Genomic DNA, 72,089 nt, shown 5'->3' on the forward strand with positions numbered 1-72,089 from the left:
CGAATGCAGACAGTGAAGTGATTGGCTGTATTGTGTCTTTTGCTTGCATGTTTCTTGGGTTCCCGAGGTTTTTACAGATTCCATCCATAACGGAGTATTATAAAGCCTCGCTGTGAAGCGGCAGGACCTCGCGCAGTCACCGAAGAGCGTATGTAGCTCACCTCGTCATAGACCCGCGAGTTATGCCATCTAATCTTATGAAATAGACGCGAATGCCATTGAATAACCTGTATTGAAGAAATTACGTTCAAATAGAGTGGGTTACTCATCAATATCTAATCAGACACTCACATCAGCTCGGCATGGCTCATACTTGGCTCAGGAGGCCAGGGCGAGGTCGCCCCCTAAACATTGTACAGCTCTACCAAGCTCGTCATATGATTCATCCTACTCAGATGCTAGCGAAGAAGTCGGTCACCATCACGCTCCGAAACAAACGGATGAGCCCATGTTATCCTACAAGTTTCTCCACAGCCGAGCTAGTCGAAAAGTTCATCCTACCCAAGCAATGGGGAATTTTCTTTGGACAGCCATGCATCACTCAATGGAAACTATACCAGCCATAGTGCCTTGGTGCCTGACCATGTGCGGCGCTTTACATAAAAAATTCAGGCCTGCCTGTGTAAAACAAGAATTCTTGCAACAAGCTATTTTAGGGCTCAGCGCGGAGGCACCCGTTCCTGCAGTGAACGTCGGCGTCCAGGTGACCGAGGTAACGAGTGCAGCGAAGGACAAAAGAGCGAACGGGGACCGCCGCGGGGGACGATAACGCAAGGAGAAAAGCGGAGGAGGAGAGTCGAGGGGAAGCTTGAGGCGGATAACGGAGAAGGATGGCGTGGCGGAAGCGTGAGAAGAAAAGCGCAGTGTGGCGACGATGATTACGAGATGGCGCCAGAGTAGCGCGCGTCGTCTGAGAGGTCTATCGGCGGCGGCTGCTGTGAATCACGCCAAAGCGTCACTTATTCGCTGTCTCTCGAGATCGGAAGATTAGCGAGGCAGTCGCGCCTCGGTTCGCTCAGTTTGCAGCGTGCCGCACAAGACAGATTGTCCACACCAGCCAGTATACCGCGACATGAAAACCCATCTAGAGGAGCGCTGAAATATCGCATTGTTATTCTTATCGAAAGCAGTAATAGAAGCTTATTATGAAACTGCGTCATAAAATGCATTGCCAAAAGATAGCTTCTTCTTAAAGTAGGCAATGACTTTATTTTCTGCAGAGAGTGATCATAGAGTTTACACGAATTGATTTGATCAGTTATTGTTCAGTGATGCGATTTTTTTAAGGTACTAAATGTGAAAAGGTTAAGTTTTGGCGTATCTTAGAGAAGTATGTTTTAGCCAAAACATTTATGTTATACATACTAATACATAAGGAGTTGCATTGTACGGGAGAACTGTGTACGGGTGAATAAAGCGTGCAGGGGTGTACACAGATGAATGATTTGTCAACAAAAAGAGAAACCGTTCTAGCTGAGGCTTACCTTTAATTGAACGCAGAGCCGGTGCAAAAAAAAAAAGAATACAAATGGCGCATTTATTGCGCGTTTTATTGTGCGCGTCGCGGCGGTTTAGCGGCTATGACGTTGTGCTGCCAAACACGAAGTAGCGGGATCAAATTCCGGCCGCCGCAGCGGCATTTCACCAAACACGAAGTACAAAAGCACCCGTGCCCCTTTCATTGGTGCAGCAGTAAAGATCCACTGGTGGTCAAACCTGTTCAAGCAGGCTTTGGGTGCGGCTAGCTGGTATTGTATTGCAAAGTTCACTTCAGGTCAAAATTAGTCCGGACTCCCCCTATGGCGTGCGTCATAAGGCAAACCGTTATTTTCTCACCTGAAACCAACGAATTCAATTCATATTCTATTGCCTGTTAAGCAAGAAAGCTTCATTAAAATAATTTTTCTTTGAAGCGAAAAATATTTTGAGGTTGTGTCGTACCGCTACCTTTAATTGCACAATGTTTGTTCTTTGTCGCGAAGCGTCCTTGCGACCACTGCAAATAGAACGTACGTGGCAATTTCCGCGTCAATGTTGGTACACTTGAAAAACTTATTCAGTTTTTTAGTTGCATTGTTTCACCGCTGGGAAAGGAACTAGCAGTCTTAGCTTATCAAAACTGCGAACACCACTAGAGTGCGTTTACTTGGCGGCCACATACGGTGGCGACATTCTTGGCATCATCACGGAGCATCGGGAAGTCGCAGTGATACGTTCGATGCACCACTATACACGTCTCAATAATTTCTCTCGTCGTATTCGAGTGCTGATTGCCGTGTTATAGTTTGTTAACGAAGCTTCCCCTGAAGTCTAAATATTGTAAGGCAGTTTGTCGTGTGCGTATCATGGACACGCATGCTTATATCGCCTTTCCGTTTCTCTACCACGGTTGCGCTTTAAAACCACGGCGCTGCAAGTTTGCTTCAGAGACTTTCCTTTCCTTCCCTCTTCTCCGCCCTTAAACTGGCTCTCTTAACTACTACACGCAGAGACAAAGAAACAGCGCGCGCTTTAGATCCTATAGATGAGATGAATATTTACAATTATTATTAGGGTTTATAATTATATTCGAGTGCTGATTGCCGTGTTATAGTTTGTTAATGAAGCTTCACCTCAAGTCTAAATATTGTAAGGCAGTTTGTCGTGTGCGTATCATGGACACGCATGCTTATATCGCCTTCCGTTTCCCTACCACGGTTGCGCTTTAAAACCACGGCGCTGAAATATTGCTTTCCTCTCCTTCCTTCTTCTCCGCCCTTAAACTGGCTCTCTTAACTACTACACGCCGGGACAAAGCAACAGCGCGCGCATGCGATCCCATAGGTGAGATGAATACATATATATAGAAAAGCATCAGTCATAGGTCTCGAAGTATAGCCTTCTGAGGCGTTTCCTTTTTTTTCTTTTTTTTCTTTGAAAGAAGTCCTATTAGGGTTATTATAATTACACGAAGGTATTTCGCCCTCGCCAGCAGCAGTACTTGAGATAGCTATTCCGGCGGCTAGCTTCCCACGCTACGCGTGCCGCCCTCGCACCTGTTTAAGCTTTTCCTAGACGCTAGAGCGATACTATGCCTGCGCAACCTTGAGCGATCGGAAAGCGCGTTTTCTACGCTTGGCCGGTGGAGAGGGGAGGCTTCGTTCCGGCTGCGAAGCTCTCCACATCTCCGTAAGGTGCCTGGTGGTGGTCTCGTGCTGACGATGCCCTCTCGGTGAGTGCATATTTCCCCCCTCATCTTTTCAGAGAGTCAATACATACAAACATTTGTCTCGCAAACCAGATTTATTTCAAGAGAATTTTCCACGTCTCAATAATTTCTCTCGTCGTATTCGAGTGCTGATTGCCGTGTTATAGTTTGTTAACGAAGCTTCCCCTCAAGTCTAAATATTTTAAGGCAGTTTTCCTAGTCTCTAAAGCCGCTCGAGTTCACGCTGCTCCTCTGGCGGCCATTTTTCCAAGAAATTATGCCTTCCAACCATGCCTTCCAATCGACTGTCGCGGACAACATCAGTACCTTTCCACATAAGTATGAGGCTCGGAGCAGGAGCTATGGAGCTTGAAAGTAACCGCTGGCTTGACGAACCAACCGACTGAGCTACCTTTCCGGGCAACATTGAAGGATCACGAGTTCAAATCACAAGTTATGTTCCTTTCCCCCCCCCTTTTTTTTCTTTCTATTTAATGCCTTTTCCTTCATTTTATCACTGTACGGAAACCCTCCTAAAAAAATTATATATCCTCAATTATGTGTGGCCACACATGTGCAGGTCATAAATACCAGGTTCTCTAGCCGAGTGCCATCCATGCGGTATTACCGAGCTCAGATTGGCCCACCTTGACTGATCAAATAGGGCACCACTGTAGGTTAAATGAGGCGTACAACTCCTGCGGGACCCGCCGTGGTTGCTCAGTGGTTATGGTGTTAGACTGCTGAGCACGAGGTCGCGGGATCGGACCCCGGCCACGGCGGCCGCATTTCGATGGGGGCGAAATGCGAAAACATCCGTGTACTTAGAATTTGGTGCACGTTAAAGAACCCCAGGTGGTCGAAATTTTCGGAGTCCTCCACTACGGCGTGCATAATCGGAAAGTGGTTTTGTCACGCAAAACCCCATTATCCAATTTTTAATTTAACTCCTGCGGCGACGGTAGAGTATCCGTCTCCAGTGCAAGAGGACCGTGATTCAAATCCCGGTGCCGCGCAATTCTCCACCGGAAAATACAAAAAAAAAAACGTGGGTTGAGAAAATTCCACAAACAGGCCTGGAGTGCGGCCTGATCCCGGTGATCAGAACCGGTAACGCACTCTCTCACCAGAGCAGGATTGGCCACCCTGGTGCAGTACTTGGCCACAACCTCCTATATGAATACAACAATCAAACCCCGGCCATCAGTCCCCAGCAGCCGCGAAGCAACTGACCACGGCGGCGGTCAGATCTGTGACGCTGCAGAGGGTGCTAAGAATACCTGGCTCCGGACAGGCCTCCATTGGAATCTGAACCTCGCAACGTTTAACGTTAGAACGCTATCTAGTGAGGCGAGTCTAGCAGTGTTATTGGAGGAATTAGAGGGTAGTAAATGAGATATAATAGGGCTCAGTGAGGTTAGGAGGACAAAAGAAACATATACAGTGCTAAAAAGCGGGCATGTACTGTGTTACCGGGGCTTAGCAGAGAGACGAGAACTAGGAGTCGGATTCCTGATTAATAAGGAAATAGCTGGTAACATACAGGAATTCTATAGCATTAACGAGAGGGTGGCAGGTCTTGTTGTGAAACTTAATAAGAGGTACAAATTGAAGGTGGTACAAGTCTATGCCCCTACATGCAGTCATGATGACCAGGAAGTCGAAAGCTTTTATGAAGACGTGGAATCGGCGATGGGTAAAGTCAAAACAAAATACACTATACTGATGGGCGACTTCAATGCCAAGGTAGGCAAGAAGCAGGCTGGAGACAAGTCAGTGGGGGAATATGGCATAGGCTCTAGGAATAGCAGAGGAGAATTATTAGTAGAGTTTGCAGAACAGAATAATATGCGGATAATGAACACCTTTTTCCGCAAGCGGGTTAGCCGAAAGTGGACGTGGAGGAGCCCGAGTGGTGAGACTAGAAATGAAATCGACTTCATACTCTGCGCGAACCCTGTCATCATACAAGATGTAGACGTGCTCGGCAAGGTACGCTGCAGTGACCATAGGATGGTAAGAACTCGAATTAGCCTAGACTTGAGGAGGGAACGGAAGAAACTGGTGCACAAGAAGCCAATCAATGAGTTAGCGGTAAGAGGGAAACTAGAGGAATTCTGGATCAAGCTACAGAACAGGTACTCGGCTTTAATTCAGGAAGAGGACCTTAGTGTTGCAGCAATGAACGACAATCTCGTGGACATCATTAAGGAGTGCGCAATAGAAGTCGGTGGTAACGCCGTTATACAGGAAACCAGTAAGCTATCGCAGGAGACGAAAGATCTGATCAAGAAACGCCAATTTATGAAAGCCTCTAACCCTACAGCTAGAATAGAACTGGCAGAACTTTCTAAGTTAATCAACAAGCGTAAGACACCCGACATCAGAAACTATAATATGGATAGAATTGAACAGGCTCTCAGGAACGGAGGAAGCCTAAAAACAATGAAGAAGAAACTAGGAATAGGCAAGAATCAGATGTGTGCGTTAAGAGACAAAGCCGGCAATATCGTTAATAATATGGATGAGATAGTTCAAGTGGCTGAGGAGTTCTATAGAGATTTATACAGTACCAGTGGCACCCACGACGATAGTGGAAGAGAGAATAGCCTAGATGAATTCGAAATCCCACAGGTAACGCCAGAAGAAGTAAAGAAAGCCTTAGGAGCCTTACAGAAGGAAGCCTTACAGAAGAAAGCCTTACAATTGACAATAACTGGACTGCGCTCAAAAGGCTGTTTACCCACCTCATTCGTAAGTATATAACTATCGTAACAATTACGCGTTGCAGTTCCATACCGTGGTTTAAACATAAACTGCGGAGCCTAAACAACAAAAAAGAAGCGTTTGTACAGGCAATCCAGCAACTGCAATGTTTTATCATCGTGGCCTAAATACAAGAAGTGCAACAGGGAATACCAGGATCTACTTAAAACCACTTCACGTCACTTTTTCAACCACGGAGTGTTATCTAAGCGAACTAACAACCCTCGAAAATTTTGTCAAGTAATAAACCCGAGCAATGATCCTGATGTACGCTTACTGATCCCCAATGCCCCACTGCACCAGAGTCAAAGTGTGCCCAGGAATTAAACGACACATTCTCTTCCGTATTCACCCGTGAGGGCGTCACTTCATGCCCAAACATAGACACACTTCCAGCTATCGCCATGCCGCAGAGTATTCTTAGCCAGTCCGGTATCACATCATTGCTTACTAATCGTGAGGTGTCATCTGCAGCTGATCACGTTGGCTTACTACCACGTATAAATACTTAGAAGTCAATTTTCTATCTGAACTAACAGGGAATTATCACAGCAACGTCAATCTTTGCGTCTGCTGAGCGCACGTTTCAAGTAATCAAACACAGGCTAAGGCAAGCGGCTTCACACTTAAAAAAACTCGCCTGTACTACATTAATCATACGCAAAATTGAATATATATGTGCGATCTGGCATCCGAACCAGCGCTACATCGTACCTCACCTTCACTCCTTGCAAAACTGTGCTGTTCATTTTATCTTTTCAGATTATTCCCCGTAGTATTGTGTTACATTTTTAAAAAAAAAGTGCCGAATTGGATCCCCTGTCATTACGACGTAAATACGCGCGCCTATGACTTTTTCATAAAGTTTATCATCACGAGCGTTTGCAATATTTCTTTCAGTCACCCTCTGTCATTTTCCCTCGCCGAGAAAACCCCTTTTAGGTCAAGCGGATGGTTTTGCACTCAGCTCTTTACGCGCAATAATTTACACCCAGAACGATACCTGACTAGAATAACCTGCCATTAGACATTGCTACTGAAGCTCACCCCAATAAATCGCAACAAATGCTGCGTGCGTATATCAGAACGTGAACTCTTTGTGCAATGTGAAAATGAGCGTTTTTCTTGTTTTCTATATTCCCTTCCTCTGGTACCTTCACTATTCATTTGTTTTTCTTTCCAATTATTCTCTTTTGGGTGCCTTTGACGTATTCTGAATTCTAGGTACTTCAATTTTCTTATTTTTTCTGAGTACTTGCTAATTTCGTTTTATCGGAACTTTCATTTTGATACACACAGTCGTGTTGGCATACGTTTGTTGCGTTTTTCTAACAAATTGTTATAAGAGTATGATCTCGTCATCCCCCTACCCCCCCCCCCCCCCCCTATGTAAGACGCTCTTCAAGCGGCCATTTAGAGGTATTTTGAATAAAAAAAGATAAATAAAGATTTGAATATGCTGTGTTGTGGTGGGCGCCGTATGCTTTATTGGCAATATTCCCAGGCCAGATGCATTCCGTCAGACGCTCGATTTCTCTGAAAATTCAGGCAACCAATGTGATGATTAGGTCGTGTCGTTCGTCATATGCTTTCTGTATCACAAAATTGTAACGTGTAACAAAAATATTGCAAAATATTTTTGAAAAAATAACAACATATGTGTAGGGAATTTTCCACTTTTATTACTATTCACCCTTGTACATTCAAATAATCAAACTACAGGAATAGTTGACCATGTTTTCACACACTATATAACTTTATTGCTTCCTGCATAGCCTGTGGTAATAAACTTGCGTGCTCTTGTAACAAAGCGAATCAAATGCAGGCTTGCAGAATCTTGCCTTCGGCATTATGTGCTTCCAATCGGCCGAGGTAGTGTCTTCTTTCATCACCCAAAACTCACAGTCTGAAACAAAAAGAAGTGTACAAAGCTGCAATTAAAAAATTGTATACAACTTTATTTTGTGCCGAGTTATGGTTGTTACGAAGTATGAGAGGGAAATAAGAGACTCGGGTTGAATACCCCAAAACAAATAATGTACGAGAGACATGTAGCCCCTTTACGCGCTATCTCAAACTCATATAATTCATTGGCAAGTCTCGCATTAGCTTCGCACGTACGTCTGTTGAGCATACTTTTCTCAAATATAGCTGCCGAAAGCGAACTACGTGAATGGCTTCCTTTTTTTTCTAGGCGGCCTAGTTTCGCAGCATCAACCCAAATCCAAGTGGTTCATACTCGGTGTGAGCGGAGAAATCTTGAAGTGTGAAAGTGCTCGGTGCCTAAAATATGTAAATAACTACCATGACAGATAAGGAAGAAAAAACCCGCCGTGGTTGCTCAGTAACTATGGTGTTGTGCTGCTGAGCACGAGGTCGCGGGATAGAATCCCGGCCACTGCGGCCGCATTTCGATTGGGGCAAAATGCGAAAACACCAGTGTACTTCGATTTAGGTGCACGTTAAAGAACCCCCGGTGGTCTAAATTTTCAGAGTCCTCCACTACGGCGTGCCTCATAATCAGAAAGTGGTTTTGGCTCGTAAAAAACCATAATTTATTGTTTTCAAGGAACACAAAACGACTGAAATGCGCCAAAATATCAACGTTGCCGACGACGTGAGAATTCATTTGTACCCATAGGGTTCTATTCCTGATATCGGCGAATTCCGCCATATTGTAAATTAATTTTACAGCGTCAGTTTGAACCAATCAGAGAGGCCGTAGCAGCGCTCTGGACCAATCAGATTTGACAAAATAGCGAGTTCTATAAAATGGCTGGTTATGCCGATGTCCAGAACAGCACCACCTTGCTTCTCATGTCCGGCGGCAGTGGATAACTATGGAGTGAAGCATTCTAAAGATAATAAATATCTTGGCAGATGTATGCTAATCTCAGAAAGGCATACTTCAAATACAGGTGAATATTATATACCAACTTTCACATCCTTCGGGAATTCTAGGCGTATGTGTATAACTCTGTTGCACCTTCAGATTGTCCGACAGTGCTTGCACAGACACTTCTATATTGCTCATCCTTGCCTCCAGTTTTACTAATCTTTCGGGCCCCTTCTCGTTTACCACATTCCCCAGTACACGGCAGCCATCGCGCGTAATCCCTCGGTTTACTAGCCTGTCTTTCCCTCGCTTATGTTTCCAGCTCTCTCTATTCTTTATTGCAGAACATCAGCCGTAATTAGTTAAACCCCGCACTATTACTGGCGCAATTTATTAGCTATGCACAAAATTTTGCAAATATTTCTCTTTATTGATGCTTAGAGCTTTCGTACCTTCGGCTGATGGCATTCGTGGTGTTTTCAGTGCGCTCACGCCCCACCGCACCTTAGTCTGGGCGGCGCGCATGCAGTGATGCACGTTCGACTGGGGGAGCACGACTCGAGTGCACACCACGCTGCCACCCAGGACATCGACGGTGGAGCACGTTGTCATCGCGTCTCGCAGTGCATGCCAGCAGACGACAAGAGCTTGCCACTCTGTTCAGCCGCGATTTTGTAAGGGCCCGTTACGAGGGCAGCAATTTCTCGGCGTGTCTAGAACAAAGCTGCTTTTGGCGCTGGAAACCCGTAGCTTGTCATCCATCGAAGACGACGTAATTTTTCATTGCCGCTCTCCAGGACCACCGACGAAAGGAGCTTTCAAACATGGGCAATGTTGTGACTGGGGCTGTGGCGTCCTAAGATGTTGGGGAGTCATCATTCTACAGCAACAGGTTCTGCGCTTGATAGTGCAACTTTTGTTTCTCTCATTTGATTTCTGTTATGAAGGCACTTCAGCCTAAGTCAGAGTAAATCCAAACTGCTGACAGCGAAGTTCACAGCCTCATCGAACTTCCCGAAAAATTATTCTCATGACGGGAATTATTCTTCAGTTAACGTTCCAAACATTTGCAGAAAAAGCAACTGGCCTCTGGAACAAGCTGTGGTTTGCGGAATTTCGAATTCAACCACTCTTTCACACGGCGCGCTAGCCGCAAACTTTCGTTTCGGTGTGTGACACGTTGGTCTTCCACGTAGCGGAACGTGAAACCCTCGCTGCGTTTGAAGTAGTTTCCGTTTCACCGGCAAACCTCCAGGGGTGGCTCAATCAAAGGTACCAATAATCTTCGTTATATCGGGCACATGTTCCTGCCTTCTTCGCTGGCACCCCCGACATCGGCGTATGGCAGCGCACCACCTAAGGGATCGCAGGGCTGTGTTACTAGTTAAGGATGGTTGATGACCGATGTCGGAGTTCAGCTGCGCGTTTTCACCGGCGTCCTGACAATACGGCCGTCTCGGTGCTCACACGCAGGATGCGTTGCTGGCAGCCCTCAGACTGAAATCTGATGCTGACCAAGTTGTTGGCTTTCATCGACACAGCTGTACCAGCTGCCTATCCAACTTTCCACGCGGAGCAGGCCAAGCGGGCCACGAGAAGTAAGAATTACAGATTTTTGGCTAATAACAACGAAGTATAGGCAAGGTGCCTTTTCTTTTGCAATAACTGATATTTATGCTTCTCAGAAAATTCGGTGCATTGAGGCACGTTATTTTGCTGCTTGCTCTTTTATTCATATTTGATAGCTACAGCGGCTCCCCATACTATTTGGCGATGCCTTTCTCCGCCGCATAAGACACGTCGAGAAACTCCTCTTAACAGCTTTGTAGTCCCAAAACTGCTCGGCGGAAGGCCACATACAATGGGCGCTTATTGCAGTTGTCGCCACATGACAGCAAATCGAAAGGCACCACGCTTTTATGGTACCGCTTCCCAATCTTAAACATTCTCATCACTATTGCGCAGCAGTCACAACACTCCATAAATACAGGATGCAATAAGCCTATAAACGCGGTTTTATCAGCTTAATAGTGACATGTGACGTATACGAGGCTTTATTTTAGAGCGCAGCTCTTTGGCGTCCGTTCCTGGGTTTCGCGTCGTCGTCGTCGTCGGCCTCGTAACCAGCTCCGCCCCCCTTTCATCCCCCCAGCGCTAGCAGCGACCGACTGGTACCGCTGGATGCCGCTGACGCCGCTAGAGAGTCAAGATAACGTGACTGCATAGAACATCGTCGCCGCCATGCAGAAAGAGGAGGAAAGGGTCCCCCTCCCCCTGTTCTTGTGTGGCGGATAGGGTGCTCTTCAGTTGCCGACGCGCCGGTTATTCGTTGTCCCTGAAACCAACTCCGCAGCTGGGGTTGACTCACTATCGGCGTCAGCGGCATCAGTCAGTCGCTGCTATCTCTTCCCTCCTCCCTTTATCGTGTTGTCCGCTTGCTGCGCGCGCTTCTGCCCCCATCGTTTGCCGCTGGGTGTACACGCCGCCCCCCTCCCCCCTCTTCCTGCGAGTCTCCGGTTGTCAAAGCGCCGGCTCGAACTTAATTCCTTTCTTCGCGCCTCCTCCAATGCAACCCCTGTGCGGTGGCAATCAGAGAGCCAGATCGGTGGCGGCGGATCTGTATATGTGCACCGCCCGAGCCGAAATTGCCGCTGCCGTTCGCCCTGTGCGGTGGCAATCAGAGAGCCAGATCGGTGGCGGCTTGACATAAAGACAAACAGCAATTTCCTAACACTTATGCGGGAGAACATCCCGTTCCTCTCGCTAGTAACGCGTCCCACGGCTGTGACAACCTCGCGAGGCACTTGTATAGATCTCGTCTTTGAGAATCAAGCATTGGTGTACCAAGTCGAACATACATCAGTCTATTTCTCCGACCACAAAGCTTCCTTCATGACTGTCAAGAACTGTTAGTGGAGTCTTTGTTAAAGGAATACGTGTGAAAAATAAAAAAAAAATTCTGTGATAGCGCATACATGTGTTGCTCGATTTCTTTGCCTCAATCTATCGAAAAGGTGAAACAGCTTATTTGCTGCGCTCAAATTTCGCATTAGGAAGTAACGTAATCGTCGGTAATTTTTAACGCCTTGTCCTCTCACTGCGACTTTGCTGGAGAGGGTAGTATAGCATTAGAGTAACTCTACTCTTTATCAAGGAAATGTCTTCAGTACTAATTCTCTTTCTGTGTTGCAGCTGGTATTGGAATTTGACCCCTCCTGGTAAAAAAACAATACTAACCGAGAGCTTGTATCAGAAATTACAAGTGCGGTGGTTCCTAGCTTTAAAATTTTGTGGTTATCTCTACGTGCGTAGCAATTTTCATTCCCGGCTACCGAGTGTATTTGACGTAGGCAAATAATCCTACAAGCGCACCCTGAGATACGTATATTTTCTGCTGTAAGAGTATGCCTCTCAGCTGTTTGACATGGTCTTGACATACATGCTTTGGGAGCCTTGAATGAGCAATACCACGTGTGAAGACATAAGTACCATACTTTAAATTCTCCAGTACCAGTCCAGAAGTACCATTCTCCTGCCAGCAGCTACTCGACGCCCAGCTAAGCGACGACCAGTGCAACTTGATACGCAAGGCACTGGACGGCGCCAACCCTGCCGGTAGCGGCAGCTACGACTGGTACATGCAAGCAGAAGATGGCCTGCTCTTGCGGTATATACCTGCTGCCAATACCGATTTCGGTGAGTTCCCATTCCGTTTCGTTGTGCCAAGGAAGCTGCGCAAGCCTTTTCTAGAGTACTTTCATGAAACCCTTCTCGCCGGTCATAGCGACGGCAAGAAAACATTTGAGAAGTTGTGTCGTTTGGCGACATGGCCACACATGAGAAAGCATGTCTTCAGATACGTTCGCACAAGGCCTACCTGCCAGACCGTTAAACCGAGGGGAGGGAAGCCACCAGGCTTCATGCAACCAGTTGAGAGCCGATACCCATGGGAAATTGTGGCATGTGATGTTATGGGCCCATACCCCAGGTCAGCTTAAGGGAATCGATACTTGTTAGTGGTCACTGACCATTTCTCCAAGTGGGTAGAGCTTTACCCGCTACGCAAGCTGGATCCTAAGATAATCTGGGATAGGCTGTTGGAAGCAATAACCCGTTTCGGTTTCCCAGCGCAGCTTATCACAGACAAAGCCACATATTTCACAGGCAGGATATTCGATGAGACTTCCAAAGCTCTTGGCGTGCAGCACAAAAGGACGACACGCTACCACCCTCAAGCCAACATCACGGAGCGTGTCAGCAGAAACCTTAAGAAAATGCTGGTGGCTTTCACCAAGCGGCACAAGGACTGGGACGTTCGTATCCAGGAGATAGCTTTCGCCACAAGGACCACAGTAAACCGGTCGACAGGGTTTACGCCAGCGGTTATTCTTCTCGGTCGCGAGCTCCGTTTTCCTATTGAGCATGCATTCACCAACGGCTCTGAATTACCAACTTGCAAATACTCCACGTTCACAAAAAATCTTTCCAGCCGCCTGGCCCACACTCTGAAGGAGGTCAGGGAAAACTTGGACCTTGCCCGACTTGAACATAGGAACCAATACAACAAAGGCAGGCGGCCTCTGGAGTTCGCGGTCGGCGACGAAGTGCTCCGCCGCACGCACCCACTCAGCGATGCTGCAAAAGGGTTTGCTGCTTTCCTCGCGCCTAGATGGGATGTCCCTTACGTGGTCGCGAAACATATTTCTAGCTTGGTGTACCTCCTGCGGGAAAAACACGGCGTAGTAATAAACACGAGAGTAATAGGGCCCGTAAGCTTGCACGACCTCAAAGCGTACTACGAGCACCCATCAGACAGCTAACCGTGCTGCAGTCATTATACGAGTTCAGCAGTTAACGCGGCTGTGCCCTACATCCGTTATCTGTTAATCTCGACATTTTTACGTATGCTGTGCTTGGATATCCTCGCCTTGCGCAGAATGCTACGCTACTACTCCAACGGGCGTGACCAGCCTGGCTGCCACGGTGGCCCATCGAAACATCACCTACGTCGTCGGCCTCTCACCGAGGCGGCCAATGTGCGCTGGCGTCGGTTGGGCGAAAAGTGCATTGGCTCTGAAAGAGCGCACGCCTTGAGCGCATGCCAATTCGAGTCATCACGTGGAGCTCCGAATGACGCCAGACACCATTCCAGCCCATCGCGTGCCAAGTGCCCCGAACCTTTTTCTTCGCAACACCCGTGATGTACTTGACTAGGACGATGCATGGTGCTGTTGTTACATAGTGTTGTTACCTAGTGTTGTTGGACACCCAGACGGGTGTGCGGTCTTGTACGGAGGGGGGGGGGGGGGGGTGTCGGGCCCTTGGGCCTTCTCTGTAGCGCGTACGAGGGAAGTCTTTGAAAGGCGCGCCACAACGGCACTCGTCGCATGGAGCATGCACACCGATCGCGTTATCGTAAGAACTCGCGCGGGGACTGCAGGGAATGCGGCTGCCCGATAAGAAGGCAGCGGAGACGGCACTCGGGGCTTTTTTTCGGGGCGCGGGCCTGGGGAGGCGCTGGTGGGGCGTGGCCCGTCTAGGTTCCTTTCCGAGCGTGCTGCAGAGCGGGGGGAAAAGCGTTTTTGCATTATGTCCGCGTGAAAGAGCATTCTTGTTGTTCGCTTTTGGGACTGTGTCTGCGCGCCTGGCTCGGTGCTTGCTTGCTTTCTGCGCGTTATGCATTCTGTTATCGACCGAAAGATTGTGTTGGTTGATGGTTTGTAACGGCCGTTCTTTCGTCGCTCCCTTTGGCTTGCATATTGTGTTGCCTCGCTGTTCTGCTGCTTGCTTCTTTGCCTTCTTCTTTTCTGCTATTGGCCACAGGCTGAGGTAATTCTTTGAGTGTTTCATTATATCGTAAATTAAAGCGGTTTTTGTTCTTTGCGCCACTGGTCCTTTGTCGTGCTGGACCCCCTGAGCGAAGGCGAGGGCCTTCAAACTGGACACCTCAGCAACGCCGTATCCGAAAAGAGCATTTAGTGACGAGTCATACAGTCACCAGCAGGGACCAAGCTGCCTCACGCTCACAAATCCCACAAAAGCACGTTAAAATACAGAAAAAAATATACTGTAACGAAGAACAGCCTGCGCCTCACCAGCATCGCCACCGGTTTGAGCTCGTGGTTGCTGTCCCTGGCAGAATGCTTGTGACTGGTACCTATTCGCCTGCGTCTGTTGCTAGTAAATCTCTTAGCAAGTGGTGGAGGTGCTTGGTTTCGACCACCCTGGAACTCCGGAGTCGTACTATACTATACCCCCCATCATGCCCGATGTGGCATGCACTCTCCAAACTTCTCCAACGACGTCGCCCAACCGGGTTTGTGCTGGTGCCGTCCGTCAGCGAGATCCCCCTATCTTCTCTGGCACAGATGAAAAAGACGAATATTGGATCTCCTCATACGAGCGAACGAGTGCCCATAATCAGTGCGACGATGTTACCAAGTTGAGAAATGTCGCATTCTATCTCCAGGACGTTGCGAAACTATGGCTTTTAAACCATGAAGCCGACCTCACTTCATAGTTGGCCTTCAAGACTAGCTTTACCGAGGTTTTCGGTCGGCCAGCAGTGTGAAAGCTACGTGCAGAACAATGTTTGTATACACGATCGCAAGAGGTCGGAGAGAATTTTACCAGCTATATTGAGGATATTGTTGATCTTCCGAAACGGGTGAACGCATCCATGTCATAGGAGGAGAAGATCAAACATATCATGGAAAGTATTAAAGACGACAAGCTTCAAATGTTATTGTTGAAGGGTCCTCTCACTGTCGTCGAAGTGATAGAATTGTGCCAGAGTTACGACGAGTTGCGCCTGTAACTGCTTCATACTCGACGTCCAACTACGTCCGCCGAATCTTTGTCAAGCCTTGCAGTCGACGACAACCATGGTACACTGTTCCAAAAAATTCTAGAGTTTGTTCGCGCAGAGCTCGCTCGCCAGCTATCTTTGATGTCGTTTGTCCCGGAACCACCACCCGCTTTAGCACCTAAAATACGCGTCTTTATTCAAGAGCAAGTTTTTCAAGCCATTCCTCCTGCCCGTTAGCAGACACCAGTCACTGCCCCTCTGACGTGCGCTTAAGCAGTTTCCCGATCTCGTCCACAAACGCCCTTGCCACACTCTATGCATCGACCGCCGACATTTTTGCCGCCACCTATGCCGCTTCACGACCAACGCCATTTTCTCCTATGCCGCTATCCGACCGACAGCATTTTCCGAATCCTCAACCAGGACTTGGACCTTACCCCCACCAGTGGCGCACTTTCGATTACCGCCCAATATGTTTTGCTTGCGGTAGTGCTGGTCACGTGGCGGGCCGTTGTCGTCGTTGCATGCTTCCTCTTCAGAACATCCGGCGAGCGCCACCTTTCCCCGCTCCATTTTCCTCTTCGCCTTCCAGCCTTCCTACCTCTTCCTTTTCCCCTGACCGCCCAACCGCCTCTACCCCCCGCTCACCATCTCCCCGTCGTCGCTCGCTTCCTCCGATGTGGCTCCGTATCGCGTCCACCGAGCAGGAAAACTGATGGCCGCACTTCCCGAGGCACGAAGTGCGTCCACGTAGCAATGCCCAAGTCCTCGTGTCTCTCCAGCCAATATAATTAAAGCGTCTGTCGAAGGAATCGCCGTCCAGGCACATTTAGATAACGGGGCCGCCGTATCCGTAGATACAGCCGAACTCTGTCGCACACTACGAAAGGTTTTGACACCTCTCTCTGACTTCTCCCTTCCAACCGCTAATGCTCAAAATATTACGCCTCTCGCTGCCTCTACTGCTCGAGTCTTCATTCATGGACTATTGCATAACCTCGAATTCGTCGTGCGGCCCTTGTGTTCCCATGACATTATCTTAGGGTGGGCCTTCCTTGCAAATAATAACGCCGTTATTGACTGTTGTCACGCTCAACTCGAACTTTGTGCGTTTGCCGACCTTCAGAATATCGAAAACCATTCCTCCAGTGATGAACTGTTTGTGTCCGAAATCAATGTCATGCCTCCGTGCTCTTCCCTGCTTGTGCCTGTTACATACGCCGCTATATCTGATAGTACTGTTCTCTTTACGCCCTCTGAAGTGTTCATTACCCGCAAATGTTTTCCGCTGCCCTTTCCTCCCCTTACTCTTCACAATGACGTCACGAAAAATGTCGTGGACAATCCTACGGCATGCCCTTTACCTTTATTTCATGGTGAATGCCGAGACCTCGTTCAACCTGTCGACACCTTTTGCATCTTTGAAGCTCCTGCCGCTTCTACTTTTACGGACGTTAGCGGACTTGTGACCCTACGGTTGATGAGTCACCCGTCGACGCTTTGCAGCGCTCCATCGACGATGAAACGTCATATTCAGGACAAAGCCAGCGTTTAACTCTTCTCCAGAAGTTCCGCGCTTCTTTCGACAGCCATGCTTCCGGTTTGGGTTGCGCATCGACCACTTTTCACCAGGTAGATACCGGCAGTCGGCAGGAGCGCCGTTTTGTTGACAACCATGCTGCTGACATGCTCAAGCGTGGAGCTGTGCATCCTTCAAACAGTCCCTGGGCGTAACTGCTCGTTCTCGTTAAGAAAAAAATATGTCTCTATTCGGTTCTCGGTCGAGTATGCCGACGTCTCAATAAGATAGCGCGCAAGGTGGCTTACCCGTTAGCGCGTATCGACGACGCCCTCAACTGTTTGCAAGGACCGGAGTTCTTCGCTTGATTTACATTCCGTATACTGGCAAGTCCTTTGGCACCATCTCGTCGACCTAAAACAGCAGTTTTAAACCTGACGGTTCATACCAATTCATCGTAATGCCTTTCGGCCTGTGTAACGCTCCAGCCACTATTGAGATAATTATGCATAATATTTTACGTGGCCTCAAATGGAACACATGTCTATGCTACGTGGATTACGTAGTTGTCCTGTCCTGTAATTTTCGAACACATCTCAGCCGTCTCGAGCACGTTCTGAAATGCCTCACTGAAGCGGGTCTTCAACTCAATTAAAAAAATGTTTCGGCGCTTGAAACCTCACTATTCTTGGCAGTGATATATCACGAGACGGCATCCCTCCGGATCCATCGAAGCTCCGCACTGTCACGGACTTTTTATAGCCAAAGAAATTACAGGAGCTTCAAAGTTTGCTTCGTTTATGCTCGTATTTCCGATGTTTCATTCGATATTTCGCCTGCGTAAGTGTACCCCTGACAGTCCTTCTAAGCGGCGACAAAGAACTTTCTACTTGGCCCCCTTCATGACATTGTGCCACCTGCTAACCTCGCCACCCATCCTCGGCCAATTCGATCCTGCAGCACCCACCGAGATCCACACCGATGCCAGCGGCGTGGGACTCGGCGCCATACTCGCGCAACGAAAAGCGGGGTTCGATAACTATGTCATCGCCTACGCTTGCCGAACACTGGAAAAGGCCGAGGGTAATTGCTCTATTACAGAGAAAGAGTGTTTAGTCATTATTTGGTGCCTTGCGAAATTGCGTCCCTATTTGTACGGTCACCCTTTCGATGTCGTCACTGACTACCGCGCCCTTTGTTGGCCATCCACACTTAAGGACCCATCTGGCCGACTTGCTCGTTGGGCCTTAAGCTACAGGAATACGACATCCACGTTCTTTACAGTTTCGGCCGCAAACAAAGGGACGCTGACGCCCTTTCTTGTTCACCGGTCTCCGCTGACAGCGCTTGACTATCCGCCCTTCAGCCTACACTTACATCTCATGCTTGCTAATGATTTATTTGCAGCAGTAGCAGGCGAATGGGTAGCAGTCACAAGCTTTCTGGCAAGGACAGCAACCGCGAGCTCCTACTGGGCGCGATGCTGCTGAAGCGCAGGGTTCTCTCCTTTGTTACAATCCATAAGTATTAGCCTAGTCAGTTAAAATATGACATAAATGAAAAAACAAGCATACAGAATCATAGACTACCAGGCTTGATTGAACGAGGATGACTTAATAATGAACACCGAATACAGGATCAAGAACCAATTCAGTCACGAGTAATTCAAGGCGCTTGCAGAAAACAGCAAATTAGCTACAATGGTAATTGTTTCTCTCACACAAACCTACAAAAATGCAGTTGTTGCATGGATGCAGTATTAGGTCGGGATCGGCAAAAGGGCTTAAGTGCAAGCTTTAGCTCGGCCCCAACTCCGAGACGGCCTATTCAAATATATGTAAAATGGAAAACCATTTTTCTGAGATAAACCCTAGGCCAATTTTGATGAAATTTATTGTAATTGAGATAGAAAGTTAAATTCTAGTGACTGTTGAAAGCGCAATTTTGATTTAGAACCTGAATTTTGTTATAATAATTTTCAAAAATTTGAATGCTTAAGAAAGATAGAAGCACGAATTTACAAAAATAGCTCTGCCTCAAAAACAGATATCGCAGATTTGTAAAAGGAATCCATTTGATCATTAAAAGAAGACGAATTCGAGGTGTCAATTTATATCTTATGTGAATTTGTTATGTTGTGTAGAAGGATTCAGCGAAAGCTGTATTTCCATATTACTATATTTTTTTGAGATTCATGTGCAACATACCAGTTTTGTCCGATTTAGATGTACTATTATATGAAATTTAGAGAATTGACCTGAATTGATCTCGTAAATGCAGTGGTACGATTTCCATGGAGTTTTAATTTGGACGAACTACGCCGAGCTCAGGAGAGTTCACCAAATTGACAATGCCGTAGTTAAGACTCTTTAATCTCCTTTTGCAACCCGAAAAAAGCACTACACTATAACCACCCAACTAATTGCTGGAAAACTGCGATGTCACAAGAACACAGTGACATCGTACTTCGTCTGCAAAGGAAAGTCTAAAGACGTGCTAACAGATGCCATTTTTTTTTATTCTACGCAGTGCACGTGATGAGTACGTCATCTTCTACCCTTGGATATTCTATCATGCAAAATACTATTGTGCTAGTTGCTGCCCTTTTAGTCCAGACTCCCGTTCATTGCAATTAGAAAAGAGAAAGGCAGCGGATAAAGTTTACGAACAATGGTAAGAAACGTTCCTCCCAAGCTTAGATGCTCTTTAATTGAGGCTTAGGCACCGCAACGACATTTGTTCAACAGAAGTGACAATGCATCCAGAAAGGCGTCATTTTGCGCACGCGAACTTTTTTGCTACGAATATGAACGCTTTTTGTTCCAGGCGCCATTTTGTTGCCAAGGCATGCCAGTCTATAGAGAAATCCCGCAAGCCAGAATGCCCTGCACTGGGACAGGCTCCAGGTTGGCTCCAATCTCTGCTTCCCACGTTGTTATTTAGATAAAGAAACATAAAAATAATGCGCATGCCCCGCACTGTGGGAATCAATGTAAGCGAAGCTTTCTGTGCTGTTTGCTCTGATTGACGATAATTAGCTGTGATGTTGACGGTGAACGTTTAATTTCTTCAGCGTTTAGTCCAACACGAGAGCTTCGAGTTGATGTTAAATGTTACCTTGCTTGCACCACGGCTGTCTACGTAGCACATAGAATACACAGGCAGACGCGTTTGCTTGAAGCGATCTTGTGCGCCATTGTTCATAATCTCTGAGAAGGTTGAGCATTATCATTGCCTCACATGGCACATCGCATCACGGTGGAGGTGTTAAACTTTAATTGAATTATGGGGCTCTACGTACCAAAACCACAATCGTATTACGAAGCAAGCCGTAATCGCTAACGCCGCTTTAATCTTGACTCCCAGTGTCCTGTAACGTGCACCTATGTGTAAGTGCACTAAGGTTTATGTATTCAGCACGCGGCGAAATGCGGCTGCCGTGATAGGGATTGAACCCGCAACCTCGAGCAATTCGCAGCTGCGAAGTTACCACGGCGAGCACAGAAGACTTGACGTGCGACATCTTCCGTTGTTTCGTCCAGACACTACAACGATTTAATGTGGCTTTGGGTCTGCACGCCCTGCGTAAGTTGTCCGCATGACATAGCTTCATTGTGCTTCTTTATTAGAAATAGCGCATATGTGCCGTACCGCACCTTTATTTCGCCCGCAGCCGCGGTCATGTCTGCCGGGTGTCCCGCGTACATTGAGACAAACATTAAAACTATGCGAATGGGCGAGAAATGCGAAAGCACCCGCGTGCTTATATTTAGGTGCACCTCAGAGAACCCCAGGTGGTAGAAATTTCCGGAGTCTCCCACCACGGCGTGCCCCATAATCAAATCGTGGTTTTGGCACGTAAAGTCCCCTAATATAACTTCATTTAAATATTCAAATTCCACATAGCTGAATAGAACGTAGGTATTCTTATTTGTGGTCACTTGGAGATACTCTTATTAATAAGTCTTTTCATTCCACCCAATTACATATAATACACATATACGCACCAAGAATTATGCCTTCAGGGCAAGTCTTTATCGCAATAAAAATAATAATAATTGCATTAAAAGTGTCAATGAGAAAATTATTGAGTAACATGAGCAACTCCCCATACAGCTTTTCGTTGCTCAATAGATGCTACATAAAATATTTTGCCAAGCATGACAACAGCCCGCGAATATACGCCAGATTGCCGCGCGACCGGCCGTTCGAGGCGCTTTGGTGCATTCGCTGGCTTCTTTCGTTCCCGGAAAAACACCATTATGTATCGCGCGTTTAGAAAAAAAATGCTTTATCGGGAATTTATGATGTCGTTCTAATATTCTACAATTGACGCTTTCATCTAATATTTGAGCAGCTCAATAGACAATTGGAACTCATTATTCAATTATTCCAAAAGCAAAAATAACCTGAGTATCTCTAAGCGAAGAAAACATTTCCTTGGTTCTCTCCAAATATGTGCATTTGCGTATTATTAAAGTTTGGCTAAAAGCGCTCTCAAAAAGGAGTGCTCTGCTCGACAGAATTGCATGAGGTCGTACAGAGGTGGACACAGTAAAATAATTTGGAGTGACCTTTGTTAGGAGTGGCCTTCACAAAGGCCACTCCTAACCAAAGGCGACAGAGAAGCGTAGCTTCACGTCGAGGAAGTCCGGGTGGAGGTCGGAGCTGCAGGGAGGGGTTTAGTCGATGTAGTCGTGCAAGTCGTAAGTTTTGCGAGTTCCACTCGGTCACTGTGAGGCTACGTGCCAGGTGTCGAAGCTGCCTTGCAGCGTCAGTCCTCGAAAGCGGAATCGGAATGCTGTGCTCTTCTTGATGAGCTGTGCGAGCAGCGTTATCGGCGGACTCATTGCTACTGATTCCACAGTGGCCAGGTACCCACTGAAAAACGACTTCGTGGCCTTTTTGTTGGACATCATGGTGAAGTTTCACGACTTCGTATGTCAATTGGTCATGACATCCGTGTCGGAGAACTGACTGCGTGCACTGTAATGCCGGTTTTGAATCACAGAACACATCCCATTTTCTGGGTCTCTCCGAATCAATGAATTCCAGTGCTCGACGCAGGGCCGTTAGTTCTGCCGCCGTTGAGGTCGTGACATGCGATGTCTTGAACCGCAGTGTCATTCCTCGCGTTGGTATTGGTATAACCACGGCACCACCAGAACTGCACGACGTAGTCGATCCGTCGGTATAGATGTGCACGTGGTTGCTGTACTTTTCATGCAGAAGAAGTAAGCTCAGCTGTTTTAGAGCAGGGGCCGGTAGATCTGTCTTCTTCTGTAGTCCTGGAATCGTTATCTCAACTTGTGGACGGCTCAAACACTACGGAGGAAACGCTGGCTTGGCCGCAGGTGCGTACCCTGAGGTAAACGACGCACGATGTGCACTGACAATACCGCTAAATGTCGAGCAGGGCCTTGCAGCAGTGAGGCTCGCCAAATGGTGGGAAGGGGTCCTAGCATAATGCCTGAGATGCATACGCATTGTCTCAACGCCAATGTGCGTCGTGATCGGGTAATCCTGCGCTAGGGCGATGGTTTCAGCCGTTGATGCACTGCGTGGTAAGCCAAGACATATCTTAAGGGCTTGGGCTTGAATACTCTGAATCGTACGCAGGTTAGTCTTGCAGGTGTTGGATATTGCAGGCAGGCTGTATCGCAGGAATCCAACGAACAACGCCATGTACAACTGTAACATAGCGTGTATAGATACTCCCCAACTTTTTCCTGCAAGGAACCTGAACAGGTGACAGATAGCAGTCAGCCGCTTTTTCACGTAATTGACGTGCGGAGTCCAAGACAGGTCTTTGTCAATTACGACTCCCAAGAACCTGTGGCTTCTGCTGTATGGTATAAGTTGTCCGTTAATAGATACGCCGTAACCAGACATTGGCTTCCTCGTGAATGCCACCATTGCGCACTTTCCGCATGAAATTTCAAGTCCTTGTTGAAGAAGGCAGCAAGATGTCATTGTGGCTGCCTTCTGAAGCCGAGCACGAAGCTGAAGTCGTGTCACACCTGATGCCCAAATGCAGATGTCGTCCGCATAGATGCAAAGTCGTACGGTGCTTGGCAGGTTGTAAACTAATCCACTGAGGGTGAGATTGAAAAGAGTCGGGCTAAGCACTCCTCCTTGAGGGACTCCTCTGCTACCGTAATGCTCGGACGTCGGGCCATTTTCTGTGTGCATGTAGAATGGTCTCCTCTGTAAGTAGTTGCACACCCACATATACATCTTACCACCAAGTCCGACGGCTTCTAACGTGCTAAGGATGGCTTCATGGGTGACATTATCATAAGCTCCTTTAACGTCTAGAAACAGAGCAGCAGATAGTCGCTTACAGGCCTTTTGGTGTTGCACAAATGTTATCAAGTCAACAACGCTGTCTGTTGACGAACGGCCCCGTCTGAATCCGGCCATAGCTTGTGGATAGATTTCATAGTACTCTAAGTACCATTCCAGACGTGTTAAAACCATTCTTTCCATTGTTTTTCCGACACAGCTGGCAAGTGCGATCGGACGGTATGAAGAAATGTCCAAAGGCGACTTGCCAGCTTTGAGAAGTGGAATGAGGCGAGTTGACTTCCACTCTTGCGGAACCGTACTCGTCTGCCAGGAGTCGTTGTATAGGAGCAAGAGTGCCTTCCGAGCTTGGTCTCCTAGGTTACACAGGGCACGGTATGTAATGCCGTCAGGTCCTGGCGCTGAAGAACGCCTGCACAAAGCCAGCGCAGCTTCTAGTTCTTCCATAGAAGAAGGGCATTCCATGCGGGGATCGCGTGAGAACAGTGGGTCGTCGAGCGTTCCCGTACCCGTTCCATCGGAATTTGCCTCGCCAGCAATCTTTCTGTAGAAAGATTCAGCGACGTCAATATCTCTACATTGTAGATAAAGTGCCAAAGATTTAAACGGGTGGCGCTGACCAGAGGTTGTGCGAAGGCCAAGAACAGTCCTCCATATAAGCGACAAAGGTTTTCGCGGATCCAGGGACACGCAAAAGGATGCCCATTGTCGCGAAGCCAGCTTGTTCATGTGACGCTGTATTTTCTTTTGTGTTCGTCTAGCCAATCTCACATCATGATTTGACTTCGTGCGTCTATATCTTCGCTCCGCACGACGGCGAATGGCTCGAAGTTTTGCTAGTTCAATGTCGAAATCGGTGCGGGAAGAACTCCTCGAAAGCAGATGCGTGGTTGTTTGTATGGCATCCTTTATCGCGCCCTGTAGGTTATAAGAGGTGCCGTCACGATAACACTCCTCCATTATTATTTTGTATTTAGGCCAATCGGTGCACTGGACGCTTCTGGAAGACTTGGAACTAGTCAAACCTTCGATCTTCAAATAGGTTGGGATGTGGTCGCTACCCCGTGTTTCTAAATCGGAAAACCAGTGCACTCTTCTCGAAAGCGACCGTGACACGAAGGTTAGGTCCAAGCAGCTGCTATACGCTGATCCACGCAGATAAGTGGGGCTACCATCATTCGACAAGCAAAATTCCCGTTCAGAAGCAAAGGACACCAACGTTCTGCCTCTAGAGTTAACTGTGGAGCTTCCCCATAGGTAATAGTGGGCGTTAAAGTCACCAGTGAGCACGCACGGCTCTGGAGTCGATGTCAAAATTCCCCGTAGGCGCTCACAATCTAGACGGCTTGCTGGAGATATATAGGCTCCAACAATTGTAAACGTGAGCTTTTTCTTCTTCACTGTTAAGCAAACGTATTGATTTGCTTCGTCAGGAGGCACTGGGTGATCTACATAAGTCAAGTCACGGCGTATAAACACAACAACCTTCCTGCACTCTCCGTAGGTAGAGGACATAAAGCACTCATACCCGGACAGTCTGATGGGAGCTGACAGGTTGGGCTCGCAAATCACGATAATGGGGAACTGGTGCGTAAAGACAAACTGTCTAAAGTCGGACATGCGTGACTTAAGCCCTCTGGCGTTCCACTGCAAGACAGATGCATGCTTGACTTCCTCTTGAAACGACGGCATCTGTCGGGCCATGGCTTTACCCTAGAGCCGCAAGCACAGGACTCAAGGTGTCCAGCACCTGCAGTGCGCTCTGTGCCGACGGGGTTTTCATGCTGCTCAGTAGAATGCGCATGGCGTCCATAAGTGACTTCAGCATCACTATGACTTGGCGATCCTCAGTCGTCGAAACAGCCTAAATCATCAGAAAACACTACGTGCCAAATGAGCTGGCAACAAAACGCACAGTTGCAAGCACAACAAAGAATCATGCGTCAACGAACGGAAGAGTGGTCGAGGAAAGGAACTTCTTGGAATTGTTCGCATCTGTCAAATTGCGCGACGAGCGATACACTTAAGTTGCCTGTATTTCTACCCCTTGTTTTATATGCAGCCAATTAAGCGGTGAGTCTGGCCTGTTTTCAGCATAGGAACGCAATCGGTCGTGGCACTCGCAATGAAAGCACGTTGAAATTGCCCGAGAAGGCGCTTCCCTACCAAACCTATTCGCTCGCAGCACCCTTGGCACATTCCTCATTTACGCGGTTCTGCTACAAGTACCTGCCAAATCAATCGCATTCTAAAACACTCAAGTCAGCATTGTGTTTCCTTGAGCATTATGTTTATTACCGTAAAATGTATCACCGCAGTGCTGAGATGTAAAAATTGTTATCGAGACACATCTGCGTCTTTATAGGCTTTGCCAGGATCTGCCAGTACTAAGAAACATATACTCACTGCGTCTTTTTCCGTATTCAAAAGTTGCTTCATCTTCACTAAATATCATTTGAGCGATGTAACAGCTATTTGCGTAGAAATGAAGGATTCTATAAAATGTGGACACTGCGCCTTGAAGAAATATAAATGTGAATATAAGTACATCATGTGCGTATGCCTGCCAACGTTGGTACGTATTATGTACGCGTTTTTTATGCTCATATCGTGAAAATCAATTAAATCAATGTTTGCTGAAACTTGCTTCAGGGCCAGTGTCAACTGAATAATGTTTGCTCAGCATGCGCACCATGAATACATCGCACTGCGATTTGCAAATATAGAAAGTAAGAAAATAATTTTTGTCTGGCGAGACATTAGAAGACAGGGCAATCACAAATGCAGATGTTTTGCATACAAAATCAACTCTTGGGTTTTACGTGCAAAGCCACCATCTAATTATGAGGCACACTGTAGTGTCGGACTGCAGATTAATTTTGCACACCTGCATATCTTTGAGGTGATATGCTTTGCTTATACGGTGCCAAAGTACCTTCCACTTCAAAGGTCCATGAGATTATTGTGTGCATAACGACATGATGTCTGTGTCCAAATATTTTTCATCTAATTTGCTGCAGAATCGCATGGAAATTCAGAGAAAAGAACGATGTGTGCTGACGCAAAACTAACTTGATAAAACTTGCGCCCATTATCTCTTTTGCATGTACTGTATGCTTATCACTAGTTTTCTAAATACCAAAACACTTATCTGTTTGTGTACTACCACCAATGCCACCATATCTTCCAGTACAAATTCCATTCAGTATCATAGGCGATTTGGTTGAGTTCGACGCAACCAGGAAAAGAAGAAAGGAGGGCAATGAGACGCCCTTCTGGTCTGCTACCAGACAACGCAACCGGTTGGACGCGCAGGCCCGTGGTGTAGACTGTGTTAAAGCTAGCAGGTTATACAGTGATGGGGCATAGCTCTTATAGAACACACTTCTAGATACATGGATGACATCAGCGTTGTTATGTCGACAGTCCTATTGTGCTGACGTGGGATATTTTACATTAAGCTCTAATCTTTAGGATCGACAATTGAAAAAAATGATGCAGATCCCACGCACTGTGGGAATCGATGTAAGCGAAGCTTCCCGTGCTGGATGCTTTGATTGACGGTAATTATCTGTCATACTGATGGCTAAAGTTTAAGTTAGTCAACGTTTAGTCTAACGCGACAGTGGCGAGCTGATGTTAAACGTCACCTTGCGTGCACCACTTCTGTTTGTCTGCGTAGTACACAGAACACACAGGGAGATGTGCTTGCTTGAGGTGTTGCGCGCCATATTTTATAACCTCTGAGACGATTGAGCGCTGTCATTTCCTCACATGGCGCATCGTATTGCGGCAGAAGTATTAAGCTGGAATTGGATTGTGGGACTGTACGTGCCAAAACCACACTCAGAATATGAGGCAAGCCGCAGTGGCGGACTACGGATTCATTTTGATACCGTGAAGGTCGTTAACGTGTCCCAAAATCTAACTGCACGTGCGTTTTCTATTTCGCCCCCATCTCAATGTAGCTGCCGTGAGTGGGATAAAATCCACGACCTCTAGCAATGCCGTAGCCGTAAAGCTAACGCGGCGGACACAGAAGTGTTGATTTGACGGTGGACCGCAACCGTAGTGTCTCCTGAAACCTGCGGCGTGCTTTGTTTATGCGGTTCTGCTTCTTCACGCCCTGCGCAAGTTGCCGGCTTGACACATTTCCATGGCGTTCATTTTTTAGAAATAGCAGCAACGTACTGTACCGTACCTTGAACTTAAGCTTAGCCTGTTTCCCCGCAAGCACTGCCGTATAGTAGTGGGGTTTCCTTGCCTTGTCACGTCACCTCCTCCTCTCGTGTATTAGAATTGCCTCTTCTCCTTCTCCTCTCTGCAGTTCTACCGGCGTCCCTTGTGGCCTCGCACGTTAGTAGAAAGGGAAGCGCTGCAGTTTCTGCAATGCTTCTGAGGGGAGTCACGAATAATTACAGCTGTGAAGCGGCTAATGTGGCGACGGCCAGGAGCTCCAGACGGCATTCTGCACATTCGACGCGGTGGGGTGAAAACGAGTTTTACCCGTCGCCTTTGCTCTTTGACTTGCGCTTGTCGCCTATATACACGTTCTGAACCACCCCCCGATGCGGTGTGTGCGACAGCAGCAGCCGCAGCAGCAGCAGCTGCAGTGGGAAAGTCGGAAGGAAGAGGCACAGAAAGCTGCGCTTTAATAACCAAATAAAATATTTGTTCTACACTAGCATAATTTCAACCGTAAAATCATGTTTCGCATTCGAAATTTCTTAAAGCTTCCAGCTCGCTATATCTTTCTGAGAGTTTTTTTGGGCGCTGCATTTTATTATTTGTACGTCATAAAAAGGCAAATTTTCAGTGCTTTAAGATATTCTTAGAAATCACGAAGATTACAGCATTGTTGGAACTGCTCTAAATGAAGCAGACAGTTACTGTTATGGTGATCTGCTTTGAAACGACATGGCCAATGTTGCCAAGTTCATTATATCTACTTGCCTTCAGCGCCTATTAAAGATTTTTAAGATAAACTTTTCATATTAACAAGCCGGAAAAACCAATAAAATTTATTGTCTAAAAATCTACGCTTCATATTCCTTGTCTTAGCTTCATCAGCGTTGCAGCTTGTTTTACTAATATTATTCGTAGGTGGAATACCCCCTCTTGCTGCTGTTGAAGGACTCGGCTAAGGTTCCGCACATGATGTGGTGCGTAGCGGATTTAGGCAACAACTGCCTGCGTAACCGCCCTGAACAGCACGCAAATGGAAATTATTATGCCTGCTACTCACACCACTGGTGATTGTCACTTTGAAAAATCTCACGGTGATTCTTATAGGGGAAAGAACTAAGAACTGTTTGCTCCATCTAGACTCCATTGTTAAGCTTCACAGGTTTTGGATTGTTCAACAGAGTGAAAAAAAGGGTGAAGACTAAAGGGCTGCAGACTTGTGTGCCCTCATAGGATCACAGCCTAAACTTCAGCGAATCTGGGGCATCTCGAGCCAAAATTACGGTTTGATTTTGATACACGCCGTAGTGGGGAACTCCGGATTAATTTTGATCATCAGGGGATCTTCAGCGTCTCCCCATTATACGGGACACAGGAGGTTTTTCGCATTTCACCACCATGGAAATTTGGCCGCGGTTGCAGGAATTTGAACCTGCGACACCCTTCTTAGCAGCGCTGTACCATAAACCCTAGCAACAGCGGCTAATTGTTTCATTGGAGCTCTGCCAATATACATTTTCTCTACCTGCAATTAAATTACACTTTCAAATGGCTCGCAAGCAGCACATAAGTCGCTAAAGCTGTCACCCGTTCATACACATCTGTCTTGCACTGTGCGTCGGCGTAGTCGGTGCGACCAACACGCGGATGGAACAAGAGCCATCTCGACGTCGGGTACGTTGGAAAGCTTTGACCGCGTCCGGTTACCTCGGCTGCGCCAGTGCGTCGAACTGTATATGCTGTTCCTGCCAACGTGACGTAGTGTGTGTGTGTGTGCGCACGCGCTTACGCTCAATCGGACTATGTATGCGCCTATATAGAATCGTTCGATTTGTTCGCCGCATGCCAGCGGTGAACATACGTCGCACGCTACAAGGGTGCCATCTTGTCGTCATCGTCACTGCAATGCGGCCCTACGCTTTTCTTCTCACGCTTTCGCCATACCCTCCTCTTTCGTTTTCCGCTTCATGCTTTGACTATAGCCTCGTCCTCGCGCTCTCTTCGCTATTCAATCCCCGCTGCACTCCGCGTTCGCTCTTTCGTAGTTCGCTCTGCTCGTTCGTTCCGCTACGACGCCAACGCAGGAACGGGTAGTTAAGAGCTGCGCTCTAAAACAACATTAAGGAGAAGTATACAAAATTGCTCGAATGAAAAACATGTTTAGCATACCTGAATAAATCAAGCAAGCTAAGTGACTATTTGTCATCGCCCTATTTAGAGGGGGTGCTAATAAATCATCAGCAGTGCCGTATCGTGCCACATGTCATGCGACATCAGATGGGCCCGCGAACTGTGAACTACACTTGGGTAGTACTCCACAAGGTGTGATAATATGTAGGCGTTGCATACGTGCCACGCGTAAAGGGATGTGACCTGTGTGCCTCACAGTCTCGATGACCGTGTTTACGCTGTGTTACACGCTATGACGCCTCCTCACAACGAACCACTGCTGAAGAAGCGAATCGTATTCTACTCGCGCGACGGCAACCAGGCTACGTCGAGCGAAGCATCCTGCTGTGCAGAGAGACCCCAAGCCGCAGCTCGCTGTCCACGCCGGGCAGACTGTTCAGTCCGTTCTCATAAAAGGGACGCAAAGAGACTTTGCAGCGAACAGCCTCTATTGCGTGCTGCGGGAAATGGAGCTCTCATAGGGCTGCTGATCCAGCTTACACTGAGACTGTGCTGCGTGTGCCGCGCAGGCCAGTCACTTTATCTGCAAGGCCTGTATTTAGCCGCGTAAAAGTAGTCCGGTGAGCAAACTAAAAATTAAGACGGACAAATTCCAGAGCTCATTTGCAGTGTGAGCATGAGCAAGTAAGAATGTTTTATAGTTTTACTCTATCCTTGACTTTCTTGGAAATCTAACAATACCATAGATATCTATTGTATTTATATATTTTGTATTGAAAGCAGCCATCCGAGCCGTGTCAGCCATTCACTGGGGAAAATCTCAAAAACTTTACCTTCGGTGTCTTCGATATCAAATGTACTGTAACGAATAATGTTCTTTTCCGTTGAATTTATTGTAGCTGTGAGCAGCTTAGGCTCCCTGTAGAAAGGTTATATGGGAACGTTACTGCAAGAATATATCAAGCATTTACTACATCTCAAAAATCCGAATGTCAACAGTAACAACTGTTCAATGTAGCATTTGGATATTGTTGCTTTCCTAATTTTTACCGCAATTTAAAATATTGGATAACAACAAACTGTAAATTCGACTACGCGTTCCTTACATATTTCGAGAAAATGGCTCTTCAGACTGCACAGATGTGGGCAGCCTTGTCTAGAACGCGCCATCGGGGATCTGCGGAGCAAAGGCAGCGCCGTCTAACGTTAGCCGCTGGGTTCGATATAGCTGCCCGCAGCGCATGTGCGGCAAAATGAGCCGGGTGCCTACTCATCGCTTCATTCTTCCATGTCCCACCTTGTACGTTTGCTTCCCCCCGCCAAGACCGCACTGTGCGTCTATGTGGCGTTAATACGTGTCACATACCGCGTGGACGAGGCGCCAGCGCCGGGCCAAATTCGAAAGCCGGTTTACCAGCCTCCGAAGATAACCCCACGAAAGCACAGAAAATTAATAAGAGGCCTTCTGCTGCGCCAACTATTCAGCCGGTTGTGGTCGAAAGACCGAGTCAGAGCCGATAGTTGTCTAAAGTAAACAAAGTCTATACTTCAAATAAGGCACTTAAATTCACACATGCAATCTTCGGCCAGGCACATCACAATGCAATTGAGGTGAGTATTAATAAAACTAGAAAATAATTAACAAGCACTAGACTTTAAACAATAAGCACTAAGAGTTAATGAGCACATGTACAATGCAATTGAGGTGAGTATTAACAAAACTAGAAAATAATTAACAAGCACTAGACTTTAAACAATAAGCACTAAGAGTTAATGAGCACATGTACAATGCAGAATCAATAGGAACGCCAAGTGTCCACTCGTATTCAACCTTGTTCGTCTTGAGCCAGACCTCCTCGGCGTAGGTCTAGGCAAATCTCGAAGAAACTTCTTCCGGAAACGCAGACGCTCCAAAAACTCGTCGGCTATCTTGTCGGGGAATCACATTTTTCGGCAGATGGTCGGTCTACGCGTCAATTTTATTCACGGGTGCGTTCTGATCGCCTCGGATTCCAGCACGCTGTTTTTATCGCCTTCGCCGGCGTTTTGTGAGAGATAGAGAGAGAGAACGCTTTAATGAGAGGCAGAGATTATAGTCGGCGGCGTACAGGCATCGCTGACATGCTACTCTGCGTGGGGAAGGGAATTGGAGAGAGAATGAGAGAGACGCAAAAAAAGGAATAATTTTTTAAAAAATCTATGCGCACATTGCTGAGCTAAGCTGCGATAAGCGAAAGCCTATCTATGACTGCCTCTGTTGCTGTTGTCGGAACCGTTCTGCGAATGGACGCCGCCGTTCCCGAGAGCATGGGATGCAATCATAGCCATATGGCTGCGAGGTTTGTCGTCGATCTGCGCGCACCCCCACGCGCATGTTCGCGCTCTCCCACGCGCCCATTCGCACAGGGCTACTGGCATGGCGCCTCCTCTCCTTGCTCCCCTCGCCGCTGATCACCGCTTTCCTGAGTCCACCACGGATTTCGCCAGGACAGTCATCATCATCATTATCATCATCATCAGCAGCAGCAGCAGCAGCAGCAGCAGCAGCATCAGCCTGGTTACGCCCACTGCAGGGCAAAGGCCTCTCGCATACTTCTCCAACTACCCCGGTCATGTACTAATTGTGGCCATGTTGTCCCTGCAAACTTCTTGATCTCATCCGCCCACCTAACTTTCTGCCGCTCTCTGCTACGCTTCCCTTCCCTTGGGATCCATTCAGTAATCCATTCCCAGACACTCATGAGCCACTAAAGGCTTACGCCTTAAAGTGGGCACTGAGTTTTCTGACTCATGGGCAACAGCGTGCTATGGTAAATTCCTTCAGTGTATGGACCGTCCTACAATGAGGTGACAGGATTCGCTGCACGAAAGGTACATTACGGTGACAGAGTAGAACTACAGTTTGTCGAGTTGACCAATGTTTTCTAAGTGTGTAAATAAAAAGTTCATCACACGCCTCTGTTGTGTGAGGCAGGCTAAAGATCTTAAGACACAGTCAGATGACAAAGGTCTCAGACTAAGCGAATGCACGCAATGTTCATAGAACGCACGCTCGTCGGCATACCCTCGACACTCAAACAGGGTATTCTCCACGGGCCGTTTCGCGAAGTTTCTGATGGAGTCATGCTGCTATAGCACGAAAAAAGCCTGGGAATCTTCTAGACATTTCTCGTGTTTTCGGCCGCGGCCATTAATGTAGGCGGCGACTCGTCCGTCGGCGCACGCTCAGGCTCTCTCTCTCTTTCTCTCCTCCAGCTGTGTCGAGGTCTGCAAGGGCGTTTAGGGACACGTCAAGCCCCTTAGGGGCCCGAGGTCTCTCTCTACACTCCTTCGCGCATCTTGTAGAGGTTTCTATTCGCCGTTGATCGCGTCGGCTGTCTGTGGCGTATCCATTCTCTCCCTCCGTCGAAGGTGTCGTGTAGCCGAGGTGATCATGTGCTGCCCTGGGTAATGCGCAGCGCGCGCTTTGATTATGCGCACTTTTATGATTATATGACATTGCCACGGGTGTCCAGTACAGCGCCATGGCGCCGTGTTTTGGGTAAGCAAGCACAAGTGATAGCGGGTGACCGCGCGTTTTTCTATACGCACCACGCTCACCGGCCGTGTTGTCTGTTTACCTGTCTTTGCGCTGCGTGTTAGCAACGACGCATGGCGCATTTTATATCTGTACAGAACGGCAAACTTCTCAGCTCAGAACGGCAGCAAGGCGCTGCACTGGCCGCTATAGCAACGCCATATTAACGCCACACAGGCATGCAGCGCGGTGCTTGCGACGGGAAGCGAGCGCATAAGGTGGGAACTGGGACAAGAAAGCGATGAGCAGGCACCTGGCTTATTTTGGTGTTTCCTTCCCGTATAATGGTTGCACTATATCTACGTTATTCAGCATGAGCCAGTTTCGACCAAATTAAGGTGCTGTGGCTCATTTTGCCGCGCATGTGCAGTGGACTTCTATACCGAACCCAGGCGCTAACGCTAGACGGCGCTGCCTTGCTCGGCAAAGCCCATGACGACGCGTTCTGAGAAGGCTGCTTATCCATGCAAATTTCAAAAGCATTTAGGAAAACAGGCTGCAACACACACACACACGCACGCACACACACACACACGCACACGCACACACACAGCGGAATAGTCGGGCCCAAAACAAGGCGAGCCAGCTAGACGGGACCAGCGCGCTATTCTTTTCGGTCCCGGCGTTTTCATTTCACGGTAGACAAACATGCCTCACTTACTCGCCCAAAATTTGTCTCTTCTGAAGAACAAAACATGATAGCCTAAATAATAAGGTCGAAGGCACTAAATAATTAAGGTAACTAATTTGCTCACTGCCGATGTTTCAATTTACAAATTCTAGCGGTCTAGTTCGCATGCGGATTCACTTAGAGTGAATTCTCAGGATGACACCAGTGTCGAGATAATAATTCCCTGGCTTTGCGGAAAAATGCATTGACGTTCGAGTTACATATTTAACAAAACGTCGTTATATGTGCCGAAACACAAAAGTAATTTGAATGCCAATTGACGATGTCGTTTTTTGATTGTCATCACCTCAAGTCGTCCCATTGTCTTAATGCCGTCATCGACATAGTGCCTTCATTTACCATCGAAGTCCATCTTCAATCGTCGTTGCGCTTATCATGACGCCATAATCGGACAGTCGCTATCATTGTCCGTCTATGATAATGCCGTCGTGGCCTTGTCATCGTCATTCCGGCGCCGTCATTCGATTATTGTCATGACGTCGTCGTCATGGAATTGTCGTCATACTGGTTCCGTCATACAGCAATTGGGACGCCGTTGTCATCATACACTCGCCATCTCATTTTTTACATGCCGTTGTCATGCCATCGTCGTCACTGCATCGTCGTTTAAAGTAGTTGTCATGCGTTCGTTGTCATACCGTCGTCGGGATGCCATCGTGGTCCTTTTATCGCCATCATTGTAGCTGCTAAATCTGACTCTCGCGTGCGGTCGTCGTCATACCATTGGTATCATGCGGTAGTCGTCACGTCGTCGTTTCGCTATCGTCATTGCTTGCATGTCATCATCCCGTTGTCATTATGCCTTCGTAGTCAGACCAGCTTCGTCGATCCGTCAATGTAACTCAGTGTTCGTCATTATGTTGCCATCATGCTTTTATAGAGTCGTGGTTATGGGAACGTTGTCATGCTAACGTCGTAAATGCGCCGTCGTCACACAGATTCTATCTCTTGTTATATCATCTCTTGTTATACCGTCATCATCTTGCTGTCTTGGTCATGTCATCCTCGTCATTCAAACTTTCTCCAGTTATCGTCATACTGTCGTCGTCACACCACGCTCGTCATTTTATTGTCCTCATATGGTTGTCTTGAAGTTCTCGTCGTTACACCATCGTCACTTTTGATAATCGTCATCTCATTCTCCTCATGCCGTCGTCGTTATACGCGTTAGTCGTTCGATTGGTGTCATTTCTTCTTCATTCTGTCGTCACTGCATCGGCGTCATACAGTCGTCGTCCTGCCTTAATCCCTATTGGCGACCTTGGCAAGCGAATGACATAGAAAAGTGGGACGCTATCGGATTATGTGGCATACAGCTCAATCATTTGCCAGTACATGTTGAATAAACATGACTTCAGGAATATGGTCGGCAGCTATGTTCATCGATTGCTATTCGAATTACTATCGTCCGTCATTCTGTGAGTTCTATGATAATTTTCTTTTTTAATGGAGGATTTCACCCACTTCGCACTAAACAAATACGAGGCAGCGGCACGTTGCCCAATGCTCATCATTGGGATTATATTTATTCGCTGGTTTAGTGAAAGATTGCCGTAAAAAGACGCCTAGCCTATTACTAGCTCTGCCACAGACCCTGTGTTTCGCTTACTGCAGCGAAAAGCAGTTGGAGGTCCCCACAGAACACAGGTGAAAGCATCAGCAATCGTGCCTAATGTCTTTAGATATGTTGTCTAGGTCCTGGCTTTGTATTGCGCTGTCTTCGGCATGACGCATGATTCATGGCGCTTTTCTGCAAGCCGAGAGATGGCGCGGAAAAACATGACTGTTCCCTATTGCAAGTGAACAGGAAGTGTGATGTGTTGGAGCTTACGGAAATATTCTTAATCTATTTTTATGTCGATCGCATTTTGCATTAAAATAAATCTGTAGTCTTACCATTCGTGTTCTTCGCTTTCACGGACATCTAAAGTCACGATGTCTGATGTGTCATTAAGAAAGATGTAGGACAGTTCGACGCAACGGTTGTTTGTTGTAAATGCAGTAGTTGCGTTGGTGCTTCTCCGAAAAAGGAAGTAGTCCGAAGCTGAACGAAGAAGCTGTAAAGAAGATTCGAGTTGCTTTCACAATTAAACCAGCACTTCTTATTTCTTGCGGACTTCCACGCAACTGTGTAGATATTACGAAAGTTATTTTGCGGGTAAGCAAAAAGTCGAAGTCGAAACGATGGGTATATTTCTGGAATATTTATAAGGTAATCTATATTCCGCCTAAATGGAGAACTAATATCCGTAAACCCAGTCTCGCCCTCAATGGTATAATATCATGCAAGCTACAGAACTCCCTAGGTCAATAAAAAGTAAGTAAGTAAGTAAGTAAGTAAGTAAGTAAGTAAGTAAGTAAGTGTTTTATTTCCCATATACAGCATACATTTGAATATGGACAGGTCTTGAGGAAAAAAGCTGCATCAGCAGCTGGACTAAGCCCTAAAACCCATTTTATGGTAGCAGCAGGGGGAACAACAGTACATGTGGAAATGATAACAATAAAAAGGTTCAAAGAAAACAACTTGTTCAGAAATAAAGCCACGAAACAACGAGGAAATATGAAAACTAGATGAAAATTTCCGCAGTTGCATGTTGAAAATTTGGCAAAGCAACAGATGACATAATCAACGAAGTGCGAGGATGGTTTATTTTCGAAAGATCAGGCAATATACTTGAAAGAAGCACATGAGCTTACACGTGGAGAAAAGTTGTTTATGCACAGCTAATCGATCAGCAGGACTAGAACACACTCATACAAGGTGTCGATCATGTAAATAATATCACGCCCCTAAGTCAAAGTCCTAAGTCATGAATCGCTACACATGGCTGGCTCACAAAACTTAGCCTCTTCTATATGTGCCTTGTTAGTACCAGGTTTCCCGTGTGACTAGTGCAAGCTTTAAATATGTACAAGTGCCACGCAGCTGGACAGAATCAAGTAAATGTTGCTTACCATCACTTGGAGCAAATCAAACCAATTTTTTTCGTTTCGTCTAATTAGGTAATTAGTTATTAACGACTTTTTAACTGCTCAAATATTATATTCAGAGCAAATTCTCAGTGATAGAATTTTAGAGCATCCTGAGAAATTCCGAGTCGAGTTTTCTACAGCTCAATAGGTACAATACAAAGTTTTTTTGAAGCTTAAAAGAAGTGAGTGAATACATGCAAGGGCCGCGTAACTACTCGCTCGTTCACCTGAACACCATTTGGCTCCTTCTTTCAGGCCTGAAAGAACACTGAGAAGAATGATTTAGAAATTCAATTATGTTTGACTATTTATGTTTTAGGCCAAATGCATGAAATAGTGTGACTTCCACCTCCAATTTCGGCGACATAAATTGACTGCATTTGCATGTCCAAAGCCTGCTATACGTGGTGCTTGTTTTGAGCTGGTTATGTAATTTAGGCTAGTTTTGACTAATTGAGTTTTCGCGCGTTAATAATGGAGTCCACAGCCTAAAAAGAAATTGGTACATATACGGTCGCTGTCCGTACTCCATACTCCTTTAACCTAGTGCAAAGTGCTTGTGAGCCAAGAAGTTGGTAGTTCTAAGCAATATTTCTCAGGCTGACCTGGCGCTATAGCCCAGTTACTATAATTCCATGCTGCTCATTCATGCTAGTCACAGCTTCAATTTAGGCCATGGTAGCTGCCCTCCAATGGAGGTAAAATGCAATAACGCTTATGTACTTAGATTCAGGTGCACGTTAAAGAAAGACAGGTGGCCAAAACATCAGGTTGTGACTTTGGCATGTAAAACCTCAGAATTTAATTTTATGATCTAAAGGAGTTTTATTGGGAGAAAGGCACCATCTTGAGCTTTTACTGCACTGGCATGGCACAAAGAAGCTTTTAGTAAATAAAAAGGATAAATTGGAAAATGTCCCCATCTCGCAAATATTTACAAACACTCCTCTGCATGCACCTTTGCTGCTGTTATATTCAGTTGCGTATGCCAAGGCGGGTTAGGATGATAGAACATCTTTCAAACCTGTTTTTTTCTGATGCCGTAACATTTTTGGTTATTTTACATCTCTGTGTGTGCTGGATGCACATTTGAGTGCATCAATTTCTTCAGAAAGTGCACTCCTCTTAATTTGTGCAAGCAAAAAGGGTTCGGAAGGACTGCTCTCTGCAGATTCGTGTAACAAGCAAAAAATTCTATGTGGCTGCACAAAGAGAAATGATTGTTTTTCTAAATATGTCATTATGTTTTTAATAAAATAAAAAAGGCATTATTGTGTTCCAAAGTTAATATTCCCCCTACCGGCTCTGCTTAATTTTCTGGTGTTGCTCGCCCATTCGCGGCCACTCAACTGACAGGCTGCACTTTGGCCATGTCGGGTGTGCTGTCACCAGGCACAAGGCCGATCGATATCCTCACCAAAAGTCGAGTCCAAGCTCTATAAAAGAAACACCTCCTCATTTCGCTATCAGTTGTGTCATCTTATGTGTTTCACACACGGTCGTCCTTGAAATTTTCCGCAACTTGGAGAATGAAAAAAATTGTAGTATTTTCTGGCAGCAAACCTGAATACACAATGCAGCGGGAACATTAAAGAGCAAATACAGTTGTCCCATTAGCTTGATCAAGTATAGCAGAAAGGAAAATAAATCCGTGATACTGCGTGCACTGGTTTTGAACCAAGAAAACGTAAGAACAGGAACTTGCAGCCACGCCAGTTTGAATTTCCCGCATTTGCTACACCTCACAAGTTTGGCGTCGTCCCATACTCGGGGCTAACAATCGCTTAAAGACAAGATGAACGAGTGGCGGCATAAAGTAACAGGATACTTAACCGGGCAATATTTGCGGATTTTGCTCTAAGTGCCTACCATCAAATATTTGGAGACGCATCTGCCAGGGGCGGTGCGGTTTGGGCGAACAATGCAAATAGGGAAGCGAGTGTCACATGCCTCAAAGGTGCTAAGCTAAGATAGAATTTTAGTTTCGTACTAAACTATACTGCATAGTTACGCTCCGAATAAAAAGCTGGAAATTTTGTTACGTCACATTGCATACGTATGAAAGTGAGCAAATTGCTTTTATTGTTTTCTGCCCAGGCGGCATGTAGCAGCTACCACGCCCATGCAACAAAAGCATGAAACTATTACTCGCTGCACGGAAAGCAAACACATACAGCACCAACGTTACGCCCCTCGAAGTTGGAAATGAGCACCATCAAGCCAGTTAGCTTTCTAAACTTCATAACGCCATGGACACGATCAAACATCGAGCGAAACAACTGTGTGCTCTCGAAAATTATTACCGCTTGCATTTGCACACCTATCGCTGCCACAAGAAATGTCAATCGGCTAAGTTCCACAAGCCGCAGGTTAGACTGACAGCAATATATGACGGCCACCTAAAACAATTTCCACGCTGACTTAGCAGCTGCAGTGTGCTCTAAGTGCCGTAGTTCTCGTTTGGCGCTCGAAATTCACACCATGATGATGGGCACCGCATCTTTGACATGAAATTTTGGACGCTTTGCTCCGGAGCACAATAGGAGGGTGAAACGCATTTGCACGTACCTGAAATCTCCATGCCGAAAACACGATGATGCTTCAGAGAACGGCGCACACCGCTATACACCCGTACGGCCGCTTCCCTTGGGCGTGAGGCACTTCACATGCGACATGTCTCACGCCTATTATGCGAACACGAGAAAATGACGCAGGTGGCAAAGCTACGCCGTGCAGCCGTGCATCCACTGATGAGCTGCCTGCGTTGGCTTGCAGAAAAACAAAACCATAGACGCGAAAATATGTCGGCTCTCGCTGCGGAGACGAAACAGCGGTGTAGCGTAAAAGCGGTAAAATAGCGGACACATGAATGTTGCCAAGTGGTCGTTCCGACGTTATGCCGGCGGTTGTTTATCTTAGCGGTGTGTGTTGCAGCTGTGTAATTTTTTATTTTGTTTCCCCAAACAGTACAGTTAAAATCAGTTCTTTGTTTAACATTTTTGACTGTGTCGCTTGGCATTATCTTTTTCTTTTTATGTGATTAAGCGGTCAAATATGGCCTCCGAGATTCGTGCGCGCCAGCTTCGCGTGCCCGTCTAGGAAGCCATGGAGCAACGCGTTAGGAAACGCCGCCCTTTTCGCTGTTAGCGTTTCATCATACTTGCTTTAACTGAGATAGAGGCGTAGTGTCCGTTTCCCGGTAGTGGGGAGGAGGTGACCAAAAGATCGTTGCCCAGCGGGAGGCGGGGGAGTAGATTGTTCCTGGTTGTTATCGCGGAATTCGCAGGCCCTGCAGTTTTTAATACGCAGCATTTATATACTTACCCAACAGGAAAAACCATCCGTCTGTCAGTCGTCACCGTACGATGTGTTTCAAGATAGAACACGCAGAAGCGAGTGAATTCACCTTCATGCTAGCTCTCGCTTCAACGCGGCGGAAGCGGCGAGAACAGAGCGCTCACGAAGCTCTCACCACAGGCCGTAGTATGCAATTTTCGCAGGTCACTTTCAAGATGGGTGCACGCGCGTCTGTTTTCAAAGCGAAGTAAATGGCGAGAACACAGCGCGTGAAGTTTCAGCAGTGGGCACACTCTGTCCACACTGCAGTTCACTTTCAAGATACGGTTCGCGCGGTCGTACCGCAAGCAGCTGCCGCCAGAGAACGGTTGATAATGGTTTGAGACGGATGAGTGAAGCGCTAAAGAGCATTAACGGCTCGAAATGAACGGAAAGTCATTAGCGCAACTGGCACCGCCACCTGCAGTACGTTGCTTGCTTCATTAACTATGCACCGGCGAAAACAGTAGCTCGTCTCGTCACCGGGCTGTCGCTTATACTCGTCAGATTAAGTCTCATATTATTGATAATGACATCGGACTGCGTGTACATGAGCAAGTGTCACAATGCTTAGGGATACTTAGAAGGGTCCCAGAGGAGTTTCTGTGTGATTTTTATTATCGGAAAGGTGCAGTCGCTGGTGATCCAGAGCTGACAATGCATGTAAGAGCGGTGCGCAGCTTTTCTTCTCATGAGATTCTTGCCCAGCTCCCAGGGATCTGCGCAAGCTAAGACTTGGTGATGGCTGTATGCAGTTTTGTTAATTGTGAAATGCCCTAAAACCACCATGAATCCTACTGTGTGATGACATTAGAGCAGTATTCACTTCCAAAAGGAAATAAGGCCGGTAATTGGGCTGCCTAAGGTTCGCGGCCCGGCGGCAGCTCCGCTCCCCCGCTTCCGTTGACAAGTTAGGGGGAGGGGTCTAGACCAACTTTACGCCCCTCTCCCCACAGTGGCGCAGCCAGAAAATTTCTCGAGTGAGGAAGGTGCCAATTGACCTTGGAGGGGGAAGAAGCTGGGCCAGTGCCGTAATAACAAAAATGTTACTGTTAGTAAGCGTTACAAGTGCCCGGTGTGCCTCCCTTGGCTACGAGGCTATTACCCCCCCCCCCCCGTCAACGCAATCGAGCTATCAGAACGTGCATGACACGCATGCATGACATACCACGAAGCTGGATGTCGTCACATCATCATTGTCAGCCTATTTTATTGCAAATCGCCAGAACAAAAACTTCTCCAGCGATCTCAATTACCCTTGCTTGTGCTAACTGGTTTCACGTGTCTTCAAGTTTTCGAATTCCATCACGCCCACCCTCTCCTCTGCCGTCCTCGAATGTGCTTCCCTTCTCTTAGCATCCATTCTGCAACTCCAATAGACCAGCGGTTCTCTGCCCGTACGCATTGCATGGTCTCCGGAGCCCGACTTCTTCCTCATAATGTCAGCTAGAATATCAGCTATCCCATTCGCTGTCTAATCCACATCGCTGTCTTCCCGTCGATTATCGTCACGCCTAAAATTTTTCATTGCATCGCTCGTTCCGCGGTCCTCAACGTCTTCCCAATCATCTTTGGTAACCTCCAAGTTCTGCCCAATGTATTAGTAATGGTAGAAAACAAAGATTAGCGGAAAGCTCCAGGGTCATGATTTAGTAAACCTGCCGTAAGCTCTCCGATAATTTATTATTTTTGTAAATTTCCTTGATCAGAGGCCGCTGCAAGTAATTAACCTAGAAAACCGTATTTCTGCGCAGGTTCTAGAGGCTGACTGGCGATCATGAGATTTCGTTCTCTCGCCAGCCTGTGGAACATTACGTTTCACTTCTGTATACGAGCCTTCAATCAGACTCTTACACTTAAGTTCTTACGCTAAGTTCCTCAAACATTTGCTGTAAATAGTCTGCCGCGTTCCTGAGTATGCCAATGTCATCTGCAAACCTTTAGTGAGCTATTAACCGTTAGCCATTACTCCTAACCATTCCCAGGCTAACTTTTTGCATACCTTTAAGTTTTCAGTGATAGCATTCTAACGATTTTGCCATTGATCATTCGAAGCCTTTTGCAGATATCTGGCTATGCAAAGTCGGTGCATTGATGTCGTCCATTCGAGATCAACTTTCGTGGGAAACTTCATTTTTGACGGCTGTTCGAAGTCAGTACAGTGCTGCCTAGATGCCCCGATCTAATCATTCTAGCTACCTGATTCAAGCGCAGGTAGCGCGCATTTTATGTATAGCACATATCAAAACGTAAATGGCAAATGTTCATATATAATATACTGTAAGCACGTTCACTTACTCCGGTGAAACTAGGGTATAAATTACAAAGACTGAGGTGTTCCATTGGTGTTTTCTTAACACCCTTTTCCTGTAAAGAAGGGTGTTACAAAGGTGTTTACAGGGGTGAAAATATAAATACACTCGTATTAGAACCATAAGGCTGTGAAAAGTTTAAGAGTGTGTGGTTATCAAATACTGCATGTGGGTGGCTCAATCTGCACGCGCGGGTGTTCTCAACATTCTCAACAAATTAAAAAAAAAATGTCAAGTTAAAGCTTGAAGAAATAAAACGAGAGAAGATCCGTCCAAAAAAAGAACCTGATAGAATACAAGTACTTCTGATACCATACCTCCATAAGGTTTTACACAAACTGAAACACCGTGAAGCACCCTGAAGACGACGTAACTGCTTCTGGTGTGTCCATCTAATTACATTCCAATAATAAAATACGAGGGACCTACAGTGTAACAGCCTAAAGCAGAGCTGCACAAATAAAAAATAATGTGGGGCCAAAACCAGTTCCTCTGAGAAGTACTCAGGTTACAGTACGACATAAAACGCTATGTTTCTTGCTTGCTGAAGGGCGGTGTCATATGATGTCGTCAAACTCGTTGCTCTGTTTCTGAGGCCTTGGAATGTCCCGTTGGTCAACAAAGACTGAAGGCAGTTCTTCTGCTTATGAACATTCTTTCTATCTCAATATAAAAATGGCGCCATCGTACCCAATTGCACTAGATCCGGATAACCATGATTCATGCTTACTTAGGAAGTGTCGCCATTCAAGCAAATGTTTGGGAACGTTTAAAAAGTAATTGTAATGATTTCTATAATTAATCTTCCCTTGAACACAAAATATGCTCTAACTATATCGAGAGCCCGCCAAAGCATTGCTACCTTTGAGCGGGCCTGGGCAGCTCATTGGTCTGAACTACATAACCTAATTTTGCGTACATATGAAAAATAGGGAAAGAAACACGCAAAATGGAAACAGACATATGAAATTTACCTAGCGTAAAACTGCAAACTGAAATCGTTCACAAAAGCCATGCTCTTATGCGGGCCCAGTACATACTCTCGCTCAATAAACAATTCGGCGCAAGCAAGGTTCGCATTTTCTTTATTTTTTCGTTTGCCATGTTCCCTTCTTTTTTATCACTTAGCATTTTCAACAAATTTAAAAAAATGTAAAGTTAAAGCTTGAAGAAATAAAACGAGGAACGATCCGTCCAAAAAAACAACCTGATAGAATAAAAGTACATCTGATACCATACCTCCATAATGTTTTACATAAACTGAAACACTTGAAAACTGATCAAATTCAAACGTAGTTTTTACAGAGAAGCAGTCTACGGCTAGGATTTGGAAAAAATTGTGTCCGAGATGCTTAGAAAAAGAAATCATATGGGCCTTTCCTGGTGATAGTGCTCAAAGGCACGTACACTTGTGGGATCGGGGACCTGTATTGCGCCCTTGAAATACGGTTGTCACACGTGGGAACCGAAGAGGTCCAAAGCACAAGGACAACAACAGATTTTTTAAAGTAAACATTTTGTCAAACTTTTTGAAAAAAGCTGTTAAAAATTTCCGGCGCCAAACTACGAGGACGCGGCACTGCCACTGCTCGTGCGTTCGTCTTTGTCTTCTTGCACACCTAGCTCTGTTAAATTGCCATCACGTCGTCGTAAAAGGGCGGCCGCGTTGGCGGGAGCACGAGCGATTCATTGTGTTTTGCGACGGACACACTTAATAACAGAGGTCATGTGTGTCGCAAAGTCCGTGCATATGTCAAAGTAAAAAAAAAAGCAGATGTAAAAACTGATAACTAGAAAAGAACAAAAAAGAGAAATAGAAATTACAAAAAAAACAACGAAACAAATAAAGCTGCGTGTTTGTACCTTCATTCAATCAATATGGCATTACCACATATAGAACTTAACATAGCTATTGAGTGATACAGTTTCGATGGTCTTCCATCTTCATATAGTGGAAGGGCTCGGAATTTTGTCCCTGCCCTTCTCATTTGTCGGCAGCGTGTGGGAAGAAGAAGATCGCGTGTGAAGGACGAACTCCGAATGGGCTCCGGCTCTTGGAACACCTCACAGCTGATCTTTTGTTTCTACAACGTGCTTACCACCACCAGTTGACGGATCTTAACGGGTGAAATCTTTTATATCTCCCAGATCCGGTGAGACCTCGGCCCTTGGAAATTTCGAGGCGAGCAGGCCGCAGCGCTAGGCCTAACGTAGGCGCCGCGATTACGGCGTGACAGCATCGCGTTCCGCCCATGCCCACTGCACTGCTACCGTGACGACGGCTGCCCGAAACCCCATGCGTGCTGCAGCATTGGACGAAACCACACCAGCCGCTATGGATCAAGAACCGACTCAAGACAATGAACACGGGACTTGGTTTCTCGTGGCCCGAAAGCGCAAGAAACAGGTCCAAGCTACGTCGAGCTTGCCACCCAACACCGAACCCGCACAGCAGGACCACCCACATCTGACATTGCGCAATAAGAGCTCGCAGCTGCCCCCGCTACCGATCGACGACTTGAAAGTGGTCTTCCGACCGAGAGATGGACTGAATCTCGGTGAGTGGCGCAGAACTCTATAGCCAGAGCTATAGGTACATCGGCTCAATTAAACGAGAGCACGCTCCACCAGCTAACCATCCACATACGCCGAGAGCAGAACGTCGCTGTGGTCAGCACACCGTACGAAGAACTAGCGGCAAGACTGCGGCTGATAAAGTCTATATGCCTGGAAAACAAGCAGTACGAGGTTCAGGCGCATGTGGCTGCTCCGGATGCTTCCTGCAAAGGAGTCATCTCCGGCATAGAAAAGAACAACGCCGACAACGCTGATGGCAAATATCGGATCACCGATGGCTCAGGTCCTGCATGCAAGAATGATGGGAAATTCAGCCACGGCCATAATCACGTTCTCTGACATTAGGGTTCCCCTGTACATCTACTATTACGGAGCAGAATACCGGTACTACATTTAAAAACCCCGACAGCAGCTGTGCAGCGTGTGCCTCTCCACGGGTCATGGAGCGGATGTTTGCCCAACCCCGGATAAACCCCGGTGTGCAGCGTGCGGAATTTCCAACCCCTCCGAAGGACATGATTGCACGCTGAAATGTTTTCATTGTGTTGGTGAGCACCCCGTCCTGTACGGCAACGCAAACCCTTTAAGAAGAGCCACGTGTTCCGAGAGCAGCAGAAAATGGCGGCGCAACCACTCCAGCACGACAAGACGTCCAGCAAGGTAACGACACATTCAACGGTGCGGCACCTGCCACTACTGATGCAACACGTGGTCGTCCTCGCTACCGATCCCGTGGACACAGCCAGTCCCAAAGTCGCAGTAGGTCGAGGGTCCCCAGGCCGTCGAAGGACCAGAAGCAACCACGTGGTCGAAGCCGATCTGGCAGCCGCAGCCTGACGCAGCAGAAACAGCCACCGAAGGAACCTCAGGCCGCATGGACGAAAATGCCCGACCATCACAACAGGAAGGCGACAGCGGTGAGTTGGTCAGCGCAGTTTCCCCCTCTTTCCTCATCTCTTCCTTCACCTCCGTCCGCACAGCAAACAAACAAACAAAACAAACTGTCTCCCACAGCGACGCTTTCACTCACCCAGACACACACACTCGCACCTGAGAAACTCCCTCACAATTCCTGCACCAAACAGGAAGTGTGCGAAATGATAGAGTAAATGGCGACTGTTTTAAGAGCGGAGATGCAAAAAATGAAGGAAGAGAAGATGACTGATGTCAAGAACATGCTACAACAGGTCATACAACAAGCCATGACTGACATGAAACAATTCATCAGCGCAACTTTTAGCTGAACTTTCAGCCATCAACACGACTCACTGCCACATGACACTAACGCCACTAGAGAACCAAGAAGGTCACACCCTTATACCCGTCCGGCTCGTACAACAACACCTGCCCCCACCAGCGAGGCGGTATCAACCAATCATGGCCAGCAAACCTAAGGGGCGCACTACCACCACCTTCCTGATGTGGCAATGGAATTGTAGAGGGTACCTAAGGAAGAAGGGTTGCCTCACACAGTTCCTAGCCTCACGTCCTCACCCACCAGACGTTATAGCACTTCAAGAAGCACATAGCACTCCCACACTCACTGGATACAATGCATACACCGACAAGCATGACACCACTAAACAACCACTAGCTGCCACCCTTGTGTCCAAACAAATCACAGGGATCGAGCACACGCTCGACAGCTCCCACATTCTGCATGTGCTCTTAGAAATTGTACCTAGGAATCGATATGAAACTAGCTTGTTTTTACTTAATATCTGCAGTGCACCCAAATCGCGGCGAGATGACTTCAGACAACTTTTTTCGGGGCGCCAGTAAACAAGCCAAAAAATTGATTATTCTGGTAGATTTCAATGCGTCCTACCAAGCCTGGGGGTACCAAACAAAAACTCCAGAAGGCCGCCGTCTAGCCCACGCTATGAACCTTCATCAATCACTCTTCTGACAGAACCTGACGCACCAACCAGAACGGACAACAGCGTAAGCAGGGATACCTGCCCTGACTTAACAAAGGTCAAGGGGTTGACTCAATGCTCCTGGAACAACCTAATGGAGAATCTGGGCAGTGACCACAGCATTCTAGCCACAGAAGTCCAACTGGTGGCCATACGCCCCCCAGAACGTTTAATTAAAATAACGAACTGGGGCACTTTCCGGCGCAACAGAACCAAATCTGAACATCAAGACACGCCATCTCTACGCGAATGGACACAATAGCTACAAGCAGATTTTAAAGGAGCCACTAAGCAACTTACTGCAACAACGGAGACACCGGATGTGGACAGACATCTGCTCCATCTCTGGGATGCTCGAAGAGGCCTCACCAAACGATGGAAGAGGCAGAGGCACAACCGTAGGCTGAAACAAAGAAACGCCCGGATCACAGCAGAAGCTGAAGAATAAGCCACCAGCCTCACTAGTAGCAAGTGGCACAACCTCTGCGACCGCCTTAATGTCACACTGAGTAGTTCCAAAACGTGGTCCCTCCTCAGAGCACTACTCAACACAACGCACACAAGAACGCACACAACGAACACAGTCCACACTATCATCCACAAAGAACAAATGGATGATGACGCGCTCCTCGAAACACTGCAACAAAGATACATTGCTACAGGCCACCGACCGGAGTACAAAGACTATCCACACGAGGAAGAAACCCAATTGGACGGTGATATTACAGAGACAGAAGTGAGGGCAGCGCTACAAGGCATAAGAGGAAACCCAGCGCCCGGAGCAGACGGCATTCACTATGCACTGCTACGCAACCTCGATGACCAGGCCATACGGCAACTCACTGCATACTACAACGACAATTGGAAAAGCGGAACGCTTCCACAGGAATGGCGAAACGCCGACATCGCCTTAATTCCGAAACCTGGGAAACCGCTGTCCCTCCAAAATCTCAGACCCATTTCTCTGACTTCTTGTGTTGGCAATCTCTTCGAGCACGTCGCTCTAAATCGTATCCAGCCTCACCTCGAAGCGAACCAATTCTTCCCTAATACCTTATTCGGCTATCGACCAGGTCTGTCTGCGCTGGACATACTTCTACAACTTAAGGAGGATGTTGTGGATAGTCCAAGTAAAGCTCAAACAAGAGCCATTCTGGCGTTGGACCTCAAAGGAGCCCTCGATAACATCTCACATGACCTCAGTCTAAACAACCTTGCATTCTCCCGATGCTGAAAGCGCATCTATGATTATGTGCGAGCCTTTTTATCTGACCGAACAGCCACCATCGGCCTAGGTGATATTCGGTTGGATATCATGAAACTTTCCGGCAGACGGACTCCCCAGGGTTCGGTTCTCTCACCCACCCTGTTCAACGTGACGATGGCAAAGCTTCCACCGCTCCTAGACAAACTTCCGAACGTGCAGCACGCCCTGTACGCCGATGATATTACAATCTGGGTGACCACAGGGTCAGACGGCGCAATTCAAGACGCACTACAGGAAGCCGTAAATACAGTTCAAGAGTATGCAACAGCCGGAGGACTCACATGCGCAGCTGAGAATTCGGAGCTCCTGCTTGTATTAAAAAACGGAAAAAGGCCGATATTCCACCAGCCATCACATTGCATCTCAGTGGCAACGTTATTCCAAGGGTAGACACACTACGCGTACTAGGCCTTCACATACAACACAACGGGAAGGCCACACATACCCTACACGTGCTCCGCCAACAACTTACGCAAATAACGCACATGATAAAGCGCATTACAAACCGCCGACTAGGATGAAAGAAAAAGACGTACTCCGAATTGTTCAAGTCCTCATAATTAGCCGATTAACCTACCACCTCCCATATCATAATCTGACTCAGACTGAGATGCACCAGTTGGACACCCTCCTCCGTACGGCACTAAAGGCAGCGCTTGGACTACCCCAACATGCATCTACGCAGCTCCTACTACGACTGGGGGTTCACAACACCATCCGCGAACTAGTTGAAAGTCATCATTAGAGCCAATTGCAACATCTGCAACGAACAAGTCAAGGGTGCCACATTCTATCCCGGCTAGAATACCGAATACCAAGAAAACCGCAACAGGAAAACCGCACACTTCTTCCGCTTCGCATTCGCAATAAAATTCACGTGGCCCCAATTCCCCGGAATATGCACCCTGACCGTCATAAAGGTCGACGAAAGGCAAGAGCACAAGCCCTGGCTCGCCTATTTGGTGATGACACATCAAACACTCCAGTCCTATACACCGACGTGGCCCGCTACCCACAGAAACGTGCCCTATGTCTAGTCGTACTAGTTAGTGCAGACATTATGAGAGCTTCGGCCACGCTCAACACTGTGGACAGTGGCACGGCGGAAGAGGCTGCTATTGCCCTAGCCATCGTACACGCTTCAACCATGCCGGCGCCGGATGGACGTATCACAGTGGTCACTGATTCTCAGACCGCTTGCAGGACTTTGGCACAAGGGAGGGCGACATCCTACACACACCGCATCCTTACATCATTACACCCCACACCGTTAGACAGGGTGCGTATCGTCTGGACGTCTGGACACGCCTCTCTCCATGCTAATGAACGCACTTATGCGGTAGCCCGAGAGCTCGCTAACCGGGCGCCATTGGAAGAGCTGTCCAACCCAGACGACGCACCGAGAGAACCACTGAACTACACTGAAACTCTACAATATTACAGAGATACCAGGAAACACTTGCCTCCACCACATAATTCCCTTAATCGAGAAGATGCCGTCGCGTGGCGACAGCTTCAAACTAATTCATTTCCCTGCCTCTTTTATATTCACCTCTTCCACCCCACACAATATCCCTCATACTGTCCCTATTGTGGAGCAAAGCTCACAGCATATCATTGCACCTGGGAGTGTCCACCCCCTCCGGGCTACTCCCCTATTCCTTCACCTACACCTTCCTCCTGGGAAACTGCGCTACCCAGCTCTGACCCTCAAGAGCAGCGACGGCTGATCCGGCGGGCACCCGGAGTGGCACGAGCCGATGGGGCCCTGAACTAAGGGCTCCACCCTGCGAGGAAGTCGCCCAATCTGATGACAAATAAATGTTTTCTCTCTCTCTCTCTCGCTCGGCAGTGTGTGATCTTCAAAATAACCCGACCCGGATGCATTGCCATATATATCAACCGGCAAAATACAAAGTGGTACTTATATGTTGGGAAATACCACTTGGGTATGGATCCGTTTATACCAGATCAAGCGTTGACATTGTCGAAGTAGGCGAGCTACTAGTGCGAACGAGAGTTTCCTGGCTTAAACATTTCGGGTCTAGCCGGAGGTGGGAATGGGCCTCGACTTTGTGGAATAAAATCATGTCTATTTGTTAGCGCAATTAAAATATTTGATCAGAATTGCCCACATAGGCGGACATTGTATGGGCGAGAAATCAACGCGCATAAGTACATATACATGAAAATTCATAAATTATGTTTTAGCTAGTTACGGTGTAGCATATATGGCAATATATAATGCCGATGGTAATTGTACTCCGCAGATTTCGCAATTGCTTCATTTCTGCTATGGATGTTATCCCTTGTGGAATACGCATTTCTTGAATTCACCTTGTTCTCTTTGATGATTTATGTGAAGTTGAGTGCTAGTTCTAGAGGAAATTGGTGAATATTCTAGAATATGAGCAAGGTAATGGGTCTATAATTTTATACTTCCTTAATGTCTATCTGCTTATGGACTGGTATATTGCTGGTCTCCTTTCAGCTCTCTGGAACTCTCGAAGTCATGAGGCATTGAGCATAAAGGGCCGCAAGTTTTTCACGAATCGATGATAAGCAGACTTAGAGCAGTTGTATTAAGTTATTCCTATATAACTCGGCCTTCAGGACCATTCAGCTGCAAATGAGTCACGTCCTGCGGTTGCCATTCTGTAGATAAATCACGACTCGGCTTCAATTAACCACACCGAAGGGTTCTGCTAGCGGTATTCCGGGAAGGTGACGCCACTAGCCCAATAGGAGGACACACCGCGCTGCTCGGGAGGGTTCTGCCCCACATAATTTCTAGCATTCTACCATTCTAGCAACGTATATCACTAATGATAACTTGAGGTCTTCATTAATACGCTGGAGGAGCGCTCACTGTGCTTCACCATCGTGAGTTTATCTAGCCTAGCAGTGCGCGTTTCTAATAATTCACCTTGCAGATCATTCTACTGCAGGTTGATACCTTCGATGTAAGTACCATACGAAGTTCTGTGGATCGCATAACGAGTTACTTTCTAAAACTGGTATAGCGAAACATAGAAACGAAGAAACAAGCCGAGCCGTTTGAATAAAGGAACAGAGCGCTGGCTTCCATATGATTTATTAGCAAATTGCACGAAACATATAGCTGCAAGAAATCATCAGGACATGTCGCCACAACACTTTACAAAACATCGCGCCGATAGAAGGCTACACCATTGATAGCCACAGAAAGGAATTCACTGTCGCGACTGTGACATTTTGTGAAGCGTTGTGACATGTCCTGATGGCCGGTTCGGATTGTTTCTTCCTTTCTATGTTGCACTGTACCAGTTTTAGAATGCAATACCAACTTGTCCAATACTCAGCCCTAGTGGAGTTACTTTCCTTAATTACGTTATCAATATTTCGCTTTGCTTCTAATATGTCTAGACTCACTAAAAATGACACACATTTTCTGATATATTGTAAACCATAAAAAACTAAACTACATTCTATGTTAGGCTTTACAATGTGAAAACGATGGTCCCTAGCCATTTGGGCAATACTACAGGAGCGAGATAAACACACGACGGAGGAAAGTGTGGGAGCAGGATGACTTCTGCATCATGATATAACAAACGGTGGGCACTAAAACATTGAAATATTATGGCTGAATTACCTCAGTTGCGTAGTTTCCAAGATTGCCTCTGCCATAAACTTGATCATATATGCTTAAAAAGAGCAATACGATTCCCAGAGAGGCTTGAAAACACATCGTGCGGCTCTTAACTTTTTACTAGGACTCGGCAAAGAATATATAAAACTGCAATGCAATGATTTTACGGTTGAGCGGCACAGTCGTATTTATTTCAAAATATGCACGTTGGAATGGAACATTCGACCCTATGCATACTTTCTTGCTCGTCGATTTGATTTCTTCTGACGCATCATGCTGACAGATGGAAATGCGATAATTGGTGTGATATTAATTTCGCTAAGCACATAGGGAAGAAAATATTCACCTCTCTGACATGTACGCGTATCCATATCCAACAAAAAGGCAAGTCATCTTAGGCCTTGCGGAATCTCAACCGTTATATTAAAATGTTAAGCTGTCGGAAATAAATCACACGCTCACAAATGACTCTACGTATATGACTGACTTTTTTCAAAGTTTATCCGCATATAACCTTTCGATTTCTTCTCCTAAAGTTTCATGAAATGCCAAACTGCGCACTTGAGCCCGACTGTTGATTTTATTTTAATCGAAATAGCTATTGGTGGTTGTTATCATTGGCTCTGAAACGTTTCCATGAGAAATTTATAGCGAGCTCACTAATAATCCTAGCCTGCCAGCTATGTTCCCAAAATAACAAAAAGCTCACATATTTAGTTTTCCGAGAACATCGCAGGCGTCTCGTGTGCTGGTTCAGCTGACATTTGGACTTGAAACGTTAAAATTTGATGACGCATGTTCTCTAACATTGCTTAGAGGCGCATAAAATCGCTTAGAAAACACTTTTAAAAAATTATCTTCATCTTCGTCTTGTCGCAGTTCTATTAGGACCATAATTTTGGCGCGAAAACTTGCTCTTATTTTCCTTTCATGGGTACAGTCTTAGTTTTTCCGCAGGCGCATAGAGTCGGCAAGGCAGTTGCAGCAGAGGAGGCCAAAGAGGCAAGATGCGGGCCTACCACCCGCCATGTTGCTAACGGCGTCGAGAGGGAAATGAGACAATAACAAGTCTGCTCTCAGCGTTCGCTGAACATCTTGTCGGATATGTAGCGAACTTTTGTTGCTATTTAGCATATATCTGCATTTACGAGCATTCGGTACACATGCCGTAGCTCGTGAATATATCTTACCATAATTCATGACAAACGTCCAGAACAGTCATATTCATGTCCTAGGAAGGCTGCCCTTGTGTCTATAGCGTTCATGATGCTATTTATTTCAGGCGACGACATAGCTGTTGTAACGCGAAAACGTGCAGTAGAATTAGTCACGAAACTGTGAAGGCTTGCAATCGTTAGTGGCGAGCAAGTTATCGAAATGGCCTCCACGTACACGCTGCTGTGCAATCGCAGACATCTCACATCTGTAGGATAGAAAACACGTCCTTTCCAAATCTATAAGGAAGGGAAACAGCCACAAAAAGCTATTCTATGGAGATGTTTAGAGGGATTAGCTGGTAACTAACCTTGGCAGCTTTTCGCTTCTAAAGTACGAGTACGTGATGGCATCACGGTGACAGTATGACACGAACGCATGAAGAGAATGCAATGGCAGTGAGTATGTGTCGACGACTTCTTCACGAAAGTTGGCTATTGATGCTCAAGTGACCAATAGTATTACCGCAATGACATTACGAGGAAGATATGACAATGAACGCATGATTTCTATGTTACAACAGTGGTGTGACCGAAGTCGGATGACAAAGCTGAAATGGCGCAACCACAAAGCATCATGACCACGAGGACCACGTGTACTTAAGCCATTGCTGCGGCGCTTATGGGGTAACGAAGACGGCGTGTTGAGAGTCAGAATATGCCGTAGGAGCCACAATGAAGGAATGACCATGACGGCAGTACGAACACGACCAGTTATCTGCTTCTTCAAGGTGCTAGACATATTGAGCGACTGGGGGGGGGGACCTAGCATGCAAAATAGATAGCTATATTGATGATTTACCACGCTGTGCTTAGAGCTGGTTGGCTACCTTGTAGCAACCCACGTGGTTCGTCTGTGGCCACACTGACTGTTGCATTCCAATGAAGGCCAGCCGTCTAGGACGCTCTACGAAAGCGTCCCAGAATTGGGTGTCAGAACTTAAGCTATCACCACCGCCAGGCTGCACGGCATCACAAAGTTGCGACAGCGACACCCAGCTGTGGATGCCACAAAGGTCACTCTGGACAGTAGCTTTAAAGAATTTGCGGCTTCAACACGCTGTGCTAAGAACTGTCTTTCTACTTTGTTGGTGAGCGTACGTTACGCGTGTCTAATTCAGATAGATTTGTTTTGCCGCAAATCCCACCAGTATAGAAGACGGAAACCCGTGAAAATGTTTCACCGGTTATGAAAGTAAATAATTGGGCCTACCGCATTCGAATAGGTTATTCCAAGCTCACGTCACGTAGTAAACAGGAAGAAAGGCACCCGTTACTTACAGAGGTTCGCGACTGAATATGCGCTCGCCAGATAGAAAGACTATTGTCGCGTTTTAATGGACATGCTGTTATGGGCTTATTCTAATAGCCGCTTTTGTGGGCGATGGTGTCCGCCTTCACCACCTCCGATGCTCGTCGCAGCTATCGAGCAGAATGAGTAAAAATGCTCCCAGTGTCCACCGCATCCGCAAAGCCGGAGTCTAACACTGAGCCACGCCAGCGTTTGCTAGCTTGAAGCGCGAAAATGCACTTTACCAGCAACGTAGCGCGCCAAGAGACGCGCGTTGCGAGAAGCGCGCAGTGTTCAAATAAGGAATATTCGCGATTAGAAATTATATCCTTGTATTCAATGCATTACTTCACGCACCAATCGTATTTTAGCAGTTCAGTGTATATGTATGTGTGCACTTCTTGATAAAATGCATTTGTACATACACAGAAATCCACTCCTGTTTCAGGCCTAGAATTCCGGTTAGCAATACTCACTAAATAAATAAAACAAAATATTTTCCAATACTTTCTGTAGCAACCTGCTCATATTAATCAAAACCAACGCGGACTTGTATGCTGTGCTTGCTATTGGTGAAACAAGCGTCACCTGTGAGTCGAAGACTATAGTTTATTTCTTGAAGCGTTGACTCAGGAAAGCAAAAGGATGTCCCGTTCTAAATTTTATAGATTTTGAGATCTTCAACTCAAATCTGCTTTCTATCACATCTGCTCTTCAGAAAGTTTTCTACACGGTCATGTACATTTGGACAGGCTGAAAATTCACAAAAGAAGGACGACGTCGTATTTCGCCTAGAAATTTCAATCGAAAATTTTGACCCGTATCTTATGCGACAATTGAGCGTTGACTTCGCGCATACATAAGGGAGCGTAATGCCTCATGACCTCGAGCGTACCGGAAGCTTGGAAGAACGCTAACATAATCCTAATCCATAAGAAAGGGGACGCCAAGGACTTGAAAAATTGTAGACCCATCAGCTTACTGTCAGTTCCCTACAAACTATTTACTAAGGTAATCGCAAATAGAATCAGGAACACCTTAGACTTCTGCCAAGCAAAGGACCAGGCAGGATTCCGTAAAGGCTACTCTACAATAGACCATATTCACACTAGCAATCAGGTGATATAGAAATGTGCGGAATATAACCAACCCTTATATATAGCTTTCATTGATTACGAGAAAGCATTTGATTCTGTCCAAACCTCAGCAGTCATGGAGACATTACGGAATCAGGGTGTAGACGAGCCGTATGTAAAGATACTGAAAGATATCTATAGCGGCTCCACAGCCACCATAGTCCTCCATAAGCAAAGCAACAAAATGCCAATAAAGAAAGGCGTCAGGCAGGGAGATACGATCTCTCCAATGCTATTCACAGCCAGTTTACAGGAGGTATTCAGAGACCTGGACTGGGAAGAATTGGGGATAAATGTTAAGGGAGAATACCTTAGTAACTTGCGATTCGCTGATGATATTGCCTTGCTTAGTAACTCAGAGGACCAATTGCAATGCATGCTCACTGACCTGGAGAGGCAAAGCAGAAGAGTGGGTCTAAAAATTGAGCTGCAGGAAATTAAAGTAATGTTTAACAGTCTCGGAAGAGAACAGCAATTTACAATAGGTAGCGAGGCACTGGAAGTGGTAAGGAAATACATCTACTTAGGGCTGGTAATAACGGCGGATCGGGATCATGAGACGGAAATAATCAGAAGAATAAGAATGGGCTGGGGTGCGTTTGGCAGGCATTCTCAGATCATGAAAAGCAAGTTGCCATTATCCCTCAAGAGAAAAGTGTATAATAGCTGTGTCTTACCAGTACTCACCTACGGGGCAGAAACCTGGAGGCTTACGAAAAGGGTTCTACTCAAATTCCGGACGACGCAACGAGCTATGGAAAGAAGAATGGTGGGTGTAACGTTCAGGGATAAGAAAAGAGAAGATTGGGTGAGGGAACAAACGCGAGTTAATGACATCTTAGTTGAAATCAAGAAAACGAAATGGGCATGGGCAGGACTTGTAATGAGGAGGGAAGATAACAGACGGTCATTAAGGGTTACGGGCTGGATTCCAAGGGAAGGGAAGCGTAGCAGGGGTCGGCAGAAAGTTATGTGGGCGGATGACATTAACAAGTTTGCAGGGAGGACATGGCCACAATTAGTACATGACCGGGGTTGGTGGAGAAGTATGGGAGAGGCCTTTGCCCTGCAGTGGGCGTAACCAGGCTGATGATTATAGCCAAGCAGTTATGGCATGAACTGTGAGCCTGAACTTTAGCAGTTGTTAACAAAATCTTATTCCTGGAAACAGCGCTTGTGACTTGTATGTCATTCACTCATTTCTGCCCACCGTCAACGTCCGGCGGGCTGTCGTGACCATCACTAATGAGCGAGAAGTGTGTTGCTTTTCACATGTCACAACCCGAGCACGCATCGTATAAGATCAATCACAGCTTTAAATGTCTAGTCCGTAGCAAGGAAAGAAGCCAGAACTTCACATTTCGCACTGCTTGCCATGTTTCTTATTAACGTCAGCCATTGCTGCTTATAGTTAATGAGGAAGGAAAGTTCGTGGTTAACTGTGGTCGACCTTTCTTTCACATCTTCACGTGATGTATAGGCTTGCTCTGGCTAACGGCAGAAGAAGTGAAAAACATGCTCGGATGTGACCAACGCACAATTTCTACAACTCGAAGAGAGTTGTACTCTGATAGGCAATGCGCCAAACGTGCTTTGAAGCATGGGGTGCAAGAAATGGCGATTTTTTGTGGCGCTTAAAGCCGCTGTTGTTTCTCTTTGAGACAGTAACGTCAGCCATTAACAACTGCAGTGTTATGGTTACAGTAAGCCATACAGCTAAGCTCCTCGAGGAGATCGTCTTTATTAGTCTCCGTGCTTACCTAGATTATCTAGCTTCAATCTTGACCCTAAGCCTGAAATGGGACGGTAACCAGAATTGTTAAATCTGCGGAGTCCTCTCTAAAACAACTTGTCTGAATAGAACCAACTCGTATGAGCAACTTTGGAAATGAAAGAGTCTCTGTCGAGGTGGCATGAGTTACCAGCCCTTACCCATCTATCCATTTGCATTGGAGTTGCAGTTTATTTACCACATCAGAACAACGATGTATATATGCGGTGGGGATGGCAGGAGAAAAGCTGAATACCGGCTTTGTATCTCTATAATCGCACACAATGCCACCAGTTAGTCGTAACATTCTCCTAGTAGCGTGCGACAGGTTCAAGCACGGATGCAAAAAATAGTGCTCACTTTTGAGCACCCGTTGGCACCTTAGATTCTTCAACCCATTGGGGCCGAAACAGTAACCCTCATAATTTTGTTTTGGTTCAGGTTCGGTTCAAGTTCACGCCGGTTTCAAAAATATCGGTTCGTCTTCGGGTTCAGTTCCATCGAAAATTGTGGTTCACTACTGTTTTCGTTTCGTGTTCAGTTATATGCATTGCATCTTATTGAGCTGAAAGCACCTGCTGGTTCGTTTAACATATGTTTTTATATCTTGTGGGGATATCTCCTTGTCACACTTGGTAAAAGGCAATTATAAAAAAGGCAAGCTTCTTATGATGCCCGCAAGTTGTAGTTACCCTAACAGCTGATGGCATACGGCCTTCAACAACTTCCGCTTGCTCTGTCCTGAATTCTTCCTGAAAGGTTAAACTTTTCGAAGCTGCTTCAAAAATGTCATATTTGCTGTTCCTTGTACAAAATACCGGTAAGCTCCGCAAAATCATTACTTGTGTCCATGCTGCTGGATTTTTGAGGGAAAACAGAAGCACAGTCTGCGGGGTAAACAAATTTCTACAATAAATAATGGTGCGGTCAGTGCTTCGAGGCTGGCCCTAATATTACCAAGGTTTAGAATGTTCCTAATTACGCGATAATAACGAAGTCGCCTAAAAATCACGTCGTTGGCTGAAGCCACTGATCTGAACAACAGCGGCTGACCATTCTCAACGCTAACGGTAACTCAGTTTCTTCCAAAGCGTTCCTTAGTAAACCAGTAGTAATGGGGTCATTGTCATCTTTCATTGAAATGCCAAGTATGCTATTTTCTGCCTTGTCAACGAAGCAGCTGTTCAAACATTTAACCTTGTTTACGTTGGATATGCGCAAAATATTTTAAATAGAACATTCATACTGTTCCGAAAAACATGTGCCAGCCTTGACTGCTTCCTGCAAATTGGCTGATCTTCAATTTCTGAAGCTCGATGGAAGATTCAGTTCCGCTGTTTCACTCATGAACTGCGGTTTAACTGGTTAGTTCAAGCTCTTGGGTGGTGCCAACTGTTTCAATTGTTTCCTTTTCAGGATGTTACTGTGTTTTGCGAAGCCCTGCGGCCTACACAGTCAATGTAATTTTTAGCAAAATGAAGTTTCAGCTTTATCCTTGCTATTCTCGATTTAAAGGGCTTTCAGCAAAGCTTGTGACTTATATGCTGCAAAAATCCATTAGAAAACATTAAAATGCCATTCACTAGTTCAGAGTATTCTTCAAATACCCCTTTGAAATATGGTGGTGGAATTTTTCAGTCCAAGTGGATTAGGCAACACATTCAATATCAACTTTAGAGTTAGTAGAAGCTGTACCAGGAATGTCTCTTTCAGGCATTTGAACGTGGCAATTTCTTGATGCGACATCGGACGTTTAAAACTTCAGTGACTCTCTAAACGGATCAAACCTGGTATATGCGTTGTCAATGCCACTCTACTTTCCTTGTTTGTGTACTACTATGGTTTCCTTACATGAATATCTAACAAAGATCTCAACCTGCTGTCGTTATAATATATATAAGATCATCGATGCGTGGCATAAGCTTTAGCGCTACTGCAGCGGTGTTATGTTTTGCGGTAGCTCATAAGCCAGCGGGTGCGGATTTCACCTTTTTTCCCGCCATAACTACAGGTGCAGACTAAGATGACAAATTTTTGTCGTAGTAGAAGTTGTTTAAAAAGGCAGTCGCCAAGTCTTGGAATCTCCGCTTTGCCTGAAAGCGTCCACATGGTGATCGGTGACTATGAAAGCAGTTGGAAAAGTAAAGCGGTGATGCTCACTCACGATGCACTCGATCTCCATTTAAAATTTCGACATAAGATGTCTTCGTACTTCTGAAAAGTGTGCTCCAATGCTGCTTGCTAACGCCCTTCTATAGACTCTTAGCTTCCACACTGCAAAGAAGGATTGCGCTGGTATATTTGAATGCCTTGAGCCAAATTTATCGTGCTAAGGTTCAAGGAGCGTTTGAAAAAAGGAGGAATCTTTAGGCGAAGTAGTAGTTGTGTTTTCATACCTGCAGTACATAGGCATGAATTTTCTGTCTTAGCTTCTCTGTTTCTTGTTCCATTTGCATGACATCTAAACTTTCGATTTGCAGGCCATCGAAAGTTCTTGATGGTGTGTGCTGTAGAACGTTGATATGACATTATTGAAAAATTGCAGCTTGAGCGCCTTGTACACAACCTCGTCTATGCAGGCAAGGGTACCTCCTGAACTTCCGCTCATAATTGCTTCAAACATTATTGAAATAGTTTCTGGTGGATCTCCTTCATTATGTTCTTGGTTGGCAACAAGCATGGAAAGCCTTTCTTGGAGAGGGAAATAGTCGACTTAAGCGTTGAAAGCTGATTAGCCTTCAATAAAGCCGTCTTTGGACACAGCGTGGCCTAAGATGGTGTGCTTCCGAGCGGCGCAGCGGCTCTTTTAGAGGTTGAGTTGGAGGCCAGCATTCCTTATACAGGTGTAAACATGTCTGAGGCGGAACAGGTGAGTCGGAAAATCAGGCGAGAAAACCACGACGTCGTCGAAGTAACACAGACCAATTGAGGCCACGCAGCGTGTTGTCTGTGAGTCGTTCAAACGTGGCAGTGGCGTTACAAAGCCTGAAATGCATCACGTCAAATTCATATAAGCCGTCAGACATATTGAATGGGGTTTTTCGGGGATCGGCCGCCGGCGTTGGGACCTGCCAGTACCCTCAACGCAAGGCGAGGGACATGCACAATTCTCGCCCCTGAAACCTGTCGAGTGTGTTCTCGATGCGCGGCAAAGGATATACGTATTTGACTGTTACCTTATTTCGCCATTGGTAGTCGACGAAAAAGCAAATGGACCCGTCCTTCTTGTGAATGATAATGACAGGAGATGCCCAGAGACTGTGCGGAGGTTGGATAACATCACGACCCAGCATACCTTCGATGTGGGCGGGAAGGACTCGACGCGGTATGGTCCTTGACATAACGGTTGATGCCAACCGGTGTCAATGTAGTGCTGCACTTGAGACATGCGGCCCAGTTGTGGTTGTGAAAAGTCCAATGAAGTTGAGTTCTAAGTGGTGTAGGAGATCAAGAAGGTCGGCGCGTTCGGCAGGTGCAAGGATACCTGCGATGGCTCTTGAGAACGTATTCCTGAACGCCTCCTCAAGCGCCGAAATCGCAGGTGGTTGATTGGAAGTCCCCATCAAATGTGTATCCGAAGGCGTCAACTGAACACTAAGAGCCGAGGTGGTCCACGAAGCCAAGGAATTCACCAATGAGCAACGTAATAGGCGCACAGAGGGGATTGTAGAAGTTATATTGCTGCAGCTGCCGGCGATGTCAAGCGTTGCGAAGGGTAGTGGTAGCCCTTCAGGGCTCATGAAGACGGCGGACGGCGTGAAAAGGATGTTGCATCAGTGATGTCATTGCAAGATACGGGTACAAGGGCGAATGAGCAAGGCGGAATATTTGTTTGCTCGAGCAAGGCAAGTTTAGAGGGGTGATACCAATATTGGTGCAATGGTGCGTCACTAGGAGGTGAAAATTCCACTTCGGTGCGTGCGCAGTCGACTGCACCTTTATGGCGCGATAAGAAGCCCCACCGAGGATGACGGCAAGCAAGCAGGCGGGAATAACAATACACTCGACGATATAATCAATGCTGCGAATAAGCACGTGTAAAGTACAGGCTGCATGAGGAGTGACGTGCTGCGTGCTTGCCGTACGGAGTGACAATCCGGAAAGCGGAGTGGTCACCTTGCGCATTGAAAAGCACTGTTTGGTGGCTATCACAGAACCGGCTGCGCCAGCATATAGAAGAGCGAACATAGAAACACCTTCTTTATAATTGCCGACCACGTTAACGGGACAGGCGCGAGGAAAGGCGTGAGGACAGGGACAGGCGCGATTTCGAACGGTGCGCAGCTCTTGCCTCTCTAACTGCGCCGTTCAATTTTTCAGGTCCAATGGTGCGGCTCGCTGACGCATATAGGACAGTGAGCGTCGGCGAGGGAATGAACAGTGGCGCGACGGAGATTCTGCGTGGTCAGCACGAGCGTACGGTTGAGGGGAAGCAGCGGCGTATTGGGGGAAGGGCTAGCTGCCGTAGTGGAAGGGCGGATAGACATCGCTGAACGCTTAATGGCGATGGCGGCAATATCGGGCGAAGTGTCCGGGAGTGCAGCAGGTATACCAGATGTGACCTTCATCATACCTTGCTGGTGACACAGCGCACTTACGCGCGTACAGTGCATACGCACAAGAAAAGACGACGCTCGCAGCGAGTGTAGGCGTTTTCTTGTGTGTCTTCACTGTGTCCGTGTCAATGCGCTGCTTGACCACCGTGACCATAATTAATCACCAACTAGCCCAACTTCCCACGTTACTGAACAGGTAGGACGTATGTCAGGCGTCCTCCAAGGGCTAGTCCTCAGTGCGTTCCGAGATCCAACATGGGCTTCTGGTGTCACAGGTTGGGTTTAGGTCTTGAAAGGTGCTTGTGAAGACCTGCGTACTGCCTGCGCATAGGTAAATGGCCTGGGAAGAGGCAGGACTGTCGGCACGTAGATGAGAGACGTGGTGACACGCTGCACTTCTACGCCACGCCACGCACTGCACGCGGCTAGTGGTGTGCAGAAGGAACAATTTGAGAGCAACTTCGGAAATTAAGGTGCCGAACGTGTTTGGAAGGCTGTAGATGGGCTGCTGAGTGAAGGAGAGTAAATAAAGTTGGCGGGAAATCCTTAGCTGACTAAGTCGTTGACCTGCTGAAAAAATGTGGATTGGTCGCGCATTGTGTCAAGCCTAGCCAAAGAGTCGTCGCTTCGCAGAGGACGACGAATCGAAGAACGTTGCTTCCCTAACTCATGTGAGCTTTGGAATAAGCTGACGACTTCGGAAACAGTGCGCTCATTTCTCACTAGGAGCATCTGGAATGAGCCTTCATCAATGCCTTTCAGTATGTGGTGAAGTCTGTCAGCTTCAGGCATGGCGGCGTTGACTCGTTTACAAAGGTGCACGACGCCGTCAATGTAGCTCGTGAACGTTTCTCCCGTCGGCTGTGCTAAGGCGCGCAAGTGTTGCTGAGCGTCGTACTTGCGAACAGTGGGGTAACAGAAACAGTACGTTGAACAGTGGGAAACATATTTCCAGTTATTGTTGTCGCTGTCGACATACATGGAAACATACGAGCGATTAGGTTATTTCACTTTTCGTAACACGGTTGATCTGAGCGTGGCATGCAAAGGCTCGGCGATGAGCCGCTCTACTGAGCATAATGACGCCTTGCATCACCTGTCCTGTGAGAACTGCACAAGGATCTCTCATGACCATTGCTGGAGCAGCTTGCCGGAAGAAGATGTCGTGGATTGAAAAGTGCACGACCTCACTGGTAGTATCGCGTGAAAAATCACTCGGAACCACAATCCAACGGATGCCAGCATAAGACTTAGAGAAAGGTCCCAGCAAGTACATATTGATTTGTTGAAATGGTTGTCTTGGCAGTGCAACAGGCTTCAAGAAATCGTCTGGGCGCTGATGTTGAGCATTTTGTTGCGGGCTGTTGCGGCGTGTTTTTACGTAATGACTGATATACTGCACAATCTTACGGCAGCAGCACCGCTGGAAAATGGGGGCCAAGGTGCGCGCAAATCCCACATTGCCCGAAGAGCGTACAACGTGGCGGTGCAAAGAATATTCGTACACATAGTGGACGAAACGAGAAAGAGATGTCCAGACGCTGGTTGGCAGAAGTTTTTTTTTTTACAACACACTGAGTGCTTGAATATTCGTGGTGGATGCGAACTGTGGCCTTCAAGGAAGCGGATACGTTGTCCTAGCTATAAATCGTCGTGTTATTGTAGAGCCAAGTCGGACAGATTGGGAGCGCAAAGGAACGGACTGTCGTTATCGGCATTGCAAGTGGAGCGCGCAAAACAAATTCAAGATCAGTGTGCCTGCGGCGAGATCAGTAAACGATGAACACGCCAAATCCTTTAAGAAGAAGGCTTCTCCTGGGCAGCGGTCCTGAAGATTCTTTGTGGTTTCCTAGCAAATAAAGGGTAAGAAAGCCAGCAAGCCCTCTGAACGGAAAGCAGTATAACTATGGCCGGAGCTTAACTATCTATGAGACGACAGCTAAGCATTCTTTTTCAGTGGGAGAGTAGTTCAATTCTGCAGGTATTAAACGGACACTATATTGAAGCAATAAATAAGTTGATACTAATAAAGCATTCTTTGAGAACCCTACAGGCAGCCATTTATAAATAGTAGTATGATTAGTAGATCAGAAAATGAAGGTCGAAGTATCAGTACTTGAATTTCGCGCCGAAGCCCCGACGCCAGTGCGTCACTATGACGTCAGGGATTCCAAGTTTTTATTTCGCATTTGGGCACCATTGGGAGAGTAAAGGTTAGCGAAACTTGCTGTGTTCAATATTTGGTTCCTTTAGAACACAATGTAGAGAATCAGTACCACTGTGTAGGTAAGTAGGTCCTAGAAGATGCCATCAAAATCCATGACGTCACAGCGACCAGGTGCGGGAACTTCAATCCGTCTTTTTTCTTGCGCCTTTTCTGGCTTACCAAGCGTCTTAGTGTGGTGAGAATGGTGTTTTAGTCTCTCAGAAAAGTAATTTACTGATTGAGCAGATATCATTTTTCTTTTATTGTCCGTTTGAGGTGTGGCTACCGTAAGCTATAGCACGTTGAACGCCATCTTGCCACGGCACGATTGCTGCATCAAGGGCGCAGTTGGTATCATCTCTGCGCAGTTCAGTGTCTGCATAGTCATCAGTGTCCAAGCAAGGTTGGTGTCTGGCGGCACCACTGAAGATCGGAGGAGGCGGCTATCTGCTACGGACCGCGAAAGAACGGCTGATTCTTCTTTATTAAACAGGTCAGGGGTTCTGCGATAGTAGGAGAAGTCACTACAAAATATCCGTAGTATCAGCATAGGCCCAAGAAACCGCGCATACAAAGTTTGTTGACTGTTGGTGGGAATGCGGCAAGAGCCATATTTTTTTCTCGGTCTGATTGAACACCTTCATTACCAATAACGTGGCTGAGGACCTTCTCTTCCTGATAACCGAAATAGCATTCCTCCGGTTGCACTCGGTCAGACATTGTTCTTCTTCCTCAGGTTTTATTGATAGGCTTGCAGCTCTAGTTGAGGTCGCTGCCAGTGCTGCTAAAATGTCTGAGAAAAAACTGCCTATCCAAGTGTCGAGCAACGCTTTCTCTAAACCGTCCCCAACACGCGTTCATGTATTGAATATTTCCCAACTAAAATTATAGTATTCTACTCAATACCGTACGTGACACACCAGTCGCCTTTCATCAGTTCCATTTGTAAGTATGTGTGCTCCATGTTGTTCAAGTGTATTCGTACCGAAACTGTAATCTACTTGTGCTCAAGGCATTATTTCAGGTTAGCAATACAAAAAATGATGAAAGAAGTAAGTAAATAAGTAAATAAATAAATACATGAATAAATAAATAAATTGCCTTCCGATATTTTCCTTAGTGACCTGCTCGTATTGTTCAGATTCACTGAGGACTTCTATGCTGTCTTTGCTAATGATCAAACAAGCGTTGCCTACTCGTATAAGGGTGGAGTCTATTTCTTGAAGCGTTGACTCAGGAAAGCACAAAGATGTCCCATTGCAAATTTTAGAGATTTTGATTCCTAAACTCAACTCTGTTTTTTCTCGTATCAGATATTTACAAAGATCTCTACACATCCTTGTATCTTCGAACAGGAGGAAACTTCACAACCAAAGGACGATGTCATGTTTCTCCCAGAAATTTGAATCGAAAATTTTTTGTCATATTTTAGTTGTCGAACGGGCGTTCGCTTCTGCCATAGACCAGAAAGCACACCAAGCGGTGATGACATGAACTATGAGCCCGAACTTTAGCAGTTTGCAACACGATCATCTATTTCCTGGAAGTCGCGCTTGTGATTTGTACGTCATTCGCTCATTTCTGCTCAGCGTCACTCACCCATGGGCTGTCGCGACCATCACTTACGAACGTGAAGTGTCTTGCTCTTCATAGGTCAAAACGCGCGTACGCCATGTATAGCATCAATCGTACCTTCGAACGTCTAGTCCGTGGCAAGGAATGAAGCCAGAACTTGTCATTTCGCTGTTTCTCATGCTTAACTAATGCAGATGACGACATTGCTGCTTCTAGATGATGAACAAGGACGGTTTCTGCTGCACTATACGCCAACATTTATTGATCACCTTCATGTGAGGCATAGACGCGCTGGCTAAACGCGGATGGAGATGTCAAAAACATGGACGATGTGCCCCACGCACAGTTTCTGCAACGCGAAAAGCATTGTAATCTGTTTGGCTCAGCAGCAAACGTGCTTTGAAGCATGGCCAGATTCAGATTTTTCGTGTTGTTTAAAGCCGCGATGGCTTCTAGTTTAGACAGTGACGGCAGTCATTAGCAACTTCAGTGCTATGGTTACAGTGAGTCATGCAGCCGAGCTCGTGGATTTATCTCCTTGGAGGAGATCGTCTTTTGCAGGCTCCTTATTTTCGTAGTTCTTGTAGCTTCAATATATTGTTGGCTTAAAGGCGGAAACGGGAGGGTAACCAGAATTGTTTAATCTGTGGAGTCGTTCCTAAAACACCTTTTCGGCCACAGGACGCAACTAGTACGACCAAATTTGGAAATGATAGAGTCCTTGTCGAAGTGGCCGGAGTTACCAGCACTTACCGATCATCTATCTCTATTTGACCCCTATGGTCGCACACAATGCAGCCAGTTAGTCGTAACATTCTAGTAGCGTGCGCTGATTGAAGCAGGTATGAAGCAACTATTGAGCCTCCGTTGTCACCTCATATTCTTGAGCCGTTTTGGTCCGTAACACTAACCCTTATAATTTTTTTCGCTTTAGGTATGGTTTAAGTACAAGTACGTTTCAAAAATACCTGTTCGAGTTCGGGTTCAGTTACACCAAAAATTTTGTTCACACCGTTTTCAGGTAAGTTTCAGTTATACATCGTGCGTCTTGATGCGCTGAAAGCATCTGCTAGTTGGTTCACTATTTTGTTTATTTTTTCGTGTGCAGACATCTTGTCCCGCTTAGTAAAAGGCTGTTTGTGTCAGTCACAAAGGACGCAATCTTCCTTATGGTGCATGCAATTTGAAATATCCTAGTATTTCATGGCAAACGGCAGTGAGCACATTCCTCTTGATCTGTCCGGAATATTTCATGAAGGCTTCAGCCTTGCTGAGCTGCTACAAAATCGACATCTCTGCTGTTTATACTAGAAATACACCATAAGCTCGGAAAAATAATTAGTTGTGTCTTCGCAGCTGTATCTTTATTGGCAAAAGTGAAGGAGAGTTTCCGGGTGTAAGCAGTTTTCTAAAATATTTAAATGTGCGTTGAACGCTTTGTGACGGACATGAAAAGCACCAAGTCTTGGAACATTCCTAACGACGCGATAATAAAAAGTCCGAAGAAAGCGCGTCGATAGCTGAAGCCACGAGTTTCAACTGAAGCGGTGGACTATTATCAGAGTTTACGGCAACTGAATGTGTTGGAAAGCGCGCGTTGAGTAAATCAACAGTAATTGAGTGATTGACATCTGTGGGTGAAATACCAAGTATCCTATCATCTGCCTTGCCAACGAGGTAGCTGTTTAAACATTTTAACTTTTCGCCGTTGGACAGGTGCTCATTATTGTCCATAGGATACTCGTACTGGTCCCAAAAGAGTGCCACCTTTAAACATATTGATCAAGTTTGCTAGTCTCCAATTTCGGATGCTCGATGGCTGCTTCGGTTCCGCTGTTTCTCTCATGAACCGTGGCTCAACAGTTGAGGCCAAGCTCTTGAGTTGTGCCCACTGTCTTTTGCATTTCTTCTATGCGTCTGTTAAGACTTCCTCATACATATATAAACCTATAGCTTTAAGCGGTTTCTTTTATGTTACTTTGTTTAGCAAGTGTCCTTTTTGCGTTTTAAAAACGCGTCGGGATGATGCGTTTTTACAGGGGGGAATTCACACGTGCACTCGTTTAACTTTTACGGGTAAGCGCTTTTACCGTCCACGAAATCTTATCTCTCAGCGCAGGACGCGTCTACATGTATCGGAAGTTTCTAGAATGTTATCGATGCTTTTATCCGCTGTCTGTTGTCGCCGAACCTTGTGTAATCTGATTGCATGTATGCCCGACGCGAATGGCGTAGAACTTTGTGGAAGGCATGCGAGTCGCGCCGATTACTCTGGAACGTTCGACGAATGCTGTATAAAAGCCGACGCGCTTGGCCCGCTGAGTAGCTTTTCGACGATCGCCACCGTGTTCGCCGCAATCGTTGTGCTATAAATGTAGCCTGTTTTGTGGGCACAGGTTCGCCCAATAAAGGTTTTGTCCTTCACAGTATTGCCAGTGTGTTCTTCAAAGTCACCACCACGTGACAATATGTGTCATGGGCGGTTGACCTCTCAAATTGGTGAGGCATGTATCGCGAGCAAGTGCAGATTTGTTATTTTCTTACAACAGCTTCAGGTCTTAATGCAACGGCTGTGATTCATGGAGGTAGAATAAATCTATGCTTCTTGTATTTTTGTCCACATCTGAGTCATTAAATTTCGATCCCACCACTCGTTATTTTGCCTTATGTCGGCGTCATACATCTGTAAAATGAAGCCAATGAACCATCGTGCATGCATGAAGGAGAATATCGTATAGCGACATACAATAATTTTGTGCCGCTCAGACGCAAAATATTTTTACGCAGTTCTTGCGGGACCGCAGTCAAAAAACATCATGTTCTGTACCAAGTCTTTTCGAGTCTCTCCAGGAGTTCTATTGCTCTCTTTAGGCGGATATAATATACCCTGTGGCCGCAGAAAGTGTGGAAACTACGCAAGGCAGGCAATACAGCCATGATATTTAGTGGTTTTGTACCCAGCATTTTTATTTCTCGGTACAAAATTCATTTTGCTCTCATATATTCCTGTCTACAGTGCGAGTGTTCTGGCTTCTATGCAGTATTGTACTAACAGTTCTGAGGAATATTAGACGCAATAAGGGTAAAAGGAAACAATTTCTTCTCTTAATTGCAAGCAAATATGCAGCCATCAAAAAGAGAGACGAAGATGACATAGAGGTCATGAATGAAACATTAACTAATCTGGCTTCAGAGGCAGCAATTGAAGTGGGAGATGAGGCAACAAGGCTACCAGTAGGCAAGCTCTCCGAAGTAACAAAAGACCTAATAAAGAAACGACAAAGAATGAAAGTGTCCAACTGAAGAGATAAGATAAGAAAATAAGGGATAATCAAAATTGTAACGCGATAAAAACTGACAAATCCGTAGAAAATGGACGCAGCTTGAAATGAATCGGAAGGAAACTTGACATAGGACAAACTGTGATGTATGCATTGAAAGATAAGCAGGCTAATATCATCAGTAATCTCGAAGGTGTAGGAAAAGCAGCGAAAAATTACTATACTGACCTGTACAGTACCCAGTAGAGCCACGATTCGAAGTAGTAATGAAGAGGTTGCCGATATTTTTTTTATAACTAGCGATAAGGTCAGAAGTGCCTTGGGCAAGACATGAAACGGGAAAAAGCGGCAGAAGAATATGTAATAACAGTCAATTTAATCAAATATAGAGGAGACATAAAGCTTGAAAAACGGGCTGCTCTCAATACGAAGCGTCTATCGACTTCAATGGTCCCAGAAGACTGCAAAAATGATTATAATAATCCATAAAAAGGGAGACGTGAAAGAAATGAAAAATTATTGGTTCATTAGCTTACTTACAGTATTAAATAAATTATTCACCAATATAATTTGCGTTAGAGTTAGCGCGGAACTGGACTTTTGTCCACCAAAAGTGAAGGCTGGCTTCAGGAAAGGATACTCTACGATGCATCACATCCACATAATTAATCAGGTTATCGAGAAATCCGCAACATACAATCAGGCTCTTTATGTGGCTTACACAAATTACGAAAACGCATTTGATTCAGTAGAGATACCAGCAGTCATAGACGCTTTAGTTAAGCAAGGAGTCCAGAGGCAGCAATTGGTAAACACCTTGGAAAATGTCTACAGAGATTCCACAGCTGCATTAATTGTCCACAAGAAAAGTAGGAAGATACCTATAAAGAAAAGAGTCAGAGAAGGTGACACAATCTCTCCTATGTTTTTCAGGGCGTGCTTGGAAGAAGTATTCAAGCTATTAAACTGGGAAGGCTAGGTAACAACCAGGTAGCATAAGATAGGAGCGCAGTTTATGAAGACGCCCTGAACGTAAACAATGGTCACGTTATAGACCTTTTCTTGAGGGCGCCGACATTCTAAGAGCACAGCACCGTCTATCGTCCGGCCCCATGCCGGCATGTGCAAGCGCGCGGTTCGGGGTGGAGAGCGAGCGTGTTGTTCACGAGGACTGGCAATACTTGCAATTGCCTCAGAGTTGGCAATGAGCATTTGCGACTGTGAAAATCTTTAGTGTGGCGTTACTCAGCTTTGAACTTCGATAATACCGCATTATCCAACAAGGATGGGCCTAGAGGCGCCGCCAAAGCTCTGCCCTCGATCGTAATAAGAGGCGAGTGAAATATGAACATTGTCGATGCGGAACGTACGTACCGCTGCTGTTATTGTATGTCTGGCCTTTGACTTGATTAAGGTGTCACTCAGGTGACACATATCAAACGTGTTTTCATGAGCCGTGCGCTGTGCCGCACCAGCGTACATACCAATCCAGGTGACTAGCTATGTACCGACGAAGCACATTTTCTCAGCTTTCGTGCTCCAAATATTAATGCGAATAGCATTCTTTGCCTTCTTCAGCCATGTTGAGCTTCTACATCTACCTTTTTATCTCGCCTCTTACGCCAACCCAGACGCCCATGTTGTCTACTTCCTCGGGCCACTAGGTATGTGCTGCTGGAAGAGATGGCGCCGTGGCCCTTGTATCGTCATCATTCCAGCTCCTTAATTTTACACTCGTCAGGTCGCCGTAGTCACGCCTTCAACCCCAAACAAGTGGTACCCAGGCATCAAGATTTACAAAATAACGAATTATTAGATATCTCAAAGAGAAGGAATGTTAACGTAACGTACAAGATGACGGAACCTGATGACAGTGAACGTGAATATAGCGCAATCAATCAGACGTGCACGACTCATTGATAGAATATGCGCACTCTTAGGTCTCGAGTGGTGCTTGCAGAATGGCACCTTGCCTACTACAAAGGTTTGAAAACGACCAACAACTGTATGCAAAGGCATATCTAAAGTCGCGTTAGTATACAGGATGTCCCCGCTAACCTTATTAGCCAGGATTTAAAAAAGAGCGAATGCCAGCTAGCGTGAGAGAATAACGTAATATTTTTGCTATCGCGTGGAGATGCTAAGATTATTTTTTTCTCATTCTACCCAAGTACATATTTATTCCTATTTATTTATTCAATTTCTCGAATAATTTAATTCGATGAAAAGTGTCAATGAGAAAACTTTAAAGCACCATGAAAAACTGCTGATGCACACTTCTGTTCCTCAATAAGTTCTAAATAAAAGTATCGTCCCCGGGCGTGGAAGAAGCCCGCCAATACACGCAATGTGCTTCTCGCGGAAAGTACATGTGCTTTTAGGTAATTATTTACGACTAATTATCTAATTAGGTTAAATGAAAAAGTTTGCCATGGAGGACGCTTGCTAGTGAACGATGTCTTTTCGGCCCAACACATCACCACATATCGTCAGCATGCCATACCTTTTTATAGCTGCTGCACCCCTGCCACATCACCTTGTATATAAACGTGTTCTTTAACATTATAAACAGGTTGGTAGTTTGCGCCACGTGCGCCCGCGTTTTGTTTCTGATGTTCTTTCATTTGTTCCGTCAGTGTAACACTAATCGCAATAGAGTCATGAATGTTCAACATTTCAAGAGTGCCACACAGTGGTCTTCAGAGACCCAGTTTGTATTTATTCGAATGCAGAGAGTTTCGAATTCGCATTAATAATTGTCATATATTGGCAGTTGTGGGACTAATCCAATGGAAGCACACAGTTTGCGTCTGACATTTTCACTGAGAGTGCGTCTTCATTGTCGTCGACACCCAGTTCGATTCGTCGCCCTCAGCTTCCGCAGAAGCAGCAAGCCCACAACGCAGCAAACTGTTATGCAACTGGCATTTCCCCTTTCCAAAAGCATCGTTCCGGTGCTTGAAGTGCGAAAGCGATAATAAAAATAATACAAAGCATACACTCGGCAACAGAGAGGAAGTTTGTGGATAGTAAAGT

General features: G+C 46.3%; 1 protein-coding gene across 5 annotated transcripts; it reads right to left on the reverse strand.

The window, feature by feature from the left end:
* Positions 1-7,624: 7,624 nt before the first annotated feature.
* Positions 7,625-52,168, reverse strand: LOC142571127 (uncharacterized). Of its 5 annotated transcripts, none has more exons than XM_075679415.1 (6): positions 52,027-52,168; positions 42,616-42,684; positions 35,902-36,062; positions 30,571-30,656; positions 25,829-25,917; positions 7,625-7,859 (listed from the first exon to the last, which is right to left on the reverse strand). In XM_075679415.1, the coding sequence occupies exons 1-5, from the start codon at positions 52,120-52,122 to the stop codon at positions 25,874-25,876; spliced, it is 456 nt and encodes a 151-aa protein (XP_075535530.1). In that variant the 5' UTR covers positions 52,123-52,168; the 3' UTR covers positions 7,625-7,859; positions 25,829-25,873. The 5 variants fall into 5 exon arrangements, 3 of the variants coding, with proteins under 3 accessions (XP_075535530.1, XP_075535528.1, XP_075535529.1); XM_075679413.1 differs by having other exon boundaries at positions 25,829-25,939; XR_012825771.1 differs by lacking the exon at positions 42,616-42,684 and having other exon boundaries at positions 25,829-25,939.
* Between the last annotated feature and the right edge of the window lie 19,921 nt (positions 52,169-72,089).

Source organism: Dermacentor variabilis, chromosome 2 (assembly GCF_050947875.1).
Source record: "Dermacentor variabilis isolate Ectoservices chromosome 2, ASM5094787v1, whole genome shotgun sequence".
In the NCBI taxonomy this organism is placed as follows: domain Eukaryota; kingdom Metazoa; phylum Arthropoda; class Arachnida; order Ixodida; family Ixodidae; genus Dermacentor; species Dermacentor variabilis.

Coding starts and splice junctions, on each gene's coding strand:
- LOC142571127 (XM_075679413.1), bottom strand. CDS start 52,122: ATGTGTTTTCAAGCCTCTCTGGGAATCGTATTGCTCTTTTTAAGCATA. Junction 42,685..52,026: donor TTGGAAACTACGCAACTGAG/GTAATTCAGCCA, acceptor CCTTCTTTACAG/GAAAAGGGTGTTAAGAAAAC. Junction 25,940..30,570: donor TGATATCGAAGACACCGAAG/GTAAAGTTTTTG, acceptor TATTTCTTCAAG/GCGCAGTGTCCACATTTTAT.